The 71,291-nt window shown below is 42.8% G+C and overlaps 2 protein-coding genes across 4 annotated transcripts; one reads left to right on the top strand and one right to left on the bottom strand.

Annotated features, from left to right (window-relative positions):
- Positions 1-12,932: 12,932 nt before the first annotated feature.
- Positions 12,933-30,404, bottom strand: SLC4A1AP (solute carrier family 4 member 1 adaptor protein). Its single transcript, XM_074897046.1, has 14 exons — positions 29,753-30,404; positions 28,746-28,929; positions 27,907-28,029; positions 26,963-27,023; positions 25,961-26,100; positions 25,670-25,830; positions 24,841-24,910; positions 20,958-21,147; positions 20,015-20,126; positions 19,168-19,408; positions 18,361-18,435; positions 17,222-17,292; positions 14,567-14,639; positions 12,933-13,375 (listed from the first exon to the last, which is right to left on the bottom strand). The coding sequence occupies exons 1-14, from the start codon at positions 30,272-30,274 to the stop codon at positions 13,326-13,328; spliced, it is 2,073 nt and encodes a 690-aa protein (XP_074753147.1). The 5' UTR covers positions 30,275-30,404; the 3' UTR covers positions 12,933-13,325.
- A 38-nt stretch (positions 30,405-30,442) lies between these two features.
- On the top strand, positions 30,443-48,827 carry SUPT7L (SPT7 like, STAGA complex subunit gamma). 3 transcript variants are annotated; one of them, XM_074897047.1, is made up of 5 exons: positions 30,443-30,592; positions 30,843-31,505; positions 38,265-38,589; positions 40,106-40,343; positions 43,838-48,827. In XM_074897047.1, exons 2-5 carry the CDS (start codon positions 31,093-31,095, stop codon positions 44,098-44,100), a joined length of 1,239 nt encoding a protein of 412 aa, XP_074753148.1. In that variant the 5' UTR covers positions 30,443-30,592; positions 30,843-31,092; the 3' UTR covers positions 44,101-48,827. The 3 variants fall into 3 exon arrangements, with proteins under 3 accessions (XP_074753148.1, XP_074753149.1, XP_074753150.1); XM_074897048.1 differs by having other exon boundaries at positions 30,547-30,601; XM_074897049.1 differs by lacking the exons at positions 30,443-30,592; positions 30,843-31,505 and adding an exon at positions 36,265-36,278.
- The last annotated feature ends 22,464 nt before the right edge of the window (positions 48,828-71,291 follow it).

Genomic DNA, 71,291 nt, shown 5'->3' with positions numbered 1-71,291 from the left:
TAGTTGCTGTGGAAAGGGAATTTGCCCCAAAAGGAGGGAACTGGGGGGGTCTCTCTGGTTCTTTTCCATATCCTTCAGTGAATGTTTATTCTTGGGGAGCACCACTATCCATCCAGTCATCAAAGCAGCTGGTACTCATAGCCAAAGTCCTGGCTTGCAACCATCACTGCTAAAAATGGAAGAGTACACTTTGCTGTGGCCCTCTTGGGTGTTGGCAATATTTGGAGATATAGTCCCATGTTGATGGTGCCTGTGTGGTCTAATTACCCTTTATTGCTACTCTTGCCTGTCTGCTTACTTGCATGTTAATTTATTTGTCCCAAGATGTGCTTGTGCATCTGTTCCTTATTTCCTGTGTATGCATTTGTTTTCTTGCTAAATACTGAAAGGGAAGGAGATGAAATGCATTGAAGATCTTGATTTACAGCTTCAGCCTTTCTCTAAATCTGTTAAGAACTGTGTTTTCATCTCCCCCTCCTCTCTACCCTCTGTGAGGGCAGGGAGACATGCAGTAAAAACATAGCAAGCTGTAATATGGACACCAAATCAGAGACAGACCCCCGTCACCCCACTCACCATGGCAGATAATGGGCATTATCTGCCCTGTGCCTGATCCTGGGTATATTTTTTGTGATATCTTGATCCTCTAGTGCAGCATTGTACACTCACCATTTGGTTTGTCCACCAACTCGTTTATGACATTTTGGAGTTGGTGACAGCACTGGTGGAGGTGCACAGGGGCTAGCCCAGGATGCAGCTTGTGTAAGGCAAGGACGAAAAGATGGGAGCAGGACAGAGTAGCTACGTGACTGCTCAGCTCAAACAGCTGCTGGTCTGCCTGCCCCTGTGGCTGCCCAGCTGCCTCTTCCTTGTGATGATCTGCTACAAGTGAGCAACTTCTGCTGGTGGAGAAGACCGAACCTGACTCCACAATGGACTTCAGCACATTCCTTCTCCTTCACTTGCCGTGCTATGGCCGATGATGCCTCATGAGTGCATATTTCAGAGAAAGCATGTGCCACCTGAATGGAGGGCACAAGTCACAGCAAATGTCAGGAGAAGATGGTTCCCTGAACAGATATGACATCCAGACTGCTCCAGTAAGTCACAGCCCAGACTGGGTTCTCCTCTTTACCAAACCTTGTTTGGTTTACTCAGCCCAGTCAGTATCACAGGAAAAAGGAGGGATCAATAGCTGCTGGTTGATCCGGAAGGTTGGTGTGTCAGCAGTTGGTGAGGAAAAGCTCTATCAGTGTCCAACTGTCTCCCAGTCTTTGGTGGTGGATAATGCCTTTCCTGGTTCCCCTGCACGACATAGTTAGTAATCCACATTGCCTCTTGGCTCAGCAGTGATGCTGTAATGAGAGGGGTTTGAATAATCTGTGAAAGAACACATCCAAGAGAGGTCACTGAGATAGGCCATCCCTTCCCACTGCTACTGAAGACCTGTATGATGAGTAACAAGATTTCCCTAGCAGCAATTCTGACACTCTAGAGTTTACTGAGCCATTTCTCTTGAGTTTACCCCAGGCCTTTCCTCTTAATGACACTAAAACTGTCAAAGTCATGGGAACTGTGTTTCCCGGCTTCTGGAAAGGTCTTTTCTTAGGTTTATGAAGCACTTTGTTTGAACAGGCTGTGCCTAAACACTAACCTCACTTGACACCTGCTTGGGCTCAGGCTGGGAGAGGAAAAACAGAGACCAGCTTGTGCCTGCCAACTACACTTGGTTACTTTGGGGCATCCTGCCACTGCACAGGTCAAACCCATGTGCTTGGACTTCTGGGGACCAGCAGAGGCAGAAGAGCTCTGGAGGACCTCTGGAAGAGGCACTGGCATCCCTGGCCAGGATAATTACTGTCGGGGGAATGAAGAGTATACACCCCTTACCTTTAATTTCACTGGCAAAGGAAGGTGACAGGTACCTTGGAAAAGCTGCTCCCTCATCTGCGGGATGTGAAGAGTATCCACCAGGCTGGCAACCACAGCTGGGTTGGAGGAGGGACCCTGTGCATCCCTGGTGTCCCTCCTGACAAAGCTGGCACGAGCTGTTTGTGGTGGTGCATGAGCTGAGGACCTCTGCAAGGCACCCTGGCAGCTTCCCTCCACCCCAGCTCACCCAAGGAGGCTGTGCCATCTGAACCCAGCCTGACGCGTGGAAAACCCCTGGCTGTGCCATGGGACTAACTGAAATACTGCTTCTCAACTTAACAGACAGATTTGTTATGTATACAATGAATTACCAGCTCTTTCACTGCAATAACTGTTCACACATTGTTTCTCTGCCTCTTTCACTGTTTTTTATGATTCATGCTGTTTGGTTGCCCAGTTGACATTTCCAAAATGAGGTTTTTTAAGCCCCAGCCTTTCCTCCCTCCTCTCTCCCCTTTTTGTTTGCCTGGTTTATGGGCCTGAGAGAAGTGTTTCCAATCACGATAATATCTTCATGTTCTGTTGACAAAAGGTCAGCCTAGGAATAAGCCAAACTGGTTTTAGGAAAAATATTTGCTTATTTAGTAAGGGGATGTGTGTTGGAGATCAAATTTATGAGGGTGAAATTGAGACTGGTTATTTAAAGGATTCTGAAATAAGAGCTTCCCACCCACTCACAAGGGGAAGAACAAGAGCTATAAATTGCTTTAGGCTGAAGGGGATGTAGAAATAAACTAAGTTTCTGTGCAAAAGGTAATAGGATCCAAAGCAAGAACTAAAATCAGACTTTAAGAGGCAACAGTCTGTTTGCTCCCTTGTGCACAGCACTCATTTCACATTACCATTCCTTACAGAAGAAAGGGCATAATTTTCCCCAATATCTGACCTTCCAGTTCCGTAACAATGATCCTCATCTGTTGGCCAAACACTTACTCAGACTCACAAAAGAAAGATCCAACACTTTACTTGGTCATGGAAATCTGTTTCTTAGGATGCTTTCTCTAGTTTGACTTTAAATTATAGTTCGAGGTCAGATTTTGAAAATTCTTTCATGAGAATGGCCCATACTAGGAACCCTACTCACCATCACAAAGAGGAATGATCTCTTAATTGAAATTTGCATGAGTAACACTTCCGAACAAGTGTGTCTGAAGGACCATGTCCAAAAGGTCTTTCCTCTTTTCACTAAAAAGGCTGGCCGACAGTGCAACAGGTTAAGTCACCCTTTTCCATACAGAATATGAAGAGGGAGTGTACCACATATGAAGAGGGAGTGTACCACATACATACATACATGTATCTTCACATATTTTTAAAATGTATATGTGTATGGGCATGTGTATGTACATAAGTATATATAAATTAGAATAATTCAGGCTGGAAAACACCTCTGGAGGTGATCACGTTTAATCCCCAGAAAACCAGCCCAATCTAGATCAGATTGCTCAGGCCGTTGTCCAGTTGAATGCTGAGCCCTCCCAAGGCGTGAAGAATTTTTCCTAATATATATTTGGAATTTTCTTTCCTGCAGTTTGTGACTGTTGCCTCTGTCCTACCACTGTGCACCTCTGACGACTGTCTGACATATACATGTATGTGTACATACATACATACACACATATATAGGCATATAAGCATACACACACACACGGTTTCTTATGGTTCTTCCTCTGTGCATCCAAGAGATAACAAGCTAAGCAGATCCTTGGTCTGGACCAGTGCAGCTACTCCTATTTCTAGTAAACTCCGAGTGGCTGCGGAGAGGATCTGGCACTTTGTTCCTTCTCCTGCTGTTGCACAGCTCCAGTTCCTTTGTACTATTTAGACACACACCCCCCTCATGGCTTGGGACATGACATTTCTTTCCTCTTTAAACACGATTATTACAAAATACAAATTGGAGCAAGAACTGTAGTAAAAAAAAAACCTTCTAATGAAGTCCCACTGACACTGGATGCTTGTTAAAAAACACAACAGAACATTAAGCAAGTCTTTGTAGCTAGTAGAGACAAAGACAAGTCATTATTAAAAGAATTTAACTGGTTTGAGTTAGCCCTACAGTCATGACACATTTCAGCGAATTCCAGATAGAGGGGGGCAGGATATAGCAATGAAATCTGATTTGCTGTAGATTTTGTATTGGTTTTAAACAAGATGACAGTATTGTCTGTAGATACTCCGCATCTCTTGCTGTACATAGCCACCACAGATCAGCTCTATGGGACTGGGGAAGATCCATCATAAAATGCTGCTGGATACAGAACTTTCTTGGGCACAGCTGCATATATCTTGGGCTTACAGCCATATGAAGAATGAGCCCAAATTATCTCCCAGCACAGCAGCAAAAATGAGGAAGCTGCTTGATTGTAAAGCTGGGGAAGCCACTCCAGATTTCATAGTCGTTCTGTCCCCGAACAGGCCATAGCTGGTGTGATCTAGCCTGTGAAAGGATGATTAGAGAGAAATATATGGCCAGTGTTCACAGGCACGGAATCTATTTCTGATAGAGAATAAGAGAGATTAAACTATCTGTACCTGTGGACCACCCAGACAATTCTCTCTGTAATGGATGTTTTTTTTCATTCATGCTTTTCTCATTTTATAAGATGAAAGCAATCATACAGTCAGAGCTGTAATCTCCAACCATTACTTTGTACTCTAAAAAGAGCACATCTTCACATTTGTCTTTGGGGAACAACCTGGGCCTAATCTGAGACAGGATTTTAATTACCCAGGTGCCCCAACAGCTAACCAGGGTAATTTTTTTAGCATAATAAAATTGTATCTACCTTCTGCCCATTTGCTATCTCTCAGCGGCCCATCCAAGTATTTAGAAAGCTTTTCTGTAGTCATTTCAAGCATAACTTGAATTCTGCCTTTTCCTACACAAGAGAGATCCTCTCATCCTCCCCTGTCTCCCTCACACCCTCAACACCACCCCCAGCTTCAGGGGGAGGAGACACTTGATGTCACCTTTCAATCCCAGATAACAAAGCTCTTCACAAAAGTCCTTGACCTAGCGCCAGCATATTTCAGGCAGATGAGGGTTCCGGTCATTGGGTACCTATGCTCTTCTGTGAGATTTGCCACATTTTACTGCTGGGCACATTGGGCAGCAGGAGGTAAATGCCACAGGAAAGTCAGAGGTTGGGAGTGAGTCAGGATTTCAATCTCAGTAGTTGATTTTGCTTGGGTCTGAGCCTAAAGTGTTTAATACTTGTCTATGTGTTTTGAGCAGCAGAAGAGAGTCTGCAGAGCATGAGCACTTCATGGCATGTCTCCTTGTCTGACTGCTTCACAAGGACAGATGACAGTTCTCAGGCAAATCTGCTAATTTGGGGAGAGAAAATGGTTTCATCTGTTTTGCAGTGAGACACCTGAGAAGCCAAGAGAACTGTTTCAAGAGGAAGCACAGAGAAGGTCTGTGTACTTACAGCTGTGCTTTCAACACTGGGAAATAAATCATTTTTTCCACCACAGACCCTGTTATAATTACTCTAGCATGTAAGAGCAATTAGGATGTTACTGCCTTGCTGTTATGGAGCAGTCTGGATTGCTGTTTCTTGAAGAAGTGGAACGGGAATCGGGTGGTTATTTATGGTTGGGAAATAAGGAGATGAATGAGTAGGTTATGAGATTTCACAGCAGTATTCCTGTGGCTTTTTGTAAAGAAATGCGATCCCACACTATCACAAGCTGACAGCTCTGCCATATCCCCTCCTCAAGAAATTTCTAAAAGTAAATCTCAGACCTTCTCTAACTCCACTCTGGTTAGGGAGGACAAGAAGGGGGAGATCTGTCTATCTGGCTGCCTTGTGTTGTGCTGCTTCATACTGCCAGCTCATAACTGAGCAGCCTGCTCAGCTCTGCTCAAATGGTGAACATATCTCCTGCTCAGGACAGCTGTCAGTATGGGAGCCAACCCTTTGGTTCACTCCTGGCACAGGTGAGCACACAGCCTAACAGACTCAGGCTGGGGCTGGAGCTAAACCAGGCAACACCGGGTTCAGCCAGATATACTGCCCATTTTGTTCTGCGCCAGATGGACCCCCAAAGAAAAAAGGTAGCTGGGAGACAGGCCCCCAGCAAAAAATATTTGGTTTAGGTTCCGTTGGGACTGGAGGTCCCACTCAAAATGTTGAAATACAGACTCAGATTCAGTTTCTGCTTGGGGGGAGGGAGAAAATTGTGGTTCAGGTTGGTTTCTGGTTAAATTCAACTCCCAACGAAACCACTTGTGCAACTCAGGAGTGGGACAAAAGTATGAAGGGGATGTTTTGGGCCATGGGTAAGGTGAAGGTGGGCTTGAGAGTGAAGATGAACAAAGGAAGTAGCTCAGCACAACATGTTTCTGCCCCACTGGGAACAATGAAACTTGGACTGGACTCATTGTACAGGAGAAGCAATGGCAGAATAGAGGAGTGCCAGCAGCAACAAAACAGACCCAACCAAGTCTGATGGGAGAAAAGATACAAGATCACATTAAATCAGGAAAAGCTATTGCCAAGGGATGACTTCAAAAGGTGTCTGCTAGTCCCTGGCTTCTGCATGAAAAGAAAATAATCAATTGCCAAACGGAAGAAAGTGTAAGAAGCTGTTGGGTAAATTTTTCCCTTTTGTAACTGCCTTTTTGGAGCAGCCTCTGCTCTGCTTGTAGAACTTAAGCTGTACAACAGCTCTTAAAAATTTCCTTACGTATGAAGATTTTTGCAGTTCACGTGAACACTGATTTTTTTGTCAGAGTCTATTTGTTGCATTTAAATCAAAGTACTGCACACATTGCATGCTGACCATATGGTCAAGATGTATATCTGTATACTCAGGGGTATAAAGATGATCCCTACGAGAAGGGAGGCTCAATGCCTTTGCCTCAAGTCTGGGGGAGCTGGTGAGCCTTCTATGGTGCGTCCAAGTGCCCTTATTGATTGGGCCAGCACAGGTGAGATTTGATCTGCTGTTCACGAGCCTAATCTCAATTAGACTTCACTTGAGCAATCACCTGCAGGTGGATTCATATCATATGCTATTTTTAGCCTGCATATCTCATTTCTAGGTGTTACAAGAAACTGGATTTGAAACAGGTACTCAGCTTAAACAGACGAGTCACTCAAAATGCCCTAAGACTGCAGTTTCAGCAGACTGCATCCAGCAAAAGCACAAACTTGAGTTTCAAGTGCTTTAACAGGTCAAAGCAGAGAAACAAAGCAATATATTCATCATCGAAAGTGTACATACACCTGCATATACATCCACACAGCTGCACAATCAACAAAACACTTCCACAATTTAAAAGCATAATTAAGCAAATCAGGCTGATATATAGACCTTTCCTTCAACTTAAAGAGCGTTTTTCACATCTTACCTCACATTCACTTTGAAAAGGAAACTGCAAGCTCCTAAGACACCACTTAATTTTCAGAATGTAAAAAATAAACCTAACCCCCCACCCCCCCATCATGTCTACAGCTATGCTGTGTGTATATATAGTTCTGTGCCCCAGAACAGCAGAATGTGTTGCTATACAGGTATCAAAATACATATTGCTTTATGTCTAGAACTGCAAACCAAAATATCTTGCAGCCAGCTGCCCAAATATTAGGTGCTCATGGGCCTTAGGGCATTGATGCCCCATAAATTTAAGAGTATTTATTAGGTGAATACAGAACTGGAAGTTTTGTAGCAGTGGAAAGTAAGTATGATGATGAGGTAAACACATGTTGCAAAGAAAATACCAGCTAATCGTGTGCTCTGTGCAGGAAATAGCAGCTTTAAACAATCGCTTCTTGAATGCTGGAGCAAGGCCTGTGAGCTGGCTACAGGATGATCTATTTGTTAATGACATCTCTTTGCATCCCGTAGCTTTTTACAGTGCTGTAAACCCAGTTCGACAAGTAGGTAACCAAATAGGTGTTATGCTCCTTGAATGCTTTGAAGGACCTTATGAATGCTTCTTTCCATTCCAGAAAGTGGAGTGTTACACGCAGCTTAAGTTTTCCTTAGATAAAAAAGAGGAATCATCCCCACAGATCAGCCGGGATTCCCTCCTTGTGGTTGAGGAGACCTAAGGTACGGTGAGGTCTGTGCATCATGAGCTCCATCTGGAGGTTGTTTGCTCTGATCTGTGGTTTTGAAAGAAGTAGAGAGAAAATGCAACAGTGACGGGTCAAAATCACCAAGCCCCAGGGGCATCGGGAAAAAAGTGTCCTTGCAAACCAGTAGAGCTGGCTGGTGTGGAGGTGTCACAGGGATAATGGCAGGTGGTGGGATGAGCTCCATTTGCCCATGGTGTGGGGGAGCTTACAGCTACACCCAAGATGCAGCCTTTGCTGTGTGCTTTTTTATCCATTGGTCAATGTAGCAAAGAAGAGGCAGAAAACCCATCAGACAGTCAAGACTGTCCTGTTAGACTGCTTATGGCAGAAGCAGCGGCACTCCCAAGTCCCAAGGGTGTGTATTTGGAAGTCTGTCTCTACCCCCACCCTTAAATGTAAGGGGGGGTCATGGGGTGTCAGCCCAACCCGTGGCTTCCACAGAGCGCACACAGCAGTGGGAATGGCCCTTCCAGAGGTTCAGGGCTAGGCAGTACACGGAAAAGTATGGGTTTGTTAATTTGGATGAAGTATTGCTGCATGAAGCTCACAAAGTGCTTGTTTGGGGTGTAGAGCAAGTTTCTGATGATTTATCTCAGATGTTCAATCCTAGTGATTTTGTTCAGCTCTGTCTTGAAGCTGTCTGCCTGCACAACTTCAACTAGTCTTCTACTGATAATTGAAGCACTACGAATTCAGAAAGTTACAGACTAGGTCAGTACACTCATACAGTCAGTGAGCTGAGATGTGATCAGACTTTATGCCTGGCTACTCTTACAGTAAAAGCTGTTGGGAGTGGGGTATGCAGGACCCTGCAGCCCATCTCTGTTCTAATGTTGCAGACAAAAGGTGGTGCTGTATGACTGAGCTAAAACCCACCAGTGATGGTTTTCTTTGTTTTGCTGGAGATCTCTCAGCACTTACAGCAGAAAGGGGTCTGACTGATGCAGAACTGTGGAGCAGAGCAAGAGCGCTCCACCAAAAACCAGAGTGGTCGGTGCACAGGAAGGTTGGGCAGAGCAGGATCCCCTTGTTCAAGAAGATGCAGCACTGTTGATATGGTCATTGTCCTCCCGAGTGGAAAAAAAATGCTGGGGGATTCTTAAGCCAAGCAGCAGTCCTAGATATCCCAAGACCCCTTTCCTCCTCTGACACAGTGAACATCATTAGGGTGTTAAGGAGGTCAGGAAAGGTTATCTGGGGTGAGAAACCTTTGTGAGCTTTGCCATACACGCTATAATCACACCCACAGCTGTAAATATTATTGCTGGCTGTGCTTGTTGTGTGATTGTGCACTTAACACTGTCACGAGAAGAAGGTGCCCCTGTTTCAGACTGCTGCAGAGGTCTGTGGAACCCAGACTGTCTGGCTCTTGATTTTACATGAAAAAGTGCAAGATCTATGTGAAAAAGCATCTCAAACATAGAGGCTGGAAGTGTGGTCTGTGCCATGAGCAGACCTGTAATGTAAGCCAGAGGCAGCGCTCCATGCCTGTGGTCAAAATCCCAGATGCAGGGCAGGGCTCTCTTCTCTACAAGATGGGACACATGCAGGAAACTGGGCACACAGCCCACATTACATTTTTGCCATGGAGTTAGTGCCAGATGCCCCATGGGATGAAGAAGGAGTGGAAAGGAAAACTGATGGAGAACAGGAGTTTAAGGGGAGATGTGGACTTTAGTCAGCTGCTTAATGACACAAAGTTTCAGGGCTGTGCTTCTCTAACACCAAAGGCCAGATGCCTGCTCAGTTGTCAGACAGCTTCTGAAAGAAAAAATGGGTAATTAATCACCCAGGGTGCTAAACTGTTGTGCAGCTAGTTTTTGTTTTCAGAGACTCTTTAAACTTTGTACTCATGAAACTAAGCAGTCTTCCCTATTTTTTCAGTGCTGCTGAAAATCAAAGTTATGTAGTCCCTCTTCCATGATGGGATTATGACCAGGTGCACAGCATGGTGCTTAAGGGAAAAAAAGCAATTATTGACATGTACACAGACGGAGAGGAGATCCTTGACTTGCAGTGAGAACTGAGTTACCATTGCCAACAAGGGGTAAAAATTTTGAGAGGCCTGCAGATCATACAGAAATAAGATTATGGTGATGGCCCATTACACAGCAAATGAGACAGATGAAAATATGAAGGTTTATTGCTGTGTAGGTCCCTTTCTGTATAATAAGGTGGCCTCTACTTGCATGTCCATGAACTGGTTTATGGCTATCATTGAGGAAAAAGATATATTTGACTAATGACATATATATCTGGCCAAAAAGTAAAATATTCAAACTTGTAATGTGTTACACGGCTGTGAGTGGGAACCCACTTCTGAGATGGCTAAGTGATCATTGCTGCATTGATGGGATGACAACAACTTTCAAATATAATGGGTGCTTTTTCCACAGTTGTATTGAATGCTACCATGAAAATGTCTGGAACCATCGGGTGAGGACCACCTTTGGGTATTCATATAACACAATGCAACACAAGATGGACTTCTTGGAGAGCGGGTTTTACCATCAGGTCTGTATGGGAGCACAAGTGAGCCGCTATGTAAAGAAACAGATGGGAAGCTCATGGTCTTAGGCAGGACCAAACTGTCCAGTCCCTGATCCCCAGAGATGTGCTTTTTCGCAGCAGGACAAGTACCATTTGTCTGTACTACAAAGCAGCCCCTGATGAAAAGATATATCACTATGATTTTGCTAGCCTCTCTCCTTTCGTCAGCATTAAAAATACTGTCTTGGGAACCCAGAAGTCCTTTTTTTTTAAGCATTTTGACACAATGCCCACCTATTTTGGGATGGTCAAATTAAGGGTGTACCCACCTCGTGGGTTCTTTTTTCCTGTGCTTCTCACAAGCATAAATGGCAAACTATTGTTTCCTTTGTGCTGCACTTTGTCTGAAATCTGCCTGGCCCTCTGCACCCACAGTGATGAACAGAAGTCCCTTGCAGATGCCCCGTGCGCTCTGGAACTGAACAAGGCTCTGGAGAAGGGCTACGGGGTCTGTGAAACCTATGAGGCATTTTTAATGGAGGGGCAACAGCCTTTCTGGGGATTATATAAAGATATGCCTCTGCCAGAAGCAGGAAGCTTCAGGCTGCCCAGCCTGGTGCACAGATGCTGACAAAAAAAAAAAAAAAGCTAAATATGTTGAAGATTACAGGCAGAAAGAAGATGCTGTTTTGCAGCTTGAGCATATGAGTAAAACCCTACAAAATGCCAAGCTGTTCTGCATTCTCTGAGGGGTAAAATTGGAGTGAGCTCCACAGCTCCACTACCATTGCAAGAACCAGAGGAGTTGTACAGTTATCCCTTCCCCCCAGCTTCTGACACACCCCCCTGTGATTTATCCATGAGGAGGTGGCCACTGTTCAGTGGAAGCACGCCAAAGGATGTGTGACCCTGGAGTGCAACACTGCCATTTCTACAGCTTTTCTTGCCACTGTATGCTTGTGTCTAGAGCTTAACAATCCTGCAGATGTCCTGCATGACACTTGCCTTTGCCACAACACAGGCTTTGGGACAACTGTGAATCATCCAGGGGACTGGATCCCCCCAGTTGGTGACTATTTAGGTGAGCTGACCATGCTACCAAGTTGGGGTCTTCAGGTCCTAAATCCTACCACTACTTGCAGTTTGGAGGAAAGCACTACTTAAAAGTTAAATGTTTGACTCCAAGTGCAACAAACAGAAAAAGATCCATTTTTCTCTAAGAACCTGGGGGGCTGGGCAGGGACAGGCAGGCCTAGCAGTGCCCCAGGGCCCTGGCAGGCCCATGGTGGCCTCCTGGGAGGGGTCCAAACCTTGGGGCACGCTCCAACCTGATAACATCCCCCTGCCTTCTTTAACTTTCCCCACATTCCAAAAGGGGCTCGATCTGCAGCCTTGGAAAGGGGAGGGCATGAACCTGCCCTTTTCATTTGTTTAATTACTTCTATTCACATTTAAGCTTCTGTTATTCACATCACTAGCTCTTATGAAAGAGTGTTTATCGAATTTATACCTGCCTTTTTATGGATGTATATTTAAATCATAATTTTTTTAATATATAGTATATAGACACTAACCAGGCACATATATAAATAGAGGAAGTGGATCCACAAATAAATATTTATAAATAATTGTAGCCTCCTTCAGATATATATATATATTCATATATGAAGAGACAGAAAAGCCTGTATTGTTATACTTGAGCCCTTCCTGGTTCAAAGGAAACAGGCAGCCAATCAGGGGGTGTCCTAAGATCACGTAAGACAATCTCAGAAATAAAATGGGAAGCAGCCAACCACTGAGCAGTATGAAAACAGGTGGGGCCTGATCTTGTGCTATAAAAAGGCTGCCCCTTGCCATAGCAGCAGGGGGCTTCCTGCACTGATGTACCATGGGGGACATCAGGTCCTTCCAATAAACATTTGCAGCACAAACTGTCACCTCTTTATAAAGATGCCTGTTTGCTCTTTGAGCCTTACTTTATTGGTAGCTCTAGCAACCTTTGATGGCAAAGAAGTTCATAGCCTAATTATATAGATATTCAAAGCTATATTAAGAGTAGGCACGCTTTAAATTGTATTAAGATGGCACTTTGCTCTTGTGTTGACAGGAGAACATGCTTCATTGTAAGCTTTCCGAGGATATCCTTTTATCGTTTCTACTGTTACCCTCCAATTCAAGATAAGCAGTGCCAGCCCTTCAGTTCTTTGGCGTTTTTACACCTTTATAACATTGCATGCTCACCCTTTCCAGTTTGCTCTGTACCAAGTATTCCAGCAACTGCATGAGGGAGAAGTGAACACAGTTTTCTTTTCAAAATAGTTCTTTTCCATAGGAAAGAAAAAAAACAACCCACCCTCAAGTTTTAGGCTGTGTTTACCATGACAGTATTTTCAAACAACAGTCACAGAAGCAAAACAGTAGTGTTTCTCATTTTAATTGCATAAAACCAACATGAATAAATTTTATCAAGTCTGTAAGTATACAGAGGTTGTGGGGGGCTTTTTAAACACTTTTTGTATATTTTTATTTACAAAAGGAAAATAGAACTTACAGTTTCAAGCCAGATAAAACAGACAAGGCTAAAAGTGGAAGAAGCAGCAGAAGAATGTGTGGGCTTTTACTTTTTAAAAAGTATCTGGAAGACAGACAGAGAACACGAAGGGAGAGCTAACATCCAGAGTGGCTGCTGATGCCCTTGAATTTGGAACAGTGTTTGAAAAATCAACTCTTTAAGGCCCTTGCTTAATGTGTGGCGAAAGAGTCCTTTCAAAATAGAGCAGTCCTTCAAACGTACTCTGGGGTGTTTGAAGTTCAGTAGCCGTATTTTTCATTGAGATGAGTCTTGCCATCACCACTTTGACCTAATGGACAAACAGGAAGAGTTGCATTATTTTTTCCCCCTCATGCAAGATAAATATGTACCCAAGTCACCAGTCAGACAAGCACAAAGAGGATGAAAAGTCAAGACTGGATATTACAATTCAAATAATATTTTGATTTATCCACATAATTCCTTTTGACCTTGCTAACAGTGTCAAGATTACATCATATATTCCTGGGGGTTTTTTTGTTGTTTTTTTTTTTTTTTCTGGTGTCCTCATGATGCCAGTTTAGAAGGTAAGTCTGATTATTAGCAGGCAGAGACAGAAAAAGATGCTCCCTCATGGACAGAGCTTGCTTGGCTATCCCATATCAGACCTCTGAGAGTTACTCAATTGGGTATTTTGTTCTACTGGATTCATATGCCAGAGGACTGCTCTTTTCACTGAAAGATGATTCACCAGATTATAGTTTTCTTCAGTGAAATTTATTCTCATTTTTCTTATTCACTTTGGAGCCTATCTATATTATAAGCCTGCAACAGCCTTATAAAAATCATTGTAATGAAACTACCAAATGAAAGCTAAGCTTTGTACTTACTATGAAAACTTCAATGCATGAATTTTCCATTTTAGAGAAACTGAAAGCATTACACTGTTTAAGAATAACCTCACTTAGCTAAAAACACTCTGGAGCTAAAGTAAAAAAAATCATTCAACTTTAACACATCGTGCATCAATTATACAGTGCCTTCAGCGAAGTGTTACCAAGACTTCTCTCCAAAACACATGACCCAAAGTTTGTATTCCAATGATTTTTGCAAAAGTCTGCAAAGATTTTCAGATTTCACAGAGTTCTATGAAAACTGTGAATACTAAGATTGCTGGAGCAGTTATCCCTAGTGAAGGTCTGAGCTTGTCTTTCAACTAGACCATCATATCACTATGCGTGAATGGAGTTTGCTCTCTCAGGTGTTACAAAACTGAAAAACAAGCTTCAGGTGTACGTCTCCATTGAGAAGAAGCTACTACAGATATGGTCTGTATCTCACTGCAAGACTTGCATGGCCATACCAAAAAATATGGGGCATAACATGTCAGAAATCATCAGGTTCTGGGTAAAGTGTTCCTGGAATTACGTTTTTCCCTCAAGAAGTTACAAGGACACCCTGACTACTTATTAGGTAGATTCTTGACTTATAAGAATAAAAAAGGTAAGGAAATGGTTGATACCTGCAGGAGGAATCCATATGCAGTAGTCTGGGTCATCATCTGGATACTGTGAGGAAAAAAAAGGTTGTTGGACCTGCAAAAGGAAAAAAGATTTTTAAGGTGCTGCACGCCTCCAGCAATGTGTCACAGGTACTGAATCTCTCATTAATTCAGGGACAAATACTGAAAGATGAGGGTTATTTCTACAAGAGTCAGAGATGGAAACAATAATACAGAGGAAAGAAGAAATATAAACGCCACAGATAAATCCTGTTTATTCCCAGTAAAAGTCACAGAATAATAGAAATAAATGCTGGTGAGATGGGACTCTAGAGGTCATCCAGTCCAATCTCCTCATCAAAACAGAACCATTTCCAACTCTCCACTTCCAGACAGTTTGATTTTATCATCATCATGTTTGGTAGTGTCATTTGACACAGAATTTCTTTATGCAAGGAAAAGCTTTAGAGTAGGATTTTCAAGAAGGATTTTAATGCACAATCCCACTGAAAACTTCAGGTTTAAGGTGACTTTCAAACTGGAGGATATAAAAGTTTAACTGTTATATAATTTAGATTTTCAAAAGAAAAGAAAACCCAATTTTTTCAGGTCTCATTGGCATCACCAAGATGCTTAAAGCAAACCAAAACTTCTCACTTGCAATTCAAATGTTGTTACAGCTATGGGTTTTTGTCCCCATTCTTTTTTTAAGTTTTACCACTTCAGCATCATTTTCTCAACAACTTTTGTTTTCAACAACTGCAGGTAGCTACCAAAAAAATTCATAAAACCGTAGAGTGCAAGACTTAAGAGCTCAAAATGTAGCCAAGTTACTCAGCACTGATTTGTATTACTATGTAGTATCATGACAGAGTCTTAAATTATGCAGTTGAAGCAATTTCTCATTCCCTCAAACTTCACCAAATTAACCTCTGAAACAGTTACTTTGGAAGATTAATGTTTTTCAAAACATTACACAGCAGAGCTGAACAGTTTTTAAATACGGCTTGCAAAGAGTCACTTTAAAATTGTTTTTCCAGTTTTACATGATTCAAAGTTATTCCTCAAATATTAAAAGAGAATTAAAAAAAAAGCTGACTTCTGGTTGATATTTTCCATGCAAGATCTGAGCCCAAAGGCAGAGACAGCATGTGGAAAAAGTGATTTGTGATGGGAGAGAGAGAATACAGCTAAGCCATCTGGCATTTGGAGAATGCTCAGTGTTAGACTGTGCTCTGTGCTGCTGAGAGGTGCTGACTTGACTGCCTCGGCATGAGAAGCTGCCTTCTTCTTCCATATTCACAGAAATGGTATAACTTGAGCTTTAAGAGTATAAATTTACCCTTGCTTTCTTTATCAACATTCTTTATAGGCCAGCAACAAAGGACAACTCTAAAGGCTATGCCTACCCAATCCCTAGGTCCTTTGCCAGGACTAACAAGGCAGCAGTTAGCACACACAGGCTGCAGGGAGTTAAGTTTCTTTAAGTAAGTGGTGCAGGGCTAAAATTAGATGGCCACCACAAAGAAATTGTCTTAATGGTCAGATCTCATGGCTTACCAAGTACAGTAATTTTCTTTGATAGCAATCAGCAAAAGGGCGGGATGCACTCTAAAGGGCAGAACCTCACAATAATCATTAGGCTAAGAGCATGCTGTCAGAGAAGTTTGCTTCCAGCTCCAGGAAGGCAACAATTGCCCCAAAACGTTAAAAACTCATATACTTTACATTTTAATACAAATCGTATGCATGGGAGGAACATTATCTGGTACAGCCACTCAAATTTATTAATAATTTTGTTGCAAAAGACAAAAGTCTCTTAGACTCATTAATTTCCACATCTTAAAGTAAAGGATAAGGCTTGATAATGGCAATACAGACTAGCTACAATTTTAGTACAGTGTGTTCTGCGTCAGCTCCAAGGGAAGTTTTGCAATGCCATTTCAAAGCCCAGAGAATGCCTATGTTCTATAACATGTGTGATATGGGAGAAGCAGCAATTAGCAGAGGCTAACTTCCAAATGAAAAGGTGGGGGGAAAAAAAGTGATTGAATAGAGAGTCTTTATCACGCTTGAAATGCTGTGCTTTACCTTTTGATTGGAGACTCCAAAATGTGTGTCCAATGGCAGTGTGTAGTTCTACATTTGGGTCTTAGCAGAAAAGCACTAAGCACCAAGTCATACTCAATCAAACTGTTACTACTTCACTAAAATAAGAGCCTACTAAATGATTTCCTGAAACTCTTAAGCTGCAGGAGTCATGGTGTCCTACCTCTCACAGGCTAAGACAGTTGGGGTTGTTCAGCCTAGAGAAAGCTCCACGGAGACCTTATAGCGGCCTTCCAGTACTTAAAGGGAGCTATAGGAGAGATGGGAAGGGACTCTTTATCAGGGACTGTAGTGATAGGACAAGGGGTAACAGTTTTAAACTGAAAGAGGGCAGATTTAGATGAGATATAAGGAAGAAATTCTTTACTGTGAGGGTGGTGAGGCACTGGAACAGGTTGCCCAGAGAGGTTGTGGCTGCCCCCTCCCTGGCAGTGTTCAAGGCCAGGTTGGACGGGGCTTTGAGCAACCTGGTCTAGTGGAAGGTGTCCCTGCCCATGGCAGGGGGTTGGAACTACATGATCTTGAAGATCTCTACCAACCCAACCATCCTATGATTTTATAACTGACCTTGCTTGAGCTATTGATTTTCTTAATGTTCTCAGATGTCTCTTCAGGTTCCTTATATACTGCCTCAGATGCTGGGAAGAAAGAACATTTGTTTTATGACACATCACAAATTCCCAATTCTGTCAGAAATAAGCTTATAGGAATTTCACACAAAAATGGATACATCCAAAAGGACATCCAAGACAGCTCCCTGCAACAAAATTCATACTTAAGACTGCTAAACATCTTTTTGCTTTTCATAGATTTATTAACATGTTTAATACACTGTCAGTCACCTACCTGAATGCACTTTCATAAGGTCATCTATTTGGGATCCTGTAACACCCTTTAGTTAATGGCAATGTTTATTTTCTAGAAGATATTCTCTATCTGTAATCACCACAGTAATTGATTTAGAAGGAAACAGTAGGAAATGCGCAGGACCAACTTGCTCTTTTTTTAAAAAAAAAAAACAACTTTACAGTAACATAGGCAAGAGGAATACAGAAGAAATAGAAGTATGCCTTGTTTTTCTGTCACAATCTATGAAATACTGAGACTCTTGTTGCTTACGTCTATGGATGAGATGAGGAGGACAGGACAACATTCTTAAGTGTGAGTTATGAAAAAAATAAGAGATTAATACATATCTTCTCCATGTTCAGTACACCCAACAGTCTTAATTTTGAGAATCTGATTTTTTTGTGTGTGTGTGTACAAGTAGAGGGGTCATCTGCATCATTAACAGATTGTTAGCTAACGTTATGTAGTAGTTGTCACTCTATAAAAGAAAGTTCTTTTTCTCCTACTCCTTCTGTAGTATTAAGAGCTATTGCAAGAGATTAAGGGGAAAAAAAAAGCATTATGTTTATGCTCCTAAATTAAAATAGTTTTTCTTCTCTTTTCTTGCTATTTCTTTAAAACAAAGGATCTCTTAATGACTATGAAAAGCAAGGAGAATTGAAATACAGTTGAAGTGATCTGTCTTCACAATACACTTACTACTTCCCAACCAAAACACAATCCTTCATTTCAAATCTAGATTCTTTAGGCTCTAGATTAGGCTTAGTTTCCTTCTACTGCTGGAAGACAGTAAGTCTTTTAGACAGTTTCTAAATGCACATGCCACTGTACAATAGAGTCTGAATTGTACTGCTTACCTTGAGATTTTTCTTGTGAGGGTCCCATCTGAGATTTATTCCTCAGTACCTTTGGCTCAGGCAGAAAATGAACCCCTGTAAAAGAAAAATGAAAGAGCTAGGTGAGCACTCTGCAGTAATGCTGACAAGTAGAGTGGTAGCATCCCTGAGACAAAGTACATAAAGGAACTCTTTGCTACATTTGTCTCAGGAAGAACTCTTCTCTCATAAGTCCTCCAAATTATTTCATCCACCAAGTCCATCAGAATACAATATTAAAAAAACCCCTTGTGATCAGTTGTCATCAAACACATCCTTTACTGAGAAACATCATTACTGACTTCCCAAATGCATCAAGATGACATAGAAATGGAGGGACTGGATATAAGCCACACAGATACAAGGAAGATACCTCTCTATTACCACTTCTAAAATTATTTTTCCTCCTTACAAACCAATCTGAAGCTTTACACAGAAATCTGTTTTCTTATTAAGTCACTCATTACAACACATTGTAGTTGTTTTCATATGGACACCCAATCTAATGAAAGCTTATAAAAGAGCTTATCAAAACAGGACCTTTCTTGAGTCCAGATTTTTTCTATTTCACCAAAAGCATGAAAAACTGATTGCCAAGGAGAGTTTCAACTGGAACCATGTGAAACTCAACTGCTGGCACACAGACTCTGGATTCATGGCACAAATCTATGGAAAACAAATCTGCTGTAGAACCTGTGACTCAAATCTTATGAGATTCACATAGCTCTGAAAAATTCAGCATTAACAGACTCAGCTGCATTACTGGAAAAACCCAAACCAATGGTTTACCATCCTGAAGGTCTTCCAGATTCCTGTTATTGCAAGGAGAATCATCAAGAGCATTAGTTTCTTTTCCTGTTTCTTCCTGTGTTGTCATTTTCATGTCCAGGTTTGATGGTCTGCTGTTTATTGCATCTACTACTTGCTCCTCCTCCATTTCTTCCTCTTCTTCCTCTTCCTCCTCCTCTGGTCCATCATCTTTCATTTTTAACAAGCTTTCAGGGATGTCTGGACGCTTAACAGGCAACTTCTGCAGGAGAAAGACTTGTGCATCAGTGCCAAGGTAAATGAAGGTAGAGGTCGCAGATATTCATTGCAGGAAAAAGCACACACATTACTGTCAGAGACAGCTGGTAAGGAAACACTCTCAAGATGAAGAATAGTTAGGTTTTAAGGAAAAGTTATTAGTAGAGATGGAAGATAAAGAGATATGTCCAGCTCACAGACAAGGAGTGCCATGTTTCTGTAAGAGGGACACTGGCAACTGAATCAATCTTGGATATGATCTTAGCTGTAAGATCAAGAAAAGCAAAAGAAAGTCAAGGACCAGCTGCTGAGGTACAGCAGTGGTTCAGCTTGATATGCCCAGGCTGCCTCTACTTGATCCACTGCCTTTTAACCGCAGCTGTGCCCCAGGAGTCTGACTGTACAGGGGCATAGAATGGCAACTGCTGGCAACAAACAACATCCAGTAGCCACTGCTTGCTCCCCTGTGCACCCTCCACTGCCGCAGGCTTGTGCCTCCGTGCTGTTTCCATGCCTGTGAGAAGACATGGTTACTACTTACAGTCTCCACAGCTTGAGAAGGTGTCTGAGAAATAGCCTCTGACTTGCAGCACTTATGAGTCCAACTTACCCCTAGGCTTCCAGTTTTCAGCTTGAATTTGCTCCCCCCTTTCATTGCACCAAAGAGAGGCAGGGTAATCTTTTTAGGCTTGCTCTCTGCTTCCAGACTGTAACTCCCACTCCTAATAAAAATTAGATACAAAGGAAAACAATGTATACTGTATCAAACAAATCTTATATTTAGAAATGCGAAAAAAAATCTGCAAGTTAGAAGTGGATATATAAAATTCCTTTAATTTCTCTTTCACTTGCAGCATCCAAGGAGGAAGCTGCAGTCCTCCATCTTACACACATATTGTAGGATTCAGACACTTGGTGTAACAGGAAGAAAAAAAAAAAAGAAAACCCACTATATCACACAGACTCCTCAAATTCAATTGCACACACATACTTGCATTTGTATATAATACATATATAAAAACACACTCAGAGGCTAAACGTCAATTTAAGTAAATTAATTAAGTAATTAAAACTCTAATCAAGCTGCCACTAGCAAATGATGAACCCAGCACACGCCCTCTTGAATTGCAGTAGTGCTGCTAGGCAGTAGTTGAACAGCCACTACACTTGACTTCCAAGTACACCTCACAGAGTGAAAGCAGTTTACATGTTGTACATAATACCTGTAAAATTCTTCAGTTCCTTCTAGATGCAGGTTGGGGAAAAAAAATTTTAAAAGCTGACACTATGCTTCCAATCCCTTCCTCTTCACATCCTCCCAGCGTGGGCTTACCTTACGCCAGATGCACTCCAGTGGTGCATCTGCCTCAACCATAGATGCTACAAGAGCCAAAAGGCACAGCGGCTCTTTAAAGAGGTGAGCCAGGCAGTTTGGAGAGGAAGACTGTCCTGCTTCTGTGTTTGGAAAGCTGTCTATTTACTGCGTTTGCACAACTGTCCATGGATAACAACTGTGATAGAAGTAATAGTTTTACACTTTAGCCAAGACTTACTGGGGCTTCAGCTCAGGCAGTTCTGCAGGCTTGACAAGCTTTATTAACCCCTTCAGTCTCTGTTGTTCTTTCTTCAGTTCAAAGGACCGCAGATGAAGCTTCTTTCGTGCCACACTGTCTAAAGTACTTCCTGATTTCATTTCAGTCATGAATTCATCCAAGGAATCTTGAGCTGCTGGCTGGGATGGGACTAGGCAAGATAAAGAGAAGATACATATTGTTACTGGTGGGGAGATGAGAGCTGTACTCATTTAAGTCCTACCTTTAGAGAATGAGGTATATAGGAACAACTATAGTCTGCGCAAGTTTCTGTTGAATGATGAAATAACTGAGGTTGTTATCCCTGGAAAGATGAAAGCATTTCTCCTAACAAAAGCCTGACAGTAAACTTTAACCATATACATAATAACAAAGACTCTCTCAAAAATGAATGCTTCTTTATGAATAAGTGTCCCTGTTCTAGGTTGCTCATCTCACTTCAAGATTTGCTGTCCCTAAAAAAGTGGCTTATGGGTTGTTTTTGTAGTCACAGACTAAAATAAACACAGCTACAAAGAATCCCACACCACTGCATGGGGAATCCCATTTTGAGTTTCCTGGAATGTTTATATAGTAACATTTGCAAAGCTCGAAATGAATCAACACATAATGCTGCCTCCTACCTCTGGATGACTGAGTGAATACAGGAATAGTTTCATCTGTTAGGCCAATCACACAAAATTTATCTTTGACTGGATTTTCTAACCAAACACTGCTCTGTACTTGAAAAATAGTAACAACAGTCTTTCTACTCTACCTGATTTCAACTATTAATAATTCTATGCATATTTGACTAATTAAAACTCAGGAGGAAAAACTGAAGCTCTAATGGCTAAGAAAAATAAATACAGAGTTCTGACACATGGATTTCTAATAACCAAACTAAAAAACACAGCAAATCTCCCTTCTTAGGCTTGAACAACGCTTCAGAAGTTTTTACATGGTGTTCAACAAGAACCTGGAGGCAAAGAATAATGTTGTTGCTAGAATTTTTAAAAGCCTTTTGCCAGGCAGTCTTTTGCCTTTTAATATTATATGAAAAGTGGCAAAGCCAGTATTTAGTTGCTGCACTATAAGCATTTACGCATATATGCCCAAGCATAATTATGTGACCAATGAGTTACTTTCAGTTCAACTTGAGCTAATTAAGTAGCACTTGAAATTTTAAGTGTGTACAAATAAAATAGTATGTTATTGCAAAGAGTATATATTCAAGCAGTTTTACATGACTTAAATATTTAGAGAAAAGTCTAGTAAGACTCATGTTTATAAATGGACTCAATTGAAGAGTATATTTCTGTTCCAGAACAAAACACAATTTACAATTTGCAGATATACGAAAGCCACAACAGTAACTGTTCCAAGATATACAGAATTAAGGGCTTCAAAAGATAAGAAACAGTTGTAGCATCCACCTCCACACAAATATAAATGATGACAAAACATGTCATAAAAGAAATTCAGATGGAAATACTCTTCTTTTTCCTCATAACTATTTATATGAGCCAAGATAAAAAATGGCAATGAAAAGGTACTGTTAACAGTCTGAAACTCCTAGCAAGCAGGAGCAGAGCAGAACAATAATTTAATTTAAACACTAAATTTCAAAGATACGGTTTAGTCTCTAGTCGGGTAATTCAGAACAATTAAATTAAAACTCTCTTCTTTCGCTGCAGGACAGTGTATGTGCTTCAGGCAGTGAGTAATTTTCAGCGAGTCAGATCACCCCTTCCTGCAAAGCGGATTCTCTCACTGATTCCACCAACAGAGCCTAAAATCAGGTAGTTCAGCTTACAGGGTTACTGTTTGCATTTGGTATCTGTTGCAGCAGTTTTCTACACCATTGAAGTAAAATTTGACATTGCTAGGAGGTGAATCAGTCATGGCTTTTACACTTTATACGCCAGTGAAAAAAACTATAGGGCTATTTACTGCACCATTAACTTATTGATGATTTTCTTCTGTATAGGCAACCAAAGATGGGACTGAATAGCCCTAGACATTTGATTTTCATTCAGCTGCATCACTGAATGAGAGATACCAAGTCAGTCCATCAGTAATTAGTTCTGAAGAACTCCAGAGAACAATCTGTGAACTTCTGCAATTCTTCCCCACCCCACCCCCCCCCCAACACACCACTTAATTTCTCCAAGTGCTTGTTAAGTTCAATTTAGCCTGTCATTCACTTACTGGTCTCTACACTCTTGCCCTTAGGCTACAAAATCATTTAGAGCAAGCAAAAGTGCATTAAGGTTTCAGAAGTTTACGTAATGCAGCAGCTGTGCCAGACAGCTCATGACAGTGGTTCATGTTCAATATGCGTGCTCCTGGCTTACACCTGTACTCAACACCTGTTATTAACCTGAAGCATCCAAACAAATATGAGAAAACACAAGTAACCAGAACACACACACATAATAACTGATGATGCAATATTTGCTATGTTTTATCCTGATCTAGTTCTAGGAAGTTCCCATACAATACTGAATCAGTCTGTATTGCAATAAACACTGAGACTGCAGTTTCTCCGATGCTCTAAACTAGCTGTGTAACTACTTACAATTTACCAAACCATGATAACATATATCAGAATTATATGGTGTTAGTAGAAGTCTATAAATGAACTGATTTTTCCTTCTCCCAGCATCTACTACAATATGATTTAACAGTCTTAGCATCATAACATATGAACAACAATCAGCAGAAACAAAGGCATCATAACATATGAAAGCTTGGAAATTACATGTCCGAGACAATATGAGGCATTAGCTTCTCTTCCTAGTCAATCATTAACTACTTATCCGAACAGTCATGCTTAAAACAATTCCTTCAAACACGCTGAACCGACCCATCAGTTAGAACACTCAGTGGAACAGTACTGTTTTCTGAACAGTGATCGGGTATAATCAATCACCAACAAATATGTTGATACAAATGAGTTTTGGTGAATTACTATAAGGAAACATACCCATATAATGCACAAAAGATAGCCCAGCTGTCAGATTGCTGCTAGGCTTTTTGGAGAGAAACAATTCTGACAAACTGATGTTGTAAATTCTGACAAACTGATATTGCAACCTTGATTAATGCCAACTCTGTTAAAAAGGTTTCTCTATGAAGAACCAGCCTAAACACATTTCCTTTATGCCTTCCTTTTATTCCACAAGACATCACCAGCAGCAGGAAGCAAAATGCAGCCATTTGTATAGTATGCTTTTAAATCTACCTCAATACCAGATACAATCACCACTTCAGAAAGGCTCTGCCTTCGTACACAAAGGCATAATCCTAGAATCTGAGTGGGACCCTCACAAGCTAGCAAGTTCACTGAACATATGGGCTAAATGTGAACTGCTTTGACTCAACATTTCCGTTTTCCCACGTTTCCTTTTTCAGGTGCATTCAGAATGAGAAAAGTGAAATAAAAGATACTGTCTTTTCTGTCATTTGCTCTTCCCTTATAAATGGTTTTGGAGGGAGTGGAAAAAATTGTTCCTCAAATTGGGTCAGTTTCACTACACAGGCAGATAGACAGTAATAAAGCTCACCCTCTTAAGCTCCAGGAGCTTGTACACTCACCTCCTTACCTTAACTTAGATGTTGCTTGCTTTGGAAATAGTTGCATTCATTAGCAAGCGATTATACACACAGAGTACATAAACTATTGGATGAAGAGCCTAAGTATCCTCTCCAGCTAACTCAGTGACCTGCAAATCTCCCTACTCCTTTGTGAAAAGTGGGCACTAGAAAAAGGCACTTAAGGTAAAAATTCATAAGACAACTTTCTCATCTCTTTATTGTTCTTTATGGAAAGCACTACGATCAAATAAACTTCATGTCTTACCTTTCCCTGAAGACTTCAGCTTCTCTGTTATCTCAGAAAGCTCATTTTCAGCTTCATTTAGCTTTGTGACCTATGAAAGAACAACATGCTTAGAAGATCTTTTTATCTTCTTAAAATCCCTTTTAAGAGTTACTCAAATATCCTACCAAATTACCTCAATTTTTCTACTTCTGATCTTTGACCAGGAGTTTCTAGGCTGAAAAAAATTATAGTCTAGATTGTTCCTAAACAACTTATCAATCTTTTCACATACTGTTCAAATAATTTTCTTTCTGGAACACAAAAATATGTCTAATGCTTCTGCAGTAATGTTATAACACCACTGTGATCCTCCAACCCTCCCTATGCCTGCTCCCCCTCACCTCATTGTCTGTGTAGGACTTTTAGTTGTCACATGCCCACTAGTCCAGACTGTTTATTCTTTGAAGCAGAACAAGATCCTTCTTTGGGATGTGCCCCATGCACTTAAAAGCTTGTCACTATTTTCTGATGGTTTAAAAGTATTTTAAAAGTATCGTGTTCTGGTATGTCATTCACCCACTGCAATGTTCCACCAAGTAGAAGGCAATACTACACAGGCAAAAGTAAGGTAGTGTGCTTCCACTAGAATAAAGTAAGCAGTATTTTCAGATATTTATAGATATTGTCCACAAATAACCCCACACACACACTATTTTAGGCTAACTTGGCTAATTGACAGCTAAAGGTCTGAAATAACATCAGAGTTCAAGCTAACAGAGAAAGATCAGGAAATATTTTTTATTTTCCTTCCTATTAATAATACATGCATGAGAGAATAAGCCTGGCATGTCATAATAACTCTTCTTACCAGGGAGTCATAAGTCTCTGGTTTGTCTTCTATTTTACCAGCTTTTTTCATTCTGTTCAGTCGTTTCTTTTCTACAGCACCAGTTCGGTCAAGGAAGGTGTCATCATCACTGTCATAAAAATCCTCATCTTCCCAGTTTTTTGATTTCCTTTTTCGCGATACTGGGAAAGGTAAGAGTGAAAGCAAGAAACAAAATGGTTGGCATACCACTGAGCAGAAAAAATTCAAGATAGCAATCTCAAATCCCTAGTTTAGGGCTATTAGAACCATCACATTTGACTAGTTATTCACCTGCTTCTTGCCTCAGTACTCCCCGAGCATCGAGTAGCCTGCAAGCTTCCAGTGCGCACTGTATCATTGCTTCCTTCTTCTTTCCTGAATGTAGAATCTCCGCCACCAGCTGCTTCCCTGATGCATCATCCACAGGCAACCTGTTCAGTTTGAAGAATCAGAGAAAATCTCAGATACAAACACAGCTTTTTGTGGATGCTACTCCGGTATTTTATCACATTGGCATTGTTCTTTCCATTTCATTCTAGTCTTTTTTTGTGGGTTAAATATTTTCACTTTTCATTTCATACAGTACCAAACAAAACACAAGCATGAATTTCCTAAAGCATGCAAGTGAATTTTTATTTCGCTAGTCCAAACAATAATTATTCCTATATTCATTCCACTGGAAATACAAAAAGTTAAAAGATTAAATGTCAATCCCCAAATAATTTCAAGCACCAGCATCTTGCATCCATGCAACACCAGTTACAAATACTTTCCATGCTGAAGCAAGGGTTTACTTAAGCAGTACAATCACTGCAGTGTTGTACCTATCCATTTGAGACCTATCCTGTTGACTTAATTCCCACCTCTCCTTCTCTTGTCTTATACAAGAATGACATTAGTGGCCTCTTGCAGGAACCCATCAAAAATTGTCTTCTACCATAAATTAACTGAAATTGGGTACACAGTAGAATGATTTTTTTTTTCCCTCTCCCATTAGGAAATGAAAAACAATTTCCCTCATTTCCACATATTTCTCAAAATAAGGGGAACTGAAAGAACTTAGACTCTTGCTTTCCTGATTTTCATCTCTAAGAAAAGCCAAATGCTGCCAGACCAGAAAGGAGCACAGACACTGAACTAGGCACTGATCCTTGGACCTAAGCCCTGATAGTGATACAGAAGTTCAATTCCAGCTGGCCTCCTTGTCTAGTGTGACAAAACAATTAATTCCTTCAGCTTTTGTTCGTGATGAAGTCAGCTTCTGTGTAGAAAAGTGAATGGAGATATACACACTTGATCCTGCATAACCAGCTGTTGTGCCCACGATCATCATATTCATACTCTAACTCTTCTCCTAGAGAGGAAAAGAAAGTTGATATGGTAACTAAAATTGAAATAAGCAGGAATAATCTTTACAGCAGGGAAGAATGTCATGGTTATCCAAAAGAGATAAAATGCCCCTGTTACATATTAAATGACTGAATTTGCCTTTTTTTTTTTAAGCCCTGGGATTTTCAGTTGATATTATGCTTATTTGGTTGTTTTTCACAATCAAGGCTTTTTCTAATTAAAAAAAAAAAAAAAAAAAAAAAAATCTAAGTGGCCTGTTCGGGAATATATAGTTCAAAGAAAAAATAATCTTGCCTCTGTATGTATTAAAGTAAGTGACACTGAAATAACGACAGTTTGCAAACTGGATTCACAGACACTGTTTATCTTGAAGATTTATTTTTCACTTTAGCAAATAAGCGAGTCATCTATAAGTTTTGCTAGCAACCACTGAAACTCTAGACCAATTAATTACCGCCTTTTGTCTTTAAATACTTTCAAATTCTATCTCACAATTAGAGCTATCTCCAAACAGAACAGTCTGGAATTTTATGGGTTTGGATTTTTCAGCATAGCTTCCAAGCATCGATGTGGTTTGAGTGTCACTCCAGAGGAATACAAGGTGCTCCCTGCAACTTCCAGTTTAGGTCTTAGTAACTAAGTCTCAGACACACAATGGTGAGCTAAGTTTTACTAAAAAAATACCCAAACGAAAAAACAAACCACCACTAACCCTGCCCCCACTTTTCCCAAAACTTGACCAAAGAAAAAACCTTACCCACAATGCAATAGAAAAGTTAGCTCTCAGACCTTAATTCCCAAAGAAAAAACATGAACACAAATGTCACACTTTGCTAAACAGAAAAAATTACATTTAATTAAAAAAAGAGAAAGGAAAAAAAAAGTACCTTCTCTGTCAAAAAAGCCCTGTAAGGCCTTCCTAGGATCTTTCATATAGAAGGCATCTTGTACATCCTGAAAATCAATAGCAATAGGGTTTTCTTCAACCTCATCCTCCTCAGCATCCTCCCCTACAAGACATAAAAGTGCAAAAAAAATGGTGAAATGTCAGAAAGAGAATGACAGTATATTTCAACTTTCATCAGATAAAAAGCAGCAGCTATATCATCCTAAAATAATTTCCCTTAACTTGAATATTTCTGCATCCAATAAAAAAAAATCCCAAACCAACCCTGTTTCTTTTTTGATATCAGTTATTCCATCACAAGATACAGTTTTGCAGATGAACCATCACTGCAGTTTCAGCACTTTCAAAGGTTTATGTGCTTATACGTTTCCATTCAAAAAACCAACTAATTTTTTACCGAAAAGCTAATTAATTTACAATTTATCTGGCTTTAAGATGTGGACTTCCTGTTTAAATTTAAAGATACATATACGGCACAGAATTCTCAAGCATTAAATTTCAGCTCCTGGGCAAAAGTGTTGACATCATGACAGGAACAAAACACATAGGATTAACCTAAACTCCGTTTCATGGTCCTTTATAGGTTTAGGCAAATTACCTTCTTGGTTTTAAAATGAGCTTTAGCATACTTCTCACCAGATAGACACTTGCATTGTCACAGCACTCTTTTTTTAAAAGGAAAAGGATTAACTTGTACTCAAGAACTTCCACAGGATTAGGACACTTGGCATTTCAATGGAATTTCAATCCTAGTGTTCACTGAAAACTGTCTTAAAGACCTTCCAAGGTGTATCAGCTGATTTATACATCATCACTTACCCATTCCCCATGAGCAGCTCATATCAGTGTTTTGACTCTTCTCGCTTCTCTCCTCTTTTTCATCTTCCTCATCTGAGTCCTCTCCTAACATTGTCTTTTCTAATTTGGCTTGCTGCTGCTTACGCAGTGCCTTCAGTTGAGTCACAGTTAGTTCCGACTCAGACTCCTGGTCCTCTTTGGGTCCCTGTGTCACAAACAGTAACTTAGTAAAAGTGGTTTTTAAAGGATAAATTATTTCATTTCAACACACATGCAGATTATGTACAATAACATAAACAAATCATTACAGTATTCTACAAAAAGAAATTATTAGACCATTTGTTATGGTTTGCATCCCCGAATATATTAGTTTTAATGCCTTTTCTAAAGGGGAGGAAAAAAGAAACAAGCATTATTTGGTACCTGTAGTCAGATCAATCTCAAATAAAGCTTTATTGTAAAGGCAGAAGGCAAAAATTTCTGTCAGTGACACATGGGAAAATCTGAGGAATGAGCAGCTCCAGAAGTGCACGTAGGGCATGCTGAGCACTAAGTTCCTACTAATAAAAGTTCTCCTTATTCACAAAGAACTACTAGCACTCTACTTTCCTGATGCATCACACTGTTGGAGAGACTTTCCCAACACATCATACCACTGGAGAGAAATGCCTTCTGCACTCACTGAGTATCGGCAGAAGCTGCCACGCCTGTTCTCACGCTGAGACCTCGGCAGTTGCCCAGTGTCCCAGGGTGATGCGGCAGCGGAGGGACCGCAAGGCCCTGCCCGTCCTTCAGCCCCAGCCCTCACCGCAGAGCTGGCAGCCGATACCTACAGCTGACTACTCATGCCCAGGAGAAGCACCCCGGCGGCGCTGGGCAGCTTCCACAGCATCCAAACCGCCTCACCCCTCAGAAGCGGCTTTCACCCCCGAGATGTCAGGGAGATGTAGATAGAGCCGGATAAATCCCCGAGCGTGATCCGGGAAAGCCTTGACCACGCGGGTCACACGGGGCGGACCCCGACGCACCTGCAGGAGGAAGAGGCGGGAGCTGCCGCCGAAGCGGAGCCCGTGGCCTACCCGCACCCGGCAGTAGGTGCGGGGCGGCACCCGCATCTTGTTGAGGAAGGTGCCGTGGGTGCTGCCCAGGTCGTATACGTAGAAGCCGGCGGCGTCGGGGCCGTCGGGGGAGCAGCCAGCGCCACGGTACTGCAGCACGGCGTGGTGCCGCGACACCGAGGGGTGCTCCAGGGCCAGGGCGCAGCTGGGCAGCCGCCCCACCAGGAACCAGCTGCCGTCCTCCAGCCGCACCGAGCCCAGCGCCACGCCGCCCTTCAGCACCTCCAGCCCGTAGCCGGCGCCGGCCGGCGGGAGGCTGCCCCACGACGGCTCCTCGTAGCGCGGCGCCGCCGGCGCGGCGGGGCGGGCGAGCGGCGGGCAGGGCCCCGGCTCGCCGCCTTCAGCGGTACGGGGCGCGGCGGGCAGCGGGCGGCTCGGGCGCTTGAAGGCGGCGGGCTCAGCGGCCGCCTCCGTCTCCACGGCCTCCGCCATCTTCTCGGGTCCGATCCTAAATAGAGTCCCCCGGGGACGAGCACCGTTGCGGCTGCAGTACCGAGGGTAGAGTGCAGTTCCAGGCTGTCGCGCCGCCGCCTCAGCCCCGGCTCAGGGTAGCGTGAGGGTGCGACAGGGAAGGGGGCAGCAGCAGATGAGGCGGGAGCGGCGGCGATCGCTTCCCTCCTCCCAGCGTGAGGCAGCGCTGGTAGCGGGGGGGGCCGCTTCTGGTAGCGGACCGGGGCCCACTTCCGGCGCGGCGGGGTACGGCGGGGGCAGCTGCGCGCCGGGCGGGCGGCCGAGTTTGGCGCCGCCGTGGTGAGCCGGGTGCGGGTCCGGGGTGCGGGGCAGCCGCGGGCCCGGAGCTGGGCTCGGGGGGTGGGCGGGAGGGCGAGCCGAATGCGGCCCCCGCGGTTTCTCCATGCACATCTGGGCGCGCCGCGGGCCCGCTCAGCGAGGTGCTGGCGTGGCCCAGGTGGAGCCACACCAGCCCCTGTTACAAACAGAAATAATTCCCGCCTCACGGGTGCGTTTCTTTCTTCTTCTCCCCCCCCCCCCCCCCCCCCAGGAGAAGCAGAAATGTAATCGGCTAACTGCCAGCGTTGTGCCCTGATGCTGTCGTGAAAAGCGCGCTGCTCAGTGAGGCACTGAGCGACAGATTCCTCGACAGTCAGCATCGGCTTTGTTCAGAGCGTCATCTCAGCTCCAGTTTCTGCCGCTGCCCGAAGCCTAGCGCTTCTCCCTGCGACAAGGCTCCTTTGTACAGTATTTGGTAGCCTTCTTGTGGGCTCTGAGGGCAAGACGTGACCTGTGTAAAAATGTTGCGATATTGGGGTGAGATTCCGGTGTCATCTAACCAGGCCAACCGCAGCTCCTTTGACCTGCTTCAGCGTGAGTTTCGGACTGTGGAAGTCCAAGATCCTCCACTGCACCAGCCATCTGCCAACAAACCCCGGCCGACCACCATGCTGGACATCCCCTCGGAGCCCTGCAGCCTCACAATTCACACCATTCAGCTCATCCAGCACAACAGACGCCTGCGCAGCCTGATTGCCATGGCTCAGGCTCAAAACCAGCAGCAAGCAGAGGGCATAAAAACTGAAGACAACGAACCTCTGCCATCTTGTCCGGCCTCTCCACCTCTCCCTGATGACCTGCTTCCTCTGGATAGCAAAACCCCCAAAATGCCATTTCAGCTGAGGCACAGTGACCCAGAGAGTGATTTCTACAGGTGTGTTGATATTTCTTTGAGTTTCCTTCTTTGGCTGAAGGAAAGCTGCGTGCTTTTGCTTCCTGTCTATGAAACGTGGATGTATAGTCCTGATTTCTGTCTTGTTAGTGCCACACTAAATGTTTGTGAATGGTTTTGCTATCTTCAGTGGCATTTTGACAAGTTTAGTTGTAGGATGTGAAGTCTCTTCTATTTAGGTCACTTACAACTAAGCTCGCCTTACTATAACTGAAAATGCAGAAGATGTATGGCTAGGTTTTCGCAGTTTAGTTGTAGGTTCTGAAAAGATGGTTTGATAACATATTTGTAAGATTTCACTGGCCAAGGACCTGTGACGTAGCAACTATACATTTCACCCTGTTTCTCGGTGTTATTCTGGTCAGAGGTGGTGATGAGTACGGGTAAAGGGAATTCTTGTCTCTGATACCGGCTCCACCAGCCAAGAGCTGGAGAAAATGTAAAGGAAGGTTGCATTGCTTCTACCTCTGCAGCCAATCTTTGATTAAATAGTATTGCCACTACTTCCCTGTCTACCCCTCTGACAAGCACTAAATTGACAAGCAGGTGTTGCATTTCTTGCAGGATCTCATGATACTTTGTGGGTTATGTGTGTTTAAATTCAGGGATTAATCCTCATTGCTCTAACCTGTTCGTAAAGACTGTGCACCAATGAATGTGATGTGGGAGATGATAATTCTTTTTTTTAAAATGGGGAAAATGGAATAAAATTTAACAGTTAAATGCCACTGAGATCTTTAATAGCCTTAGGCTGTATAGAATACGTCTTATAGAAAAATGTTGCTTTTGTTAACAGTCTCTCTGAACAGTAGAGTGATTCTTAGTGCTGTTTGTGGAGGAACACCATCATTCTTCCTCAGAAGAAATAATTAGCCAAGAGATCTGAAGGGAAATGCAGTCCTGTGAGAATAAAGTCTGAGCCCTGTGACTCCTGCTCTTTCTGGCCCTTTGGTTTCTAGGACTGAGCAGTGTTCTGCTGTCCTCCTCGGTGGCTTCACCTGTAAGTTCAGTTTTCTGTGGCTCTGTCCATGTTTTGGGGGCTGCTTTGTCTTTTTGTGGTCCCTTGCGAGTTTCTGGGGTCCAGGTAAAGAAATGTTATTTTAGCAGTCAACCACATGGGGGAGTTTAAGGACTAGATAGTAAACATTGGATATTCAATTTTGAAATTAAATGTTTTGTGGCTGACAGAGAGTGCATTTATAATGAGCTGCAGTGGAGACTCTAATTTAATTGTGTGCTTGCTAAACCAAACACATTTATACTTTTCCAGGAGGAAAGCTTTGAGTTTGTTAATGCATATTTGTTCTTAACTGTTTTAAGACACTTGAATTAAGAATAGCAGTTGCTGTTATAGTAGTAAAAATAAAGTTATATGATTTGCTGATGCTTATCTTAGTGTGTAAAAACAAATTCAAGAAAGACCATTCTTCCTCTTGATAAAACATGGTAGTGCTTAATTTTATGCTGCCTTCTGAAGTGCCATTGCCAGAACTACAGTATTCGATTAAATTCATATTTTAATTTCATTTTCTTTGGCGGTAACCTGGGTCTGAGAAGCAGTGTATAGGTATATGTAGACATAGGAAGAAATGAAGATAAGAGTGACCAGCCTGAATCAGACCACAAGTTTCTTTAACATAGATATGTCACCTTCTGTTTTCCTTCTGTTTTCCTTGTTAATTAATTTTCATCCTCTGACTCCACACCCTTGTCTTTTATTTTGTTATCGGCTGGATTCATTTTGGTTTTCCACCCTTCTGTCTGCCCCACCCTGTACCTGTAACCCTTGCCGCCTTCTCCCTTTTGAGATGAGGAAGAGGCAAAACCTAATTTACTGCTATTTTTCAATTGTTTTGGTCATTTCAACCCCCCAAAATCTGTATCACAAGCAGTTTTAATCATGATGCTATTACTCTCCTCCGTTTTTCCTGACTGTTTATAAATACGTTGAAACAAAACTTGATTCTGGCACAGATCCCCGAGTGAAGACCTGGGCTCCACAGTGGAGATCTCTTACGTACTTGTTTGTTGATGGATTTGGAGGACTCTGGTAGGTCTGTGAAGCAGGTTTTCCCTTTACAAAAGCTTTCTGGACTCTTTCTGAGTGTAACATGCTTACCCATGTGTCCTCTAATTTTGTTCTTCTCATTTCTTTGAATTTCCCTGATGCACCAGAATATATCAGGCTTTCCAGCCTGCAGTTCTTCACATCTCTTCTGAAGCTATTAAAAGAAAATATTTTCACGTCTTCTGCCTTCTGGTCCTCATGGGTCAAGGCAGTTTAAAGCAAGAGGTGACTCACTACAACTGTTCAGCTATTTCATGCTTTTATTCCGTTAGTATTCCTGGATGAATTACCGTTTGGTCTTGGTGATTTGCAGCTGTTGATGTTACAGTTCTTGAAATACACAATAAGGGATTAACATTTGATTTGGGTTGGTACAGGAACAGAATGTAATCTTAAAGCATAATCAGTGAAGAATGAGTAAGGAACTATAGTCTTGAAACTACCATTTGAACTGGAGGGTCTTACCATAATAAGGCTGCTACTTTTCCTTCTGTGTGCAGCTTCCTCCGATTAGCATGGATCCATCTTCAAAAGGAACCTAACCTACTCATTATGTGCCTCTTCGGATGCTTTTTCTTGTGTGTGCATGGTTGGTTTCTTAACAGATTTCTCTGCCATTCTCTCATCTGCGTTCCTGACCACATCAAATGTGTGCTTCGCATTGAAAAATAATCTGTGAATGAAACTGCTTGCCATGGGAAAACAGTTCATGGCAGAAGGGCTTGTGGTTAAGAAATGCCTGTACAGAAGTAGGGAAGCACGTGTTGGTGGGATAGCTGGTTTAATGTTGGGAAGGATTTGGAGAGGTGTAAATTAGACCAGGCAGAATGTACCTCCCTTGCTGGACTAAGCACTCTGGTTTAGCCCCTAAACTGTCTGGTCTTCTGGGTTGGGCCATTGGGACCCAATTTATTTTCCAAATGTTGTGTGCTACCTTTTGCCATTATGTATTGAGCAGCTTTTTACATGTGTGCAACCTTCTGTAGACATAGCAGAGAGATTTAAAAAGAGGCTTACTAAGGATGAGGTGGAAAGAAGCCCTTTTTCAAAAGGAAACAACTTTCTGGTTTGAGTTAAGTGTGCTGTGTTCTTTGAAGCACTCTCTGACTAATATCATCTCATTTTTCCAATATTCTCCTTTATTTTATTGTTGTGGGGAAAATGGCTCTGAAGTGACCTTGTTGCACCTCATTTGGTATAAATTCAACTCCACAGTGTAATGTTTCATAAATTTGATGTGTTCATAGGAAAAACAATCCCTCCTCCCTCCATCTGCTGCTAGCTTATGCTCACCTAGGAGGGAGCAGAGCGCTTCAATCTGTTGCTGCAGTTGAGTGAACCTCGGCTGTCGATCCTTGTACTGACTTAGCCCAAACATTTTCCCCTGAAGATAGCTGCATGGGAAATGAACCATGAGATCTCCTTCCCTCTGAAAAAAAACAGCCTTCCAGGAGAGGAGCTTGGGTGAATGGATTGTGGTGCCTTTGGGGGATAGCTTGTTAACTACCTGACACAGAAAATGGGCCTTTTGCCAGTTCTGAAACCTTATTAATGCTGAAAATAAGTCTGCATGGTATAAATGGACACTTTTTTCATGTGTTCTGTTGTGAAGTTCTGCATGTTACAGATTTGCTGGTAGCAGTGGGAGAAGGCTGGGTTTTGGGTCTGCTGAATTCATGGCTTGGCAGGTAGATTTCTGTCTGGAACATCATCTAGTGTTTGTTGCCCATATGTGAAAATACAGAACTCCACTGGAAATACAAAACTGAAGAGTAACAAGTTGGCCAGCGTTTGTGATATTCACACTATATGTTCTGTAGATGTGATCACCTCCAAGTCACAGGCCTAATTGCTAGTTTTGTTAATCTCTTTAGGGATTAAAGCACTCTTGTTTACTTGCAGCTATGTGACCCTGGTAATATGTTAAGTAGGTTTGGCTTTAGATTGTTGATGAATGGGGAGCCTTTTGGGAAAGCCGTAAGTGCTAAACAGAGTGGCATTTTGCATAATGATAGTACCTGGAAGGGTACTTCTGTAGGTGCTGAGTATCTGGATGAGATCTAAGACCAAGGCTCTTTAGCTGATGACGAGGGAAAAGAAGTCTGCTCGTCCTTTTTGGGAAGGCTTGACATTCAGTAGCAGCTCTTAAATGTGTCTCTATGGCTGGTTTTGTTTTTATGCATTCTTATAAGACACTACCTGAAAGTTAAAGGAGATGAAGAAAAAAAGGGTATTTTCTCATTTATTGGTTTCTATTAACATCAGTATTTCAGATTTTGCTGTCTAATCAGACTTTTAATCATATTCCTCTATTGTTTATGGTGGGAAACAGTAAAACAAGAGAAGAAAACAGAAGAAAAACCAAAATTGATTTATTTTACCAAGAACAAGAGCTGGGGATTTGATTTGAGTACAAGTACCTGCAATCCCTCTGTCTTTAACTGATTAGATTTCAAGTTGATTATATCCCTTTCAGCGTAGTGACCTAGGTGCATTTTAATGTTGGCAATTAGTTTCTTTTCCTCTGGGAGTTTAAAAGAGATACAGACATTCTCTGCTGCTTCTGAGCAGTGATATGCACTGCTGAACATGTGCTCTACTTTACAAGTGGCTGAGTATCCTGCTTGGGCTTGCCAAAATCTGTCTGGTTTAAGTTTGCCCATAGTGTTTTGCATGAATGTCAGAGTGTCAATAATGGCTCTTTATTTGTCTCTATTAATAGTAGCTTGGTGTTCAGTGGTTTTGGTAGCATAAGATGCTCTCAACTGTTGGTTGCTGGGCAGCTAGGTATGTCCTTTATATGTACTGAAAAAGGAGAGATTCTTTTTTCTAGGCGTAAATTTAGATGGTTGTTTTGTGGTTGGTTGTAACCTCCTAGTCCCAGTGTTGTGTGAGACATATGGCTGTTCGAACTTCAGAAATCTGTCACTGGGAGGTGGAGGGAGGGGTGAGGGAGATGTAAAACCAGTATGGGGGACACTTGGTTTATAAGGGAAATGATGAACTTTTAATTCATCTTGTCAGAGCACCTGCTGTCTTCTCTACAAAGTAGTTATATAATTGAGTTGGAATTAGGATGTAAGTCATTTTCTAGCAATTAATAACTGGGATGAATCCATGACCTGGGATCCACATGCTGTTCTTAATATCCACTTAGAAATATCATCATCCGCAGCTCTTAATATAGTCTGATCCCCTCCTTTTTTTGAATAATCAGAAAATGCTGAGCTAGTGTTCTTGAAAATGAAGGATTTTGGTCCTGACAGCTCTGAGTTTAACCTTCCATTTTCTCTCCCCTGAAATATTATCTGCTTTTACTGCCGTGTTTTGGTGGTTTTCTATGGGTCAGTTCTGAGATCAGGGGGTGCTGAGGCACTGTGACTCAGCATCTTGGCAAGACTGAAGGGTACCTAATGCACTTGGTGGAGACACAAGAGTAGTGAGAATTTATCAAGGCATCAATGCTGTCTGTGTACTGTTTAATGAGGTCTTGCTACTGGAAAGAGTGTGTGGTGTTACGCAAGTAATGTAGGGTGACAGTGAGGTGAATCTCAGGGTGGGCTGCAGAAGGTGTTGGGAAGAACTGATCAGAAACAAACGAAGGGTGAAATTGTTAGCTTAATTCTGCCATTGATGCTGAATGATGTGTAAAAAAGTATATAAATACCATATTTAGCAGAAAGGAAATTGGATTTTTCGACATCAGCATTTGAAGACCATGTTACTGATATGGGCAAACACATTGCATACATTTAATTGTGAGAAATATGTTTACCTTTCAGAGGCCTTTCCTTATCTCATCTTATCTTTTTTCTATATGGAATTTCTATTTGTTAACTCATCTTGATGAAAAATTCAGTTGTCTGACTGTAAATGAATGATGTCTGAAGTGTTCATGTCAGTTGTTCGTCATCTTCTCCATCCTGGGTGGTCACTTCTTCCTGCTTAGCAATACCGAGAAGAGAGGTCTCAAACCCAAGGCTGGGGAATGCTGCTCTACAGCAGAACCTCTCCAGGCCTGGTGTTCACTTATTAGGTTGCATACAGGGGTACTTCTTTCAGTGTCGTCCTGAGTGACTACTGGAAATTAGGGTGGGGGATTGGTCTTTGTGGCTACGGTGTACCTTTATGAAATGTATGTATATCTTGTTTCTTGCTTTTTATGTGTGTCTTTGGCATTATAAATTCAGATCTTGTCTATTCCAGAAGCCTTTGTATCTGACTATTAGGCCTGTGACATCAGAGATAATAAGGAAGAGAAATGTAATTAACTGAGAGGGGAAATGATTTGCATTCGTGTTATTTAAAATGCCTTTTTTTGTTTGTGTCAAGGACCCATTTAATTCACATCTCCAAAAGAAAAACTCTTGGGTGGGGAGGGATTTGCTTAAGCGTTCATAAAATTTGCAGTCCCACATTCATGCATCACCCAAAGAATTTTCTGGCATTAGAAGGGAAAATGAGAACTGGCATGCTGATTTGGAGGCATGGGAAGAAGGGAAAGCAGATAAACCCTTACTAGGCAGTGTTCATATGTAATGAAGAAGCTGTGGAGAACCCCAAACAATCTGCTTTCCCTTTGTACATCACCTTATTGTTGACAGTATCTCTTCAACTGATACATTCCTTTCAGGTTTTAGAGGTGTGCAATTTTTGTATTTTCTGTTTTTTAGAGGAAAAGGGGAGCCAGTGACTGAGCTGAGTTGGTCTTCCTGCCGGCAGCTTCTCTACCAGTCAATGGCCACCATCCTGGCTCACACAGGCTTTGAGTGTGCCAATGAGAGTGTCCTGGAGACCCTGACAGACATTGCCCACGAGTACTGCTTGAAATTCACCAAACTGCTGCGCTTTGCTGTGGATCGAGAAGCTCGACTTGGGCACACCCCTTTCCCTGATGTCATGGAGCAGGTCTTCCATGAAGTGGGCATTGGCAGTGTGCTCTCACTGCAGAAGTTCTGGCAACACCGCATTAAGGATTATCACAGCTACATGCTTCAGGTGAGAACAGTAGGGAACTGACGACACCAATAAATGTACCCCCAGTACAGTTGCTTATTCCTGTAGCAAGTCCTGGGTCTTACTGAAGTAAAATCTAATTAAAAGATCTCTTTGGTGTGGAGGGGAGTCAAAAGAAGGGAGGAGAAAAAGAGAAAGAGTATTTTTTTGACTGGAAGACAGAGCCCGTTATTTGTGTCCCTACTGAAGCTAAGAATGTTCTACTGATGATTTGTGTGGGTTTAAGAGGAGGCCTTCAGGTCTTGAATGGCCTGGACAAAAATATTGAGTAGAGGTAAAATCAGTACTGACTGATTAACTGAATTTTCTGTATTAATGGGTTATTTGACTGCTTACTATTTCACAAAACATGCAGATGAACAAAAAAGCAGATTATCCCTTCCTCCTTGTTATGTTATCAGGGTGCCAGTTGACTCTTCTTGGAGCAGCTACCTTGTGCTCCTTCTTTTCCCAGGGGTTGGCACCTTGTGGCTTACAGAGGCAGTATAAATCAGAAACACCTGTAAGCGTGTGCAGTATGTAAATTGTGATGGACTCTGAGGTTTGTGCATAAAAATAACATCATCAAGATCTGACTTCATTAAAGACATTTTTGTTCAAAAAAACAGTTCATTTTTTTCAAATGCGTTTGTTCAGATATCTCCTTTTGGAATTTGGGTATCCTACATCGTTTGGTTGATGCAGTTCACTCTCATCCTGCAGCTGGTCATTGTCTTATTTTGTTCTGTTCTTAGTGCAAGACTGAGGTCCACAGTAGTATTTGGAAGTATATCTAGACGGGGCTTTGCTATTCTTTTTCGTTCTTCCTTCTCCTGTTAAAAAGCCTTGGACTTTTTCTGAGCACAGTTCACTGATCATTTGGGTTCAGTGGTATAAACAAGCATTTATTAGAAGCAGATGAAATCTGAAATTTTTGATTTAATTGGTTACCGTTTTTAAGTTTCTAGAAGTACAGAGTAGTTCTAAATATCATTCCTGTATTTATTTCACTTCTCTGACTTGAGAAAACTTAGGTGGTTTTTTGCTGTGGATCTGACAGAAGGTACCCAGGCTTTGCCCAGTGACTACAGAGCTGATGAATATCTGAGCTGCGTGTTTTTTAATGCTGGAGTAAATTTGTTACTGGCAGATGGTGGATAGTCTCATAGGTAAAACCAAACAGTAAGGCTGAGACACTTTGCTTTTGTTTCGTGCTCTGTTTAAATTTCTGTGCCCCATCATCACTGTCTGTGAAATAAAGGTGCTCATATTTATCAAGCAGATGTGTTAATGGATTAAACCTCTTATTAAAGTCCCTTGTTACAGGACAGAAGGTGTTCTTAAAGGGGGGGGAAAAAAAATCTTTCCTGTGTAGCTGATAACCTGTTTACTTGTTCATGCAGGTCAGATGTTAATAATATTCTGTGAACAGAGTGCACTGCAGTGTAATTGCCATCAGGGCCTCTGAAGTCACTCTGACCTTTCTGGCCTCTTTTTCACCCCCACTGATCTTTGACAGGTTAGCAAGCAGCTCTCTGAAGAGTACGAGAAGATTGTCAACCCTGAAAAGGCAGCAGAAGACACAAAGCCTGTGAAGATTAAGGAGGAACCTGTTAGTGATATTACTTTCCCCATAAGTGAGGAGCTGGAAGGAGATCTGGCTTCTGGTGACCAGTCTTTGCCCGTTGGAGTCCTTGGAGCTCAAAGCGAGCGCTTCTCTGCCAACTTGGAAGTAGAAGCTTCCCCACAGACTTCAGGTAGGGATTTCTTGCTACTGCTGGAAACAGTCTATCAGCTGTTCTGTGTGATCTTGTTTCCATTTTTAAAAGCAGATCCCAACGTGAGGAAGGAGAAGGAGAAAACATTTTTAGGTTTTAATAAAAAGATTTGGATGGGAGAGAAACCCTTGCTTTCTTTCTAAATACAAAACCAAAGAATCAAAGGTATCAATTATGAGCATTTGTTAAATCCATTTGTGGACCCTGTAGAACACAAAGTGCTTTATATGGTGTTTATTTTTAGCAGACTGTTGAAGTTCTGGGCTGTCATTGGTGTGAGGTAGATTGTTTTTCTACAGTGATGGCCCAAGGGCTTTATTGTTGTTTTGTGAACTAGGGTATTTGCTGCAAATGTGAGTAGTGGGTTTTTTTTTTTCCAGTCTGATGTAACAAAGACAAAAATAACTTTTGGGTTTATATTTATGTATATATTTTAGTTTAAGAGACCGGAGTTTTGTCCTTATTTCTAGTAAGGACACTACTGGATTTTTTTTTTTTCCTTTATTTTTCTGGGTAGTTTCGGATTCTTGTTCAGAGATTCCTGTTACTGAAAAGTTCCTTGTGCCTGGACTAAATTCAAGACCCTACACAGTTTAGGCACTGAGTTACAGAAATACTGATGGTATTTGGTGCAGTCCTCCATATTCAGAAGTCACCCTGGTAGTGACAATTGTTGTTTTAAGAAAGCTTATCAGTGACTTATGTGAAATGGGCTTGTGGGAGTCTCTACTATTCTAGCATCTCTACTCCAAAGCTTGCTGTAGTAAGCTGAGGCCATGGAAAGTGAAACGGTGGGTGAAGTACTGGGGTTATGGAGACTGCACTCTTTTTCTCAGTCATCCCTTGATGTTAGTGTTGAAGCACACTCGTGGCCAGCATGGGAGGGTCTGCTCCTGCTGTGCCTTTTCTATATCTATATACAAGTTTTATTCTATGCACCATGTAGTAGTGCTGAATTTTCTGGAAAATGAAGAAGACCTTCTTCTCCCAAAGAAAGCCAGTTTTGATTTTTGTATACAACCTTCTGAACTCTGGAAAACCCTGCAATAATAACTGTTTCACTTAACAATATGGTTAAAAAACAATGAAGCCTGTTCTCCTATCAGCCCTAAACTAAGTAGCATATGTAGTGAGGTTAGAGTATACCTCTGAGTCCTTTAGTTTTGGTTTTTTTTTTTAATGGCACATTCTGTTGAGTTTTAAAAAAGCACAAATCCATCTGATGTTTTTCTGGAAACTCATGTTGTTTTCCTTAGTACTTCTGAAATCTGAAGTGCTCGCATTTTTGTGGGAGAGGCAACAGGCAGACTCCTCTGGCCCATCTGGGGTTGCAAGTGATTCATCTGGAAAGCTTTGTATTAGCATCTACCACTTGAGACCCAGAGGTTAGCGTGCTAGCTGTATATTAAATGCCTCTTGCCTCTCTGATACCGAATTGATGTTTTCTAATTAAGAATACAAGTGCTCTGTTCCTCCCTGAAAATCCCTCTTCACTTCACAAGAGCGTTTGGAAATCTCATCACTGTGAGAACTCCCAGTCTAGAGCTGGGCAGGCTGGAAAGCATAATATCATAAGGAGAGAAAAAAAGCTACTGCAATTAGGACACCACCATCTTGAAAATACAAGTGGGAGGTCTGTAGAGAGGGCAGCAAGGCTTCAATATCTGAAGGCAAAACTCTTGTTTCAGCCTTCCATGTTGTTCTTGTGTTTCTGTTTATGCCTGCCGTTGTGGTTGTGGGCTAGCTGCCTAATATCACTGCAGTTGGGGAAATGGAGGCAAAATTGGGGATCTTGTTCCTCTGTCCAGCAGGGTAACATGAGGATTAGCTCATTTGTAAGGTACTTTGAAGTTAGAGTGCTTTGAAGATGAAACGTCCTGTGTGGATGCTTAAGTACTGTTAGTCATTAGTGACACTCTCAATGACAGGTGATAGAGCTGAAAGGAATAAGGCTGAGCAATGAAGAGCAATTGATGAAAGACACAGTAAGTTTAGTGAGCATCTTTGATTATTGTGTAGACTGAAGCGACAACTCTGTGGATCTGATAGCATTTTAATGATGTGTCCATTGTTGTTGAGAGGAACACATTTACTTATAAATAACATAAAAAGGACATTTCATTAAGGCAGCTGGACTCCAGCAAGCACTTCCATTTTGGCTTGCTGTCTAACTGCTGAGCTAATGTAGGCTGTGTTACCACAGAGGTCTCCTAAAGCCTGTTTTGGGCTAAGCTGCTCTGGAAAAGATTTCTGACCCCTTCATAAGGGAGAATTCTCAGTACAAATATGTAGTGAAAGATATGTTCTCAGTGTAATTGCTAGTAATAAGGGACTATTGTTAGTAGTGTATTGTTAATAGGGAATAGTAGTAAGTTTGGCCCAGTACAGGAGGGTTGGTTGAGCTTTCAAACTGTGGCCAAGCTTCATGAGACACAGGGTTTGGAAAACTTACTAAAACTATTTTCATGGGTTTTTTTTTATTTTTTTGCATGTGAATTTAACCCTACACAAGAGGGACCAGATTTAAAATTGTGAAGATTTCAGGCTTTGTTCAGTTCTGGGCTGTTTATGCCCAACTCAGCAAGGGGCCCAATTAGTGTATTTTTAATAGGATTTTTGTCTCCCTTAAAACTGTAAGCAGAAATAATGCAATCTGTAATTACAGCTTTTGGGGAGGAAAACATTTGCTGTTATCAAGAAATATGTTTTCATACTCTTGTACAGAAAATCCTCAATGTGCTCAGATTGCATACTAGTCCAAAAGCTTTTTTTTTTTTAAAAAAAAGGGGGGGGGGGGGGGGGTGGCGGGCAGGCAGGGAGGAGCTATTTCCCAGCAGAGTGTCTGTGAGGTTAAGCCAAGAGGATTTCTTTCTGTTCTGTTGAAGGATGGGATGAGACCTGTGGGTGTTGATTACAAGGAGGCAGGCAGGCAGTTGGGTGGCTGACTGCAGCTCTGATTTCTCTGAGTTTCAGTGCTGGAAGTAGTATTTAAGACTGTTCATCTACCCACTCCTCTGCCCTCTCACTTCACCTCCTCTGCAGAAGTCCAGTATGTCTGACAGCTTAAAGAAAGTTGCTGGTGTTGCAACGATCTCATCATCATGAATGACTTCTGGACTGCTTATGCAGGGTCTAGTCCATATGCTGTTGGTGTGCTCACTGCTGCTGAGACGCTCCTGGAGAGTGATGTGGGCTCTTTGTTTCTCATGGAGAAAACCACATGGAGGATTTCTGTGAAAGGATAGCGTTGTATTTTTTGGAGCGGCAGTTACTGGGCTATTAAAAAAAATAAAGCCAATAGATTATTTATTGTTTCACAGTGATTGGTGTGTTTTCTTTGTTTTTCCCCCAGCCTAGCTCACCTGTAGCTTTGCTTTTACTCCTTTATCAGTGCTGCAGTCCCTTGCATCTGCATGCCATTTATGATCTGTTTTTTTTGCTTAGTTACTACCGTGTGCTTTTTCTTTCTCTAGGCGCTGAGGTGAATGCTTCCCCACTCTGGAACTTGGCACAGGTGAAAATGGAGCCACAGGAAAACGAGGAGGCTAATGTACATGGCCACGGGGTCCTAGGCAGCGATGTCTTTGAGGAACCGATGTCAGGCATGAGTGAAGCTGGGATGCCACAGAGCCCCAATGGTTCTGAAAGCAGCTATGGTTCTCATTCTGCTGACAGTCTGATGGGATCCTCACCTGTCTTCAACCAGCGTTGCAAGAAAAAGATGAAGAAAATGTGAAAAGAGGCAGTCTTTTTATTTAATTCTGATGGTATGTAATAGACTTGAAACGAACTAAGAGAGCACTATGATGGCTATGATTCATAAACAGGGCTGGCCCTGGTGTATGAGGGAACTTGCATAAAATTGCTATGAGACATTTGGTGTATAGTGCACTTCAGCTGCTGGCAGTCTTTGCTGGCTTCTGGACTCATCCTGACTCAGGAGATTGAAGATCACCCTATACATTTGATTGTATCATGGCTTGCTTTGGCTGATTAATGAGGAAGTTAACAGTGAAAATAAGTTGTGAGGAGATTTGCTAAGTCATAGAATCATTTAATAATTCGGGTTGAAGGGACATCTTGAGGTTTCTAGCCTCTAGTCCAGCCCCCTGCTTGAAGCACAGCCTATTAGTTCAGATTGCTCAGGGCCTTGTCCACTTGAGTTTTGAATATCTCCAAGGATGGTGATGCCAGACCTCTTTGGGAATTTTCCCATATTTGACTACCCTCATAAAAAGAAAAAATATATTCTTGCATCCAGTTGGAATTTCCCATGTTCCAGCTTGTGTTCATTGCCTCTGTTCTATCATTCTTCATCTCCTAAAAGAGTCCGACTATTTCTTCTCTAACTCACCCATTAAATGGTTGCATACAATGAGATCTCTCTTTAGGCTTTTCTCTTCTTAAGTCTGAAGAAACCAAGCTCTCTCAGCCTTTCCTTGTACTTCCTGTGCTCTAGCCCCCTAAGCTTTGTGGCCTTCCACTGAAATTGTTGCAATGCCCTTCTTGTAAGGGGGAGCACAAAAGCAGATGCAATCCTCTGGATACAGTCTCACAAGTGCTGAATAGGGATAAATAATAATTTCCCTCAATGTGCTGGCTGCTAACTGTTGTAGGCTAACCGTTGTAGGCAACAAGACAGTCTTAAGTCACTGGTTGGGGAGCTGTTGCTGCTGCTGACCTTGCACAGATGCTATGGAGTGGCGTACAGCACCATCAGCCACCTCCTTCAGTGCCTTCAGATGCATCCTGTCTGGTTTCACGGACTTAGGTATGTCCAGTTGCCTTAAGTTCTTGCTATCTCAATCTTCCTCTACTGTAGGTAACACTCTGCTAGTAGACCCAGGGACCTGACAGGCCTGAAGGCAGACCTTACCAGTGAAGACAGGCAAATAAGGTGCTAGGTACATCAGCCTCAAAGTACAAAGTGCATCCTTTGTCACCAGGTTGTCTGCATCGTTGAACAGTAAACCCGTGTTTTCTTTAACCTTTATTTTACTCCCAGTGCACTTAAAAAAGCCTTTCACATTACTTACCAGTTTCAACTCCAGCTGAGCTTTGGCTTTCCTAACTGTCCCTGCATGCTTGGGCTGTGTCTCTATATCCCTGCTGGCCAGCCCATGCTCACTTCCACTTCTCTGTACTTTTCTCTGTTTGAGCTCAGTTAGGAGTTCCTTGATTGTCTGTGTGGGCCTTCTGTCATGCCTGCTTTACTTTCTGCTCATCAGAAAGGACTGTTCTACTTTGAGAAAGCTATCTTTGAAGATAAGGCAGCACTCCTGGGCTCCTTTGGGAGGGCAGGGCAATCCGTCATGAGATCCTGCCAAGGCATTCCTTGAATAAACTGAAAGGTGTTGTCCTAAAGTTCCAGGACTCTGTCTCGTGCACATTTCTCAGGATTTTAAATGCTACAATTCCATTTCGGCTGCTGCCGAGACCTTCACATTCTGCACCAATTCTTCCTTGTTAGTAACAAGTCCAGCAGAGCTCCTTCTCTAGTTGATTTCTTGATTAACTAGTCAGGGAAGTTGATGTGGTTTTCTGGAAAGAATGAAGCAGCTTTTACTATTGATGTGAGCCAGTACGGGCAATGCAAACTTCTCCTTTGCTCTTATTGGATTGAGTGCAGCAACTTCAGGCTGGCTGAGGTTTCCTATTCAAAGTTGTTATCTTGACAACTTAGTCTGAAACAGAATCTATTTTGCTGCTTGCTTTTATGGCTCAGCTGACTGATGGCATTTTTTTTGTTCTGCACAATCCTCAGTTGATCAACTCAGTCTTTAACTTGATTCAGTGAGTATCTCTCTCAAAAAAGCTAGAATGAACATGAATCAAGAATGAACAGCCACTTAAACTGGCTTTATACCTGTAACCCATTGGGATGTTTGAGGGAGATTTACCAAACCTCCCATTTGTCCTTACAATTGCAACTTTATCTTTTGAAAGAATGAGCTCCAGGCATAGTATTTTTGTTTCTGTATAACATGCCTAGCCTTAATTCTTTTTCCTTAACTGTATTTCTCTTCCACTTTATAGAAGTGGAAGCCAAACATAAAATTCCTCAATGTCTAATAAGAATGTGCGACCACAGGCTTTTATGGACATTGAAGTTAAAATTGTCCATCACAGTTTTAAAGGTTTCTCCTGGGGGGTAAATTCTAGCTATTTGAAGCCTAGTGAGTAGTAGAACAGTGGACCAGCGTATCACAAAATCTTTATTTTTATTCCCTTTGAGTCATCATTAGGCATGCTGCATTGTCCCTGTTTTCTCAGCTGTAAAAAGAGAATAGTAGTATTTGCCTCTTAGAAGCGCGACTGAGAAATGTAACTGACCTGTATGATACTGGTTTTAAGCAAAACTGCTTATCATGAAGAAATGCAGCACAGCTGTGCTGTTCAACTACCCAGTTACAAGGAGGGTATTTGGGGTGGTGTCTTCTCGCTCGGCTTTAGATGTCTGCAGCTAAATTTGTTCCTCTGGACCCCATTTGCAGCTGAAGAGAAATAGTCATTCTTAGGGCATCTGGCCTTGAAGTAGAAGTGTAAAGCAGGTCAGATGAATGGCAGTTTTAGGAATGGCTATTTTTCCTTTGTGTGCCCATAAAGTGAGTTGAACTTGACTACCTCAGCTGAAGACATCCACACCATCAGTGTCTGAGTGAAGTGACTTGACTTTACCCTTCCTGTCTGGGAATCAGAGGAGACTTCCTCCTGCTGTGTTGGTGCTTTTTCTCTTCTACACATTTTGTGGAGCTTGTTTTGGCCCTTGTGTCTTTGATACTGTGTGAGAACACCTGTGGGTGGGCCTTTCTCTGTAAATGCTTTGCCAAACTGTTGTAAAGTATTCTTGAGGCTGGGGGCACCTGAGTAAAGTCCCTTGCATTATTCTCAGGACCTAGAGGACAGAGTGGCTACTGCCAGCATCGCTTGCTCATTTCAAGATTTCAAGTGGGCTAAAAATGAAAATCTGCTGTTCTCCAGGGCTTTGGTTAAACCTCCTAAGTGTCAGTCTTAAGTGCTTTCTTTGTATTGCTCATGTACAGATGTTCTGTGTTACTTTTAATTGTGTTCTTGTATTTCACATCTGTTTTCCACACTCATTTCACCCTGTAACACACACTCTGCAACAAGCCAGGTCCAAGTGCTTCAAGTATATTTAAATACAGTGGAAATTCACCCTCCATTGATTCAGCTGTGTCACTGCAGAGTCAGAGAGAGGTGTTATTGATTTATTTAGGATGCATGTTTATGCAGAGATGAGAAATGCATCAGCATTGCTTGTACATTTAAAGATGATGACAGAGTAAAATCTGTACCTCCCGTTCCCCCATTATGCCAGTGTTGCTTCTGACATTTGTGTGCTTGATGTTTCCTTTCCTGCATGTGAAAGCTTTACCGTCTGGGTGAGCCTTCCCCTCTGAACATTTACCATCCTTAGATTTACAGTGGTGTTCATCACGCATGAAATAGTGACATTTCAAATCTAGCTCACAGAGTCAGGTACAGACAATATGCTTTTTGACGAATCAAATAAGATTTTGCTAGGTGTTAATACAGCCTTGGGCAACTAGTGAGGAGTTTATTGACCATGCAATCCCCAAATTTCAAGCCACAGATTGTGCAATGGGTTGGAATGAAGCTCAGCTCTTGCAGTTGTAATTTTTTGCTAGTCGCTGGTAAAGTGCTCTGCTGACCCACCTGCTTCAGCAGTCTGCAATTTTGTTGGTTCTTTCATCTTTCTCCCTTTGCTTTCCAAAGGTGGGTGGATGGCAAATTGGAATATTGAGTATTGACCATGTCCATATCCAGTAGCACTGATGTCTGTAGTGATTTACTTTGCCATGATTGAAACTGGTGGGAACTTTGATATCAATTTGGAGAGCAAGATCTGTGAATTACTTGGCTTTTGAAGTGTTTTGCATGGGAATCATACAGGATTGTAGTTAAGAGCACGCTGTGTATCATATTCCTTTTTCCCTCTAGCAATACCTTTTTATTCCTTTTGAAGAGTTTTGCCTGGTATCCAACAAAGTTCACTATACAAACGACAGGGTAACAACTTTAGTATACAGCTCTGTGTCAGACTGTGCTACCTAGTGATTTAATTCCAAGACCATCCATATTAATTTGAATATGCATAATGCTGTGCAGAAAAAGACATGATTCCTGCATAGAAATTTACAATTTAAAAAGAAAACAGGAAAATAAAGTTAGGTAGGGTAGGTGATGTTAATCTGATTATGGGCTCAATTCTGAGACTAAAACACATGTTATGTGTGAAGGATGTTTTACTTAAAATGTTTTTGTACATGCATGTGAATGAAATATGTAACTTTGATTGTGTTTATATGGAACAAAATTGCTGGGAAATACTTCAGGGTTGGTTTTTTCCTTGCTCTCCTGGAGAGAGTTTCTTTGTAACTTCTAAGAAAATAAAATTTAAAAATTATTCAGAAATAAAAATCCTAAAGGTGTTGTATGGATTTTTTTGTTTGTTTTTTTAAGAATGGTGCTGTGAATGCAAATCCTGGTGTTGGGATTCTGTCTACCCTTACATGGGATCTGCAGTAGACCTTTTGCAGGCCTGAATAAGGTACTGAGATGATATCGGTGTTAATGTCACAACTAGGGAGAGATGTTATTCTAGGATGTGGCCAGAGAAAATGGAAGTCCAGTCCTTCATGGGTGCCAGTGCTAGTGAGCCCCAGAAATGATGTTAGTACTGCAGTGCTAGTATTGGTATTCATCTAGGATACACAGGTTGCTATTTCTGATATGGCTGCTTATATATATTTCTACTACTTATATTACTAGGCTACCTAGCAGCCCTGCTCCAGGCCTTGTGCTTTGCTCTTTTATGTGCTGGTCTACATACTGCTTTTTTCTCAAGGTCTGCTTTAGACTGCAGTGAATGAGACACAGCGTATTCTCCCCTCTGCTCTGCCTGTCATAGTAGAGCTGAGGGGGAGGATATTTGATGCTTGATAGCCCTACTAAGCAATTGCAAACAGCACACTATGAATTAGGATATAGGCCTGTGTTGCGTGCCAGGAGAGAGGGAATAATAATCGCAGTGCTTCCCATCACCACTATACCTGAGGGCAGTCCGTCCTCTGACGCATATACTACTGAAATAATTCCCCACTCTGCGGGTGAGTCTGTGGTTGTGCTTTCCACTTCCCTGGCAGGGCCTGGAGGAAGAGGACAGCAATCACCCCTTCGGATTACACCCCACCAGGTTAAAGCACGAGCCCACTTGCATTATTAGAGTTTTGGTTCCCTCTGCTCCAGCAACCTGAGGGGCCTGTGCTGCAGCTGCCAGGAGCCTCGATGACTGAGACGATCTCAGTGGGGGGACCCCGCTTCCCTGTGCTGGCCCGTGGACTCTCCTCTGCCCCGGGCTTTTGCCCCCTGCCCTGTTGCGGATGTGGCGGGGGCTGGTGATCCTCAGGGTGGCTGTGGCTGCGTGGTGGTGCTGGCCCCACGCCGCTTCCAGGGGGCTGCTGCAGCCCAGGGACCGCTGCTTGCACCTGCAACAACAACCTTTCCCCCTTCAAAAAAACCCCCAAGCTCCAAACCGTGTCATTTTTGCTGTGTCTTTTACATTCGAGATTAGAATCGCCTCTTTGTTGCTATGGAAACGCTCGTATGAAAGAAGATGACCTCATTATGAGTTATGATGAAATCTCCTTTGGAGTGGGCTCAGCACCCTTGCAGCAGGGAGAGTTGGGGGAATCTGTGGCCAGGGTGTGGCAGGGCGGTTGCCCCTTTTGCACTGATGCTCAGCTGTTTGCAGAGCTCGTGGGTCTTTCCCTCTGGGCTCAGCAGGCCAGAAACAGCCCCTGCCTCTGGACCAGCCCTTCCCCTAGGGAACTGCCTCTGGAGTCGTGGCTGCATCACTTCTGCGCCTGGGCTGCATGTGCCCGTGTTCCAGGGTGTGTGTGAGGTGTCATTGCAATAGGCAGCGGGGTCCTGACAGCAAGCTGGATGAAAGGCTTGCATGTCATGAAGGGTCGTCTTCTCGTCTGGTGTCTGTCAGGGTCCTGGCATCCGCTCTGGTTGATTTTCCCTCAGATCTGGGCTGCCACCTCTGAGTCTGAACTGTCTCTATAGCTTTGTGACCCATCCAAGCATCCCGCTGCCTCTGCTCACCCTGTGCCACCCCTGGCTCTTCACCCAGGTTTGCCCTCATCCCCTCCCTTGATCTGCATCGCTCATTCTCTCAAGCTCCTGCTGGTATTTCTGTGCTGTCGCTGCCCAATTTCTTGCAGCACACTGTTGCTGCTCGTCTTGAATTGGAAAGCAGATTTAGGAAGCAATTTTTTTTCTCCCAAGTGAAAAAAAGAAATCTGATAAGATTATTTATCTTCATTTTAGCCAAAGTTTTATCTTTCTTTGGTGGAAGAAAAGAAGTTGGAACTTGGATATGCTTTGAAGGAAGGTTGTTCTCTAAAAAGGCCAACTTTGGTTGTGATGAGACCTTGGGAAGGTGACCCTCTGTCCTTTTGTTAAGAGCATTATACAGTCCCCTGGGCTAGCCTGTCCCCTTGCCCATGGAGTTCATCTGGCTGGGAGGCAAGGGAGAGGTAAAATACTGGATTGTGGGGAAACTCTGGATTTTCAGGTCATGTGCTGAGATAATCTGGGCTACTATTAATGTAGAGTGAGTGCTAATGACTGTGTTCCTCTGAGAAGCTGTGGAGGTTGGTGAGAAATGAACCTCTTGTCTCTGGTGTAAATGCTGTCATCTCTTTTCAGCTGCTCCATCTTGTTGCTGATGGAGAAACGGGTGGCCCAGCATGGAAGGTGTGCTGGATTCCATTTCTGGCATAAAGCTCTTCCATCCCTGATGCCTTCAGGCTGAAGGAGCGAGAGGCAGGACTTGCACAGTAGAAGATCAGGCTGGGGGTCGCTGCAGCAGCCTGGGCTGGGCATGGAGCATGCTCTGGGGTCTGTGTTGCCCGACTTCACCAGAGCTGGTGTTTGTTAAAAGGTAACCCCGGGAAAGATTTTGTGAATTACAGAAGCTTACTCTTTCTGGATATCAATTTCAGAGTATTTTGAGAAAGGCTGAAAAAACAGTGTTTGCCAAAACAAACAAGAAAAGCAGGCCTTTCTCCACCCCCACCCACCCACCTCCACCGCCCCTTCATTACATTTTCCAAGCATGGAGCAGCCACAGTGTTGGTTTTGGTGTTCCTGATTTTGCTGGAGGAAATTTAGTGTGCTTGGTAAATGTGACATATCTGCTGCTGCTGCTGCAGCTCCTTTGAAGACAGTGTTGCTGAATGTTTAGTAAAACCATTCTTTTTCACCTGCAATGCCCAGTAGTGAATGAATTTAAATGAATGTAACCAGACCAGTTTAAGTCTCCATCTTCCCCCATTGTCGTTCTCTTGAATCCTGTAATAAAATAATTTTGCTTTTCGAGTCGATACAAACTCTTCTATTGTACAGCAGTCCTGTATTTCTCTAGTCAAGAAAAGAAGCAAGGAAGCCAATTGCTGGTAACTCTTAATGCCTAAAGAGAATGACATGAAACAATTCTAATGTAAAAAGCTTTAGTATCTAAAATCCTCCTAAGACTTCTTCATACCCTCTAAAGAAACAAAGGAACACCTCCACTTCCCAGCTTCTTTGATAGTCATATTGAAAGCAAAGTAGTTGCATTTATATTGTGGTATCTGAATTAAATTTGACTGATAATGGCTGAGATGTCACAGCCCTATTAACTACAGATGTTCTGTAATACAATGTATTTTTAAAGAGGCAGGTAGGTTAAAATATAATTGTCTTCTGAATGGATTTTTCTATTGGAAAGAGCGAGCAAACCGCTTACATCTCAGTATAACCAAATCTGCCACAACAACTTCAAAGAAACCAAAGAAATAAAATCAATAAAAAGACACTCTCCTTCATGTACTCAGATCCTCAAGCCCAAAGCTCAGAGACCTTCCCGCACCATTTCCAGTCTTTAAAAAAATGAGCTTTGCACAATAGATCAGGGGGAGCTCTACAGCTCTCAGCAGTGATTTCTGTTCCTTTTCTCTCTGTGTCTTGCAATTCTGTTTGCATCCTCAGTTTTGATAAGCTGTGTTCTTCTTGGGTTGGGCTCAAAATGTACTTCCATAACGAATGTATTACCTCTTATAGAGCATCTAATAAAACACCTATCTTATAGGGCATCTAATTAGACAGAATCACCCCTTGAAAAGGTACTAATTAATGGCCCGGTCCTACCGAGTACTTCTGAAGCAAGTGGGAATTAAAGATGCCTAGTCTTGTAATTGCGGGACAGAAAGGAGATTGCTTGTTGGCCTGGCACAGACCCTGATGCATAGATTCTGTTTACTCTGTTTCATAAATTCTTCATGAGTCTTGCACCCTCCAGAGTCTTAAGCGGTTTCAGAGCTTACAGATGCAGATGCTGTTTGTGGGAGTTTCTAGGGTGCTTTAATGAGGCACAGAGGTAATTTTGCAGAGTCATGCTGCGAGTAGATGTGCACCCGTAAGTGCCAGCGTGGGACTGTGAAAGAAATGAAGTTTCTGTTTGGAAAGGCAGATGGAAGAGTCAGTGACAGTCTGCCCAGAAAATCTGTGAGCAGCCTCACCCAGGGGGAAAGTGTGAGCTCTTGGAGTGTCTGCTGAAAATTTGTACTGGGGTGAAGGATCTAAAAGTGAAAGAAAAGGCAGAGAGAAGACAAAGATGAGAAAAATTCTTCCAGGATCAGCGAAGGTTAAAAATTACAAGTCTTGATTCCTCCCTCTCCCCCCGCCCTGAATCCTGCTGCACCCATGAGATTTCAGTAATTCGAAGTCATTTAGGAAAGGCTGAAGAGATGGAGAAGGCAATCTACGTAGATATGTAGTTGGGAAATACTGATGTAGTTAGCATTTGTATATGCTTTTATTCATGCAAAGAGGTACAGAACAGGTATATATGTGGCTATGCAGTTACCATCACATCATTTACAGTTCCCAAAGGATTATGAGTGGTTCCATGCTACTTCCGTCAGCATTTTGGCTTTGTTGGATGTGTTACCAGAAGAGTTTTGAGTGCTTGAGATAACCATGTAATGCTCCTAGTCTTTCACGTAGCAATTCTGATAAGCCCATCTGTAACTTTAAGTATATGAACAACAGGGTGTGGATGTGCTTTGAATTATGCATATACCTCAATGCTTTGCTGGGTAAGAGCAGTACAAGAGAGTAATGAGCAAACTTTAACAAAAAAAAAAAAAAAAAAAAAGCTCATCAGGCTAAATTTAGGTCAAGATCTGCAGTTCATGTCTCTGGACACTTGATGCCTCTAGCTAACTGGCATGACTGGGCTGCTCCAGGAATGATTTTTTTATTCCACTGATCTGACAGCACCTGTCATTTTCTTATACACAAGTGTCCATATCACTAAATCACCTCTCCATCGTTAGTGCTAATTGGCTCCCTTGCTGTAACCTCGGAGGAGCATGAAAAGTCTGAATGGAAGCTGAAGGGCCATCTCCTCACAGAATGGCAGTGGGATAACCTGTGAATGTATAACAACTTCTGCTCCCTGGTCTTGCTACAGAGAGGCTTTCAAAAGGCAGGTCTGTTACTCTCACCATTTTCTGTCAGGACTGAGTTTGCCCACACAGAAGTTAAAGCATGCTAGCCACTAGTAATCGTTTGCTTTCAATCATATTTTTCTGATAGTGGATGCCTGTGTGTGCAGTCTGGTGCGCTGGGCTGGCTCCAGCCCCTGGTAAACAGGAGAAACAAAATGGGGACGTGAGTGGAGTGGGAATGCAGATGGATGTTGGCATGAGGTCAGTTGCTTTTACAAAATACCACCCTTCATTTAAGCTGTGTCGTGCTTTCTGATGGATAAGACAAAGCTAGTAATTTTCTGGCAGACTGAACAATGCTCATGCCAGAGTAGGTCTTTTTACAAAAATTTCTCTTTCAGAACCCTTCTGAGAGATTCCTAATTGTCCTGGAAATTCTCTGTTTTATATGTAGATGTTCAGTGTGTAATCCTGCAACAGATCTTCATTTTTGAGCAATAATTCTTTGAAGACTAAGTAAAAATACATCCTTTGTCTTGCAAAGAAATTTTTCTATCCTTTTCAAATAGAGCAATGAGCTTCTCACCCTAACAAGGACAAGACAGAGGGAGAAGGGGAGAAGCAGAGCTGACATCTGTAGCTCACGTATCAGAATTGCATTCCGTTATTTATTTTATATAGCCAGAAAATTTTGAAATCTGCTTCTGAGAAAGGAGAAATTGAGCGAGCCGTGGAGAATGGAAGTGTCATGATTTTGTTCCAAGGAAAACAAGGGAGGAAAACCAGAGTCCTGCCAGGAAAAAAACAGTGCTCTTTGTACCCTGTCACTTCTGATGCCATCCCACCAGCTATGGTGGAGTTCCTAAGGGAAAAAAAAGTAACCAGAAGGCACAGAAATAATTTCACATGTTTTCAAAGCCTGTTCTCAGTCGAAGCTGTTTACATTTTCTCTTTATCTTATCAGTTCTAGGCCCTGGGGTTCTCCCTGTCCTATTCCTTTCAATATGTGTGGGTTAATTGTGGCATCCTTTCTGCCCTCATCCATCTTATTTAAGATGTCCACTTGGTTTCCTGATGAGATGCACATGGATTTGCTATCTGGTAAAACGCTATAGTGATGGATATGGAATCATCACTACTCCATACTCCATTCTAAGTTTATGTGTCAGTCTCTTTCCAGCTTTGCAGGTTTTGTTTGCATAAATGAGCAGACTGCTACCAAAAGAATCTGTATTGGCATCTCTGAAGACTTTAATCCTCTTCTCATCCACAAAGCAAAAATAATGCATCAGCAATGTGACTGGGATGACACCTATGCTGGCTAACACCAGGGACTGAACTGGTGAACTTCCAGATCTTAAAAGTGTGACCCGCTTTATAACCTGAGCTGAAGGTAGGAGGTCTGTAAGAGGCCTGTAAGCTCTAGGAACTGGACATGCAGAGGGAGAGCTAGATCACAGACTGGCTGCTCAGTTATATGAGTTTCCTCTGAAAATGAACTCTTTCCAAGTGTCTGGGCTTTACAGCATTGCAAATCTTGTGCAAGTCACAAGTGATGATAGTCATATTACTGGCCATACCAGAAACTGCCGTTCAGTCCTAAGCTAGAGAAAAATAATCCTTAGGTCAAGTTAGTCTTAGATTCTCTGCAGATGCTACTGGCAAATTCATCAGGTTTGTTCTATGGTAATGATTCTGCCATGGTTAAAAGGTTAATTGTGCCCCTGGCTGTCCCAAATCTCAAGCCTCTGGCCATCTTCGGACCTTGGATGAACTGGGTACTCCTTCTCCAGTGTTCCCCTGTGAGCAACAGAGCCGTCCCGCAACAGGTCTACCTCATAGCTCCATAGAAACACAGAGCTGGAAGAGGTGTAGAAGGTCCTGTAGTCCATTGCCTCTGTCTCATCCAGGATCACTGGTACACAAATCATTCCTAACCTACATTCGTCCAAATCGCTCCTTGAAGCTCTTGAGTAATGGGACACTCCACAGGTCGGAGACTCCCAGGCAATCTGTGTGACCAAGCTGCTTTCCTTACCTTTTAAAAAGTATTTTCTAACGAGCAGCCTGTGTGCTTCTTGCTGCAGGTTAAGGTACCATAGGGTCTGTTGTTGATTTTCTGTAAAACTCCTACCCAACCCATACCTCTCCTTCCTGTTTTTGTGCTGATGGTTATTCAGCAGTGTGAAGTCTCATGCATACCCCTTCTCTAACCTGTTTCTTCCCCAGACCATTTCTACAGCCTGTTAGGGGCATTCTGAATCCTGACCCTGTCCTCCATTGTACATGCAGTTCCTTGCAGCTTAGTACTAGAAAATTTAATAAGTATAATCTCTCTTCCATCATCCAGTCTGTACTGGAAAAATCTGGATAAAGGCAAACCAGGGACAAGACATGCAGAACAGTTTTGGAAAAACAATGATGGCAAATAACCGAAGGCAAGTTGTATGATTCCCAAAGCTAATACATTTTGTTTTTCCAGTAAGTGCCAGGATGCTTTTATCTGGGAAATCCCTGTGTGAATTTAAGATGTTTATTATTAATATTTTAACTAGCTGTCATACCACTTAGATCTCAATCACCAGGTTACATTTTACTATTCTTAAATTATTGCACACAACAGCATGGCTCAACTCATAGCCTGGATCAGCCCTTGCGTCACTTCGATGCAGGCGGCTTATCTCTCCCCGAGGTGTGCTGCATCTCTCTGAGGGAAGCATTGCACTGGCTCCAGGTTGGCTCTGCCAGCCCAGTGTTGTGCTGCCTTCACCAGCCACAACTGGAACAGCGCATGGCAGCTGTTTCTCCGAGAGACAGAGGCAGTGGTGAAAAACACAGGGTCTTCCCAGGAAGATGGGAAATATGCCACAGTGTAAATTTTGGTGGGGTTCAACCCCAAGATATCAAATCTGGTCTGGATGGGAGATTCCACTTTTGAGGAGCTCTGGCACATAAATTTCACAGCCATAGCTGATACCTGCTCATTCAGAGAATAAACCTGGATTTAAGAATTAGTAAATTCACAAGAAATTTTTCTTTTTCCCTGGCTGCTGATGTCATTCACTCAGTCCTTAAGAAAGGTATCTGAAATGACTACTTGCAGAAAACTACAGGTAGGTATGCAGCTCCCTGCTTTGTCCATCTCTTCCTACTTCCAACTTGAGGTGGGGAAAATATGCAGCTAGGGACCCCTGGGGGAATTGCCACAAAGCAGAGATCAGACCTTCTGGTTTCTCCTCTACCGAGGTCATTAATTCAGTCTGTGACTATAAGCAAATTCTTATGAGTCCTGAGACCCAGAAGTAAAATAGGGGTAAAGATCCAGCCAGCCCTCAGTAAATTACTTGAGAGACTGGGGGACCTTCAGTAGCTTGGCCACTTTTACAGTCTCCTGAGGAGTTCAGGACCATCCCACAAGATCAACAGCTCAATGAAACACAGACCTTTTCCCTAGCCTGTGGCCAAGGGTTTTGACAACCCTAAAAGTAAAGCTGGCCACTGGGCCCTTCTTTAGCTGTTAGGAAGAAAAAGATACTGGCGACGCACATCTCAACTCAGATATGTGTGAGCTGTCGTGCTTATCATTACCATTGTTCATTTGCTGCAAAGCAGGTGTTAGCTCAGAAAAAAACATAAAAGCTGCATTCTGGATTGTTTGTTCCTTGTTAAAATGATCTGGGTCCCTGTGGGCATGTGTTGTCTTAATATTCTGGTGCTGAGAAGTGCCGCATTTTCATAATGAAAGCTGTTTCAGGAAAGCAATTCCGACCTCAGATAAAAGGAGAAGATTACACTTGCCACTCGAGTTATGGTATTAGAACAACTGATTTTATTTGTTTTCATTTCATTTTCCCTGTCAGCTGCTGCTGAACCTCTGTGGCACATTCTTCAGAGATGTTAATTGTATTTTGTGTGTCTGGATCCCCCTAAGAAATGACAAACGTTTTCACTCACAAATTAGATGTCTCTTTTCATTTAAACACCAACAAGGAAAGCTAATTTAAGAATGGTGGAGCTATTGTTCCAGCAAGGGCTCTGATGTGTGATAAAAGCTGACAGATAGATTTAGGGACAGAGCAACAAACTCTGTGTTGGGAATGTAGATCTATAAGATACTCATTTAATTTTTCACTCAGCTGGTTCACAAGTGAGAAAAAAGGGCCACATCTATGCAGTAGGACACAGTAATTCAGTTTTCAGGGGTACAGAGACATCATTTATGTCCAGCATTGAAGTCAACACAGCAGCCTTCGGACAGAGTTCCTGTAGGTGCTTTGCCTAAAGCAGGACCAGAAGTCTTGAATGAATGAAATGGTGGAAAGAACTGGTAAATAACATGCAAAGAGATGGGGACAACGAGTACATGGATCTGTGCAAGGTGAGATGTAGGGAATATATTGGTGGTACTCCAAGGAGCTGAGCTGCTGAATGGAAAGGGAAGGTGGCCGGAACAGACCCTGCTCTTCTGGCACAGGCACCTAGGGAAATTCACCCAACATGACCAAAGTCATGCTAGAGTTGCCCCTGAGTATAGTCATTTAGCTCTGGGAACTCAAGCCCAAACTTGAGTCTGACTGCAACATGAATAGGTGTTTCCAGAACGGCTCCCCTCCCCATGCCAGTTACTAGGACTTCACAATGGCTGAGCAGAGATGAAACACAGGTGCTCAGCAGGTGTTAATGAGTCTCTCAATCATCTTGGAGAAGAAAAGACACTTGGCACAGCATACAAATGTCTTTCAGGCAACTCTCCCTTCCTATCTGCTGATCCTTTGTGACTAGATTGTGTGTGGAAAAAGAGCATGTGAACATCAGGGAGGCAGTGGAATATCTTCCGCTCCTTTGTAGGTCAGTGTCCAACACATGTTTCAGAGCCAGAGTTCTCATTCCATGTGTTCAGGGTCTGTTGCTTGTGGTTCTCAGTTTTTCCGAGTTAGTTTGGGTGTGCTCCAAGCAGAGGCAGCCTTGCAGCACTTAGGCAGCAGGCACTTTCTGATAGACTTTGTGCTCCTCTGTGAGAAGTGTAACAATCCTCGACCAGAGTCAGTCCCTGTGTTCATCAACAAATGCTTGAAGGTGACTCCAATTTCTAGGCACATTTTTCTTGCCTTGGTGCTCAAGAGAAAAGAAGCCATCCCGTAGTTACTGGAGCAGGACTGCCAGCTGCTGTGGATTCTGTCAGACCATGGCCTCAGCATATCCATTGTGGAACTGGCTGTCTTATCTGTAGGTTGGCCAAAGCAAGTTTCCAACTTCATACTCCTTTGTCTTTCCCCCACGGCTCCAATAACTTGTCAAACAGGAAATTCAAAAGAATTTAAAGCAACCTTGATCACCTTTTTTGACTTGTGCCAAGCATAGCATAGACACTTGTGGAGAACGATGGCCTGTTAACAAGGAGATTAATTAGCCACCAGGCACATTGTGCCGGTAATCAACCAGGAGGCTGAGGGGATACAGACCACTACACTGTGAAGAAGAAGTAGTAGTCTGTAGCAGTTGTAGTGCTCATGAGATGAGAAAGTTGCTAAGAGCTCCCCTATTTATTTTCTAATGCCATTGGTCAATAGACAGAGCTGCCTGAAAGCTAATTCCCCGGGGAGATGGCTCTGGCTGTCTGCTTCTCTCAGGGTGTACCTTCTCAGGCACTGAAAGCACCCAGCATCTCTCTGCACAGCCTATGAACTGTAAGCTGGGTTCTGGCAATTTTACCTATGCTAAGTAGCATCTTCCTCCATAAATGTCCCTCCTGCAATCAGTGGAGTAAATTCCTACCTGAGTGAGGAAGTCAGGCAACAGCTGGTCCTCAAGGGCTGTGAGTTAAAAGTCTAGGAAGCAGGCTGATTTACATAAAAATGGAAATGAGTCAGAGAGGGGAGAACCATATTTGAGTGCAAATGCAAGCAATTAGCTCAAAGCCATTACTGTAATGGCAAGAAAGACTTTTTTTATTATTATTATCATTACTGAAATGCATTAGCGATATCTTTTTAAAAAATGTAAATATACACAGTACAATCCTATCTATCTGCAAAAGCGTGAAGTAACCCCATTTCAGTGGTACGTGCAGAAGAGTCTGTGGAGGCTCTTAACCACGAACACAGAACAGTACAGAGGAATATGAATTAAGGCATTACCAGGGAGCACTTGAGAAAGGTGACTGCGATTCGGTACCAACACAAATATTTGTGCAAACCGAAAGCTGGACTTTCAGAACAATTTCTAGGAATACCTGCCTGGCACTACCTGCCTTCCTAGCCTTGATCTGTCCAGTGACCCTTTTCCTCAGAGCACTGCTTTTCTCTCCTTCCCCAGCAAGCCCTTCAGAGGATGCCTGGCTCAGGTTCGGGACTCACAGGTCCCGTCATAGGGCACGGAAGCACTGGAGACTTTCAGGATCCTGGTGGTGTGGGGAATGGGTCTTGAGTTCAATGGAAGTCATCTATTGGTTTCAGGGTACTCTTGGATGGCCTTGGACTTTAATTTAAAGAGAATTTTAAGTCCTATCTCTCATTCTAATCTCATTGCATTTGCAACTACATGGTTAAAATAGATGGTCGATGAATTAAAACTCTTTTCTATGAAAAGTGTGATGAAAGTGAAAAGGTTTGGCTTCATTCAAACCAAAGTGTGGAAGGGGGTTGATTCTTAGGTTGCTTTTCGCTCCATCTTCTTTTTGCTCTTGAAACAAGAAAACATAACAGAAGAGTAAAATGCCCAGTTACATACTATAGCAGTTGTTCTGGCTGGATTCAGAGAGGGCAGCTCAGGATTTTGGAGCCCTGTCATCCACCTACAAGGTGGGCAGTGTAACCCAGTCCCCCGCAAACCCCTTTCACATCTCCATTGTATTTCTTGGAGGGGAACTGTAGCATGAGACTGGCTGAGATAACTGCATGAAGCATTACCTGTATGAAACTAACCTTAGATACTTACAGGAGGTTCTCAAGCACAAATCAGAGATGATCAGTCCTCTGAGGGAGACACACTGTCCTGATGCAAAGAAGATCAACTAGCCATGTAACTCAATCCAGTAAGTATGATTACAGCCATGCACATTTTTGCAGTGTTGACAGAGCCTAGGATATCCAGGAGAAATATTCTTTTGGTGATCTGGGGAAAGCATCCATGCTTTCTATGTTCTGAGCATCAGATCCTCAGTTATAAATTTGGGACCTAAACTGTGCCTTCCTTGACAAATATTTGCATTTGTAGGGTTTTGCTTGTATGGCTACAGTGGTCGGTGGTATAGGAGCATGGAGCTGACAGCTCTGCAGCCCCACTGTGGGTCAGGAAGAACCGTACTATTCCTGACATAATTTGGTAGAAAAATATCTGAAAAGCATAGTGTTACCAATAAGTGCGTCTTCCTTGTCAGTGACTTGTCCGTGCAGAAACACTGAATGGCTCTTCTGGCAAAGCCACTGTGTACAAGTCTAGTTTCTTTCACACCAGTAGCTCTCCTAGTATCTGAGCTGTTAGTGTGATGAGAAGGCAATGCTGCATCACAGTCGGCTTGTTTGAACATGTGGGTTTTTCCTTCATTAGACAGGTAAGATGGAGAGTTATAGGCCAACCTATATGTGAGTACACATTCATGGTTCTCACTGAAGGCAGTAGAAAGACACAGGCAGAAGTGGGGTGGGACAGGCTATTTAATGCTCTGTGCAGTAGTTTTCCCTACAGGCAGGTGGTGAATTCACGTGTTTGGTGCTTGTGGAGGTAGCCCTGTGCATACATGTGTGGGTTTAATTTATCCCTACCTTCAGGGGCCTGAACCTCCTCAGTGGGTCTGAACCTGGCCCACAGGTGATATGGAACACATTGTCTGTTGGAGAAAGATGTTATCATATTTTATATTTGTTGTTTTGAATTCAATGAGGTGACAAATGGAAGCCTGCTTTTTATTACCATGTGGCTGGTGTATTTCTCAACAACTGCTTATGAAGGGTTGTCTGACAGAGACAGAAAGTCCTGGGTTGTGCGTTTCTGTTATTTATATGCAAGGCCACTTTCTGTAATCCTTTCAGAGAGATGACTGACGCCTTCAGGCCTGCCATCTCAGCCTGGCACTCATTTCGCTGCAGAAGGTTCTTCTATCTCCCTAAACAGCATGGGGTGGGGGTGCTTTCAGCTGGGGCACTCCCCATGTCTTACAGGCCCTTGATTCAATGGCACTTTGAATCATGTGCTGAATTTCAGGCATGCAAGCAGCCCCACCATTTTGTGGTTCAGCTGATGGATGTGGCCGTTTCCACCAAACTCACACTGTGGACCAGCAGAAGACCTTTGGGCAGCCACAGTGCCTGGCTCCATGCAAAGCCAGTCCATGCCGATGCTGTTGTTGTTCAAGCACTGCTTGGACCCACTGGCTATAAGCACAGAGGGCATCCTGTAGCCTGTCATGAGCCCAACAGCTGCTAACCCTCAAGGGAGGCTTGAAGTCAGAGAACCATGATGCTTTGGTGGTGGAAACCTGGGGATGCGGTCCCGGAAGGATCTAGCAGCAGGAAGGGAAGGAGTGTCCCTCCTTGCCTATGGGAGCTTTGCCGGGACATTCCCACTCAATTCAGTCTCATTTCTGGACTCAGGAAACAGGGGCTAGTTTCTGGGATGAGTCCCAGGGAGCCAATGGCTGAGGCGCTGGCTGGGTGACTGGATGTCTTCCATTGTCCTCTTTCTGATTTACCTTTGTGAGAGGTGTCTTCCACTCCCAGCATGTTTTCTGTGTGGGAGTGGGAGAGGTAGCAGGAGGGGGCTGCTGCCTCCCTGTGCCTCCCCAGCAGAAAACTTCCAAATGGACATGGAACACTCTCTTGAGCCTCTGGCTGATGCTGGCTGCCCTGCACTGTTTAAATGGGATAAGGAGTCAGTGTCAGCTGAAGGAACTGCATCTGCTCATTGCACACACTGAAGCTCTTTGGGGGGAAAAATCCTTCCAGACACACTGCAGGGCTCTCCTCCGTTTGAGAGTGGAGTCATGTGTGGTGTGTCTGGAAGGATTTCATGAGTCAGTATGTGGACCGCTGCCGGAGCAGGGAACAGCAGGGTCAAACAAGCAGAGAAGGATGCAGTTCACTTCAGCTCAGGATGGGCATCAGTTACTGACACAGTCCATTAGTGGAGCTGTTTGTTATACCAACTTAATCGTCTTTTCAGAAAGAATAGGGGAGAAATAATCAATATGTCCAGTTCATTTTAAAACGATAAATAACCACAGGTCTCTCTCCTGCCTCATTTATAGTATCGCTCTTGGCTGGGAGAGTGAAAGGTGCAGTGCTGTGCTGTTTGGCTAGCAGAATCAGGCACTACAGTGCTCTCTGAACTTTTATCCTGCCTCCAGGCACTGGAAAGACATCATGCTTCTCAAAGGTGATGCACGGAGCAGCTGCAATACCATTCTTTGACCTGAGCTTTCACATCCATCATTACTCCTTGCTGCAAGCTGCTTTTTCTGCTCTAGTCATTTTAGCATAGTGGGTTCCAGCACTCACTGCCCCAGTCCACAGCCATGGAAATTATTTCCTCTATTCATTACGTCTAAAAGAAGTGTCTGAACAAGAAACTCCAATGCTTGGTGCAAGGACTGTGAAGGCAATAAGTAAAAATATCTCCTAGTGAGCACAGTCCCTGCCTTAAAGCTTGGATCGTTTCTTGCTTTGCAGTGCACAGGGGCTACACATGTCCTGAGATACCACAGTCAGACAGAGAGGGTGGGCAGGATACACACCGAATCCAGAACCCCTAGATCAGAGGCAATGCAACAGATGCATGAGCTGTGTCTGGAAGAGGTCAAAGAACATTTCTTCTGAATACCCTCATGTAGCACAAGCCACAGTATTGGAAACATGGTCATATGTATGAAACATGGGGTATCTCCTTTTGCTGTAATTTTACCACTATTGGCTTTCATTTGGTTTTCTCATGAGTTTTCTGTAGTTCTTGAAAAATATTGGGATTAGCTGAGAAATCATATGATTAATAAGAAAATACTGAAAGTGTTGGGGTTTTTTTAAGATCTGTTAAATTTCTAAATCTTTTTTATCTCATTGCAAACAGAAGAAGAAATGTATGTAAAAAAAAAAAAAAGAAAGCTGAAGATCTAGGTGGTAGGCCTTTAAGACATACTGTAAATATTGCAGAAGTTATGATGAGCTCATTGCAGTTTGTGAGAAAAATCTGTCTACTTAAAATACAGCCTCTCAAAGATCAGGACCATAATTTAGTCTTCTGTGTGGAGAAATATGCTGCAAGTGCTTAACAAATTATAAAAATAATAATAACAATTAATAATAGATGAAATCTGAAAAAAGATGAATCACTGCATTAGAGAACTCAGTAAAAATCTTTTGTTTCTTGTCAAGAATCCTATGCTGACAACCACATCTACTACAGCAGCATATGCTGGAAAAATGCTCTGAGGCAGTTCTTGGTTACACAGATTTACAAACTAGGTGATGGGAATCTGGCCCACAGCATGACAGTCTCATGAATCAGTGATAAACCTTGCTCTGCACAGCTTTCTGAGCCATGAAGCAAGATGTACATCTTTGCAGGGGTAGAGCATGGCTTGGCTACATGGTGATGGTGTGTCTGGTCCTGGGAGGGTTGGAACAAGGTGTATGGGAAGGATTTTGGATGGACTGGTGTTACAAAGGGGGGCCTGTGATGACCAGGGTTGTCAATCATGGAAAAGACCAACTCCTGATCACCAGATCTGCACAGGTAATTGAACAGAGAAATGTTTTCCCAGTGTTTTCTACAGGAAAATGAATGGGCTGTCTGTAGACTTGCCAGCAGCTGTAGGTGAAGCTCTGCACACTTGCCTCCTCTGGCTGGTTCTAGCTGCTGCCCAGAGACAACCACATGTTGCCCAGGGTGTACAAGCAGGCATCATCCTGCATGCTCACATTAGGATGCATTTGTCCTCATTTTTTTGTCCACATGGGAGCCCACAGCCCACAGCAGGTTGCATGCATAATGCAGTACATTCCCCTGCCTACGGCTTGAGCTCTCTGTGCTCTGATTCCAGACAGACTAATGTACAGTGCAGATGCCGAGCAGAGAGTGCATGTCTTGGCTTTGCCAGCAAATCCCTGCTAAATGGATAGAAAGTCTGCCCAGAGCACACCTAAAAGCAGAAAAAGCCAAAGGTGTGTGGAAACATTGGATCATAGAATCATAGAATAGTTTGGGTTAGAAGGGACCATAAAGATCATCTAATTCCAACCCGCCTGCCATGGGCAGGGACACCTTCCACTAGACCAGGTTGCTCAAAGCCCCGTCCAACCTGGCCTTGAACACTGCCAGGGAGGGGGCTTCTCTGGGCAACCTGTTCCAGTGTCTCACCACCCTCACAGGGAAGAATTTCTTCCTTACATCTAATCTAAATCTATCCTCTTTCATTTCAAAGTCATTACCCCTTGTCCTATCACTATGTGTCCTTGCAAAAAGTCCCTCCCCATCTTTCCCATAGGTCCCCTTTAGGTACTGGAAGGCTGGCATAAGGTCTCCCCAGAGCCTTCTCTTCTCCAGGCTGAACAACCCCAACTCTCTCAGCCTGTCCTCATAAGGGATCTGCTCCAGCCCCCTGATCATCTTCGTGGCCTCCTCTGGACCTGCTCCAGGAGGTCCATGTCCTTCTTATGTTGAGGTCCCAGAGCTGAATGCAGTACTCCAGGTGGGGTCTCGCAAGATGGGTGTACAGGGAAGAATCACCTCCCTTGACCTGCTGGCCACACTTCTCTTGATGCATCCAGATTATGGTTGGCTTTCAGGGCTCCGAGCACACATTGTGGGCTCACAGTCAGTTTTCCATCCACTAATACTCCCAAGTCCTTCTCCGCAGGGCTGCTCATCGCCCAGCCTGTGTTTGTGCTTGGGATTGCCCTGACCTACGTGCAGAACCTTGCACTTGGCCTTGTTGAACTTCATGAGGTTTGAGTGGGCCCACCTCTCCAGCCTGTCCAGGTCCCGCTGGATGGCACATCCCTCCAGTGTGTCAACCGCACCACACAGCTTGGTGCTGTCAGCAAACTTGCTGAGGGTGCACTCAATCCCACTGTCCATGTCACCAACAAAGATGTTGAACACCTCCCAATAGCAACCCCTGAGGAATGCCATTCATCACTGGTCTCCATGTACGGTCGCATTTCCTGTAGCACTGATGTATGGTAGCATTTCCCTTTCCACTTTTTTTCCTTTTAGAGATATGTTTCTCTTAGGTTGTTTACTCTGAATGGATCTGTACATTGGAGATTGATTTTTAGTTTTAGAAAGGTTCTTTTTGCTATCTTGAAAACATAAAGGAGCCATAAAATAATAATAAATCACAATATTTACTATGTGAAGTTGTCCTCTTTACACTGCCAAAGCAATGAAAATTGTCCTGAGTGTAAAATGAGTCTTAAAACCTAAATTGCAAATTGTTGTTCTTCTCTTAACCTCTGTCATTTTCTCTCCGAGTATGAGATCTTGAGGTCTGGCTCCATTCTTCTTCAGTGTTTGGAAACTGCTCAGCATGCATGACAGACTGCGGTAAATGTGATAAATAAGTACAGCAGGATGGGTTACGGCTTGGGCTTGGAACTGGTTTGAAGAGACAGTGGACACAATGTCCAGCTCAGGGCTCCTTATCTTTCAAGAGGACAGAACTTTTAATGAGAAATTATCAATGCAAAAGGTACTGCAGAAGATTTCTAAGCTGTTTAGTGATGCAGGGAGATTTCCTCACTACCCCTGTCTTCTATCTTGATGAAACTCTCATAATTTTTTTCCTATTAGAAATTTCTTCACTATTACATAATTCTTTCCTTGTTTGTAATCCTTATTACATTACATTTCCTCAATGTAATCTTCATGCTATGTTTCAACTATATAGAAAAATTATAAAGTATTTCCACTGCTCTTCCACCACAGCATCAGAAAGCTCTTTTGCCTCAGTTTTTGATGTTTGCATACAACAAGGTGTTTAAGCCCCAATTAATATTTTTTTGATAGAAGTGGAAAACCCTTCCTCTACCTTTTTTTCCACTCGACCTCTTCCTTTTCACCCAGGAAAATTTCTTTGCCATGCCTCCCCCTGGGCTGACCTTTTCATTAGGATGCACTCCAGGCTCCACCCTTGCTCAGTTTTTCCATTCACAGCCTCAGAGACTTTTAGCACAAGGTGGTGAAACCAGTAAAAGAAGGAACATCAAATATGAATCACTATTATTAATGGTTACTGCAGTTTCTTGGGATGACAAAATACAGCTTTTGGCAGAGCAAGAGCATTGAGGAGACCCTGTCTGTGGCCAAGGTCACTTTGGGCAAGCTTTGCACAGACATAGGGCAAAATGGCAATTGCTGCTCCCAGATGCAAAAAATCTCAGTTTATACTACGTGGTAAAAACCAGAGAGAGGTGGCCTGATGAAGCTGATATGGTCAGTGTGGTTTTAGCACCTTCTCCTATGGAAGGACTTTACTCCTTCTTAGCTGAAACCTGGAGCAGAATCAGCCCATAATGGACTGGAAGAGAAAATCAGCTGCATATAAAAGTGTGGTTTTAAAACTGCATCGCACTCGATTAGAACAGCTGTCTCTACCTCCATAGCTGTGCTCACCTTGGTCCCAGTTACTCAGGGTTTTTAATGCAATGTCTTTATCAGCTCTTAACTGTACTTGAAGGAAGAGAGAGAAGGGGAAAAAATTCTAGGTCATTTCCATAGCTATATCTCCTTTCCCCTAATCTGAACGACAATTTGACACCAAAGTTTCTATTGTCAGCTGTTCCTGAGAGGGGATGAGGGAAGAAAAATTTCTTGAGGTTTCCAATTACAAATGTAATGATCTCCGCAGAACAGAAAGCAATATCTGTCTGTAATGCAGACAAGTTGAAACAGAAGATTTAGAAGAATAATAGAAACAAGAGTGTGACACACACATACAGAGATGCTTCTGACATCTGTCCCCCAACGATCCTCTGTCATTATTTGCCAAAAAACTCGATTTACTTGTTTGGGGATGAAAAAAAGGAAAGAAACCCAAACCCCAGAAAAAAAGAACTATATGGCTGAAGAAGGGAAATGTCCTTCTTCCCTCCCATCATCTCCACAGTTTTTGGAAAGCTGATCCCTTTCACACAGCTGGACACCCTTGTGGCTATCTAAAAATATATAACTCCTAATGACAGGTAGGAGCTGACATATTTTCATTTTATCAGAATGTTGATATTATTGGTTTTGTCACCTCTTGAACCCAACTCCCACCACAGTTACACCAGTGAAGTCAGGCGCTTGACCTGCATCTTCTCTGGGGCTCCCAAGGACAGAACCTGGTGTACTTTAGTCAGTCAGGTCATGTATCATCTTTTCCATTTCTCTGATTTCAGGAGACATTTGCCCATATCTGGAGTGAAAATGATCAGTGGGGTAAGACTGGTGCCATGCAGAAGGTTGGAGGTTCCTCATTTTGTCACCTGTGGCATTTTTGGGATCCTGTTTTAAAACCAAACAAAATCAGCACCATTTTCCTCTACTAATTTAGCCTTATCCTATTTGTTTCCCTGCTTCCTGAGGGCTTTTGTAACCAAGCCTTACAGCCTCTTTGACTTATCAGATGCAGTTGCAGGTGATAAGCTGATGACTTATAAGAGCAATTAGTGCAACCAGCAGAGATAGAAGGCACAGCATGGTTTTGCCACAGTGGTTAATGGAGCAACGTTACCTACATAGAAACTGGTCTTTCCTGAGCTTGTTTTAATATTTCTTTTGAATCTGTTTTTTGTTGTTGTTGTTTGGTTTTTGTTTAGTTTTGTTTTTTTATTAATTCTTCTAAAATCCCTGATCTCGGTATCTTTCTGTGCAGGGGCCATCTTCACCTGTGCTGAGAGTGTCAGTGCTGTAGGTGTGCCCAGGTAGATGGGCAACGGGAGTCTTTCAGTTAACACCATAAGGCATCCTCAGGTCCACTTCTTGGATGAGAAACCTGAGCTGAGGTAAATATAATGTCAGGTGTCCCAGTGCTGTGTGTCAGAGGAGAGAGAGGGGTGCTTTGCAGAGATCATTGCCAGTTGCTGCCAGCTAGGTCTCTGTGCACTGGTAGCCTGGGTACAGCCTCGGTACTTTGCAAACAGTGGGTGATGTCTAGAGAGCTGGGTCCAAGAAGTAAACCACACGTGCACAGTTATGTCCAGTCCCAAGGAAGGGAAGCTAGGGTGACCATCAGCTACCCTGATATCTTAACTGTTTTGGACTTCTTGGGCTAGATAAACACTCTGGCACAAAGTAAATCAATTCCCTGTCCTCTGCCTGACTTGGTCCTTCCGTAAAAAATTCCATGGCACTCTAAAATGGTAAGATTCACATCCTAATATGGTTCCACCTTCAGTAGCAGCCTTGTAGTAAGGTGGCCTGTCCTGCAGTGGCTGGAAATCCAAAGGAAGGGCACTATTTAGTTCACTCTTTCAAGTTTATTCCTGCTTTGAAGATTTTTCCAGCTTGTTTCCTGAAGTATGGGAAATTCCAAGCATTTTTATCTTTTTTCATCATTTCACAGGGACCTGCTCTTTGCCTATTGGCTCTGGCCTTGCAGCCAGGTGGGGTGGGTGAATCAAGCCAACAACACTGTTCTACCAGTTAAGAAACTTGTATTGTGGACTTGGCTGCTTATTTCAGTTTGGGAGCTGCTCTGAACCAGGTTGACAATAACAAAGATAATTTGTATTTTTAGCAGGAAGACTTGCTGCGGTAATTACAGCTCTGCATGTATACTGACCAGCCCCTTTCACTGCACATGCAACTTTCAGACATGTGGAGTGACAGCTTCTTTGGGCTCTAGCCAAAGGACTGGGATGCACTTTCCCTCCACATTTTAGTTAAGTGGAAAAGAACAGCCTTCTCTGCACGTAGTGTGGCACAAGACCTGTCTTGGCAGGAACTATAAAAGCCAGGGATTGGGGTCTGTCTCTGCTTGAGTGTTTCAGATGCTGACCTGGAATATACATAAATCTACACTAGAGCCCTAACAGTGACTGTCAGGTTGTATTCAGGCAGGCTGTGGGTGCCAGGGCCCAGGAGTGGTGCACAGAGATGGACGCGTGGGTTTGGCAGGAAGAAAGGGGCTGTTTGGCCACAGGGTTCACAGGAGAGCCTGCCCTGTTTTTTCTGCTTAGACAAGGTTGTGCACCATCTAAATTGGTTAAAATTCTGTTTACTGCAACTGAGGCAAGTGCAGCCTAAATACCCCGATCTCTAAGGATGGCGTTTCAGCTCCAGCACATAGCGTTGGTTAAAATGCATAGACTTCTGGGCTGGTAGGCTGCTGCTGGGAATGAATTTGTTCAGACTTTGTTCTGTACTGCTGTGAGCTCAGTGCAGCTGCATTGTGCAGTGCCAGAAAACTGGGGAGGATTAATGGGAAGTGAAAGTGATTCAACCCTAGGGCCCAAGAAATTCTCGTCTAATGCCAGTTTTCCAGCTGAGCACTACCTTGACTTTAGTGGAATTACCTCTGATTCATACCAGTGTATGTAGAGGTCCTAGAAACAGACGAAACTGGAGTGGGTTTTGCATCTGATTTAGCTTGCTGCTCACGTTTTAATTTTCTAATATCAAGGGTGATTTGGATGGCAAACCTACTTTTTCTCAAATCCCAGAATGCAGGTCCATGGAAATATGGTTTGGATTTGGGCCCCATCTTTGACAGCCAGTCTTGTCTAACTTCACCATCCATCTTAAAGAAAGCATAAGCCTGAACAGCCAGTGTCACCGAGGAAAACAAATGAAATTTGAGGAATGTGTTAGGCTTAAGATCAGAGATGGAGACTGGAATGATGAGAGGTTTACAAGCCCAGCTCGCTTTGTTAATAGCTCAGGAGAGGAGACATCAATTCTTTTAACATGATTTCTGCCCTAGTAATGTTCCTTTAAGAAGAGCGAGGCATAGTGAGATACTGTAAGCTTTCATTCCTGCTGATGGGGTCTTTGCTGTGAGTGTTGTTATTCTGATCAGCTTTGACATGGTATAAAATAGCACTTATTCTCCAAGTAATCTGAGAAGCTCTTCAGAATTCATGAGGTTTAAGTCCAAATAATTACATTTATTGATCTCTGCTATGTGAAGAAAATTTCCAATTTATTGCGGACCTGTTTGGTGTTAGACCTCAAATTAGGCCATGTCAGGAATTTCTCTTTTTCTGTCTCTATTTTTTGATGCTTTTGTTGAGCACGAGATTGCTCACCTGATAATAAACACTGTCAAGCTGTAGCTGCTGGGCAGGTAAACTAGGATGCCTGGTGCTGGCAGCAAGCCCCATGCCAGGCCGACACTGCGTTGGTCCAAGGGGAAGAGGAAGGGGTTCAGGTCTGCGGCTTAGATCTCTGATGCTCTGATCCCCAATCT

Source organism: Athene noctua, chromosome 1 (assembly GCF_965140245.1).
Source record: "Athene noctua chromosome 1, bAthNoc1.hap1.1, whole genome shotgun sequence".
Lineage (NCBI taxonomy): Eukaryota > Metazoa > Chordata > Aves > Strigiformes > Strigidae > Athene > Athene noctua.
Note: the sequence above shows the minus strand (reverse complement) of the source record. Positions and strands in the feature narration are given on the sequence as shown.

Bases quoted from the DNA above. Each gene is read 5' to 3' on its own strand.
- SLC4A1AP (XM_074897046.1), bottom strand. From the start codon at position 30,274: ATGGCGGAGGCCGTGGAGACGGAGGCGGCCGCTGAGCCCGCCGCCTTC. The intron at 25,831-25,960 runs GTGAATAACTAG...TACCTTTCCCAG, and splicing joins AGTACTGAGGCAAGAAGCAG to TATCGCGAAAAAGGAAATCA. The intron at 24,911-25,669 runs GTAAGAAGAGTT...GTTCTTTCATAG, and splicing joins CAGAGACTTATGACTCCCTG to GTCACAAAGCTAAATGAAGC.
- SUPT7L (XM_074897047.1), top strand. From the start codon at position 31,093: ATGTTGCGATATTGGGGTGAGATTCCGGTGTCATCTAACCAGGCCAAC. The intron at 31,506-38,264 runs GTGTGTTGATAT...TCTGTTTTTTAG, and splicing joins CCAGAGAGTGATTTCTACAG to AGGAAAAGGGGAGCCAGTGA. The intron at 38,590-40,105 runs GTGAGAACAGTA...GATCTTTGACAG, and splicing joins ATCACAGCTACATGCTTCAG to GTTAGCAAGCAGCTCTCTGA.